The sequence below is a fragment of the Mesoplodon bidens genome, assembly GCF_964165515.1.
Source record: "Mesoplodon bidens genome assembly, chromosome: 15".
Lineage (NCBI taxonomy): Eukaryota > Metazoa > Chordata > Mammalia > Artiodactyla > Ziphiidae > Mesoplodon > Mesoplodon bidens.
In genome coordinates this window covers 63409701-63479347 of record NC_138171.1, presented here as the reverse complement: position 1 = coordinate 63479347, position 69647 = coordinate 63409701, and the positions used below count along the sequence as shown (strand labels likewise).

Below are 69647 nucleotides of genomic sequence, written 5' to 3'. Positions count from 1 at the left end.
AACTTATTTATTTATTTATTTATTTATTTATGGCTGCGTTGGGTCGTTGCTGCGAGCAGGCTTTCTCTAGTTGCAGCGAGCAGGGGCTATTCTTTGTTGCGGTGTGCGGGCTTCTCTTTGTGGTGGCTTCTTGTTGCAGAGCATGGGCTCTAGGTGCGTGGGCTTCAGTAGTTGTGGCACGCGGGCTCAGTAGTTGTGGCTCACGGGCTCTAGAGCGCAGGCTCAGTAGTTGTGGCACACGGGCTTAGCTGCACCGCGGCATGTGGGATCTTCCGGGACCAGGGCTTGAACCCGTGTCCCCTGCACTGTCAGGTGGATTCTTAACTACTGCACCACCAGGGAAGTCCCTGTTTTAAACTATATGTAATTCTGTCAAGGCCAACAGAAAAGTCACTTAGACCTGGATTCTCTCCGCTTTTACCAGGTAATCGGTCTGGGTTGTCAAAAAAAAGCATCCACCCCTGCTGCCTGTGTTCAAGGAGAGGAAGTCTGACTTTTCGGTCTAGAAAACTCCCGTTCAGGCAGCTGGCACCTGTCTGGAATCGAGGCTAGAAGACACACACACAAAAGCAGTGAAACTAGTTGGTACAGAAAAGCCAGGCAGTCCACCTCCATGTGCGCAGTTTATTGCAAGACAAAGTGTTGGCTCATCGCCTGGGAGCCCCAGACACACCCTCCTAGCCCTGTGAGGGAGACAGTAGGAGGACCCCCCAAAGCTGGGCCTCTGCAAAACTGAAGCACATGAAGTCAGTCTGTACCTTTTCTTTCTGTGTTTCTGTCTCCCTCAGCCTTGACCACACCCAGCCAGTGGGCTCCACCAGACCTGAGATGAAACCCCAGCTCTGAAAGCTGCCGAGTGGGCCCTTGAGCAAGTCATTTTTTTTTTTTTTTTTTTTTCGGTATGCGGGCCTCTCACTGTTGTGGCCTCTCCCGTTGCGGAGCACAGGCTCCGGAAGCGCAGGCTCAGTGGCCATGGCTCACGGGCCCAGCTGCTCCACGGCATGTGGGATCTTCCCGGCCTGGGGCACGAACCCGTGTCCCCTGCATCGGCAGGTGGACTCTCAACCACTGCGCCACCAGGGAAGCCCAGCAAGTCATTATTTACATCTCTGAATCTCAAATTCCTCTTCTGTAAAATGAGGATAACCCCCACCTTGCCCATCTCACAGAGTTTTGTGAGATCCAAAAGGAAAAAATGAATGAGAAAATGCTTTGCATACAATGATGAAAATAGGCTGGGAAAATGCACTATGTTATTCTTGTTAGTCTCAGCTCTGCCCCTGACAGTGTGACCATGGGCAAGTTAAATAAGTTCTTTTTTTTTTAATAAATTTTATTGATTGATTGATTGATTGGCTGTGTTGGGTCTTCGTTGCTGCATGCCAGCTTTCTCTGGTTGCAGCCAGCAGGGGCTACTCTTCATTGCGGTACGCAGGTTTCTCATTGCGGTGGCTTTTCTTGTTGCGGAGCACGTGCTCTACGTGCGTGGGCTTCAGTAGGTGTGGCACGCGGGCTTCAGTAGTTGTGGCACGCAGGCTCTAGAGCGCAGGCTCAGTAGTTGTGGCTCAGGGGCTTGGATGCTCCACAGCATGTGGGATCTTCCTGGACCAGGGCTCAAACCCGTGTCCCCTGCATTGGCAGGCAGATTCTTAACCACTGCACCACCAGAGAAGCCCTGAGTTACACAAGTCCTTTAAGTCTAAGTCTCCTCATCTTTTAGGCAGAGAAAAGATTACCTACCGCAAACGATTAAAATAGGGATTAAATAAGATAGTTATATAAAGTAAACACTGTTGGTTGGCTTTCCCAAGCGCTGGGGAGGGCTTCTCCTCTTAAATAAGAATGTAAGAATTTGCTAAGGGAAAGCTCTTTAGCCTTTCACTCTTCCTCCCTTCTTCTTCCTGCCTGGAATGTATGTGTGAGGCCCAGACTTGCAGCAGCCATCTTGCAACCATGAGACAAGAGGCTTGAAAATGAAGGTCTATGCCGGGGATAGAGGAACAGAAAAATGGAAAGAACCTGGCTTCCTGATGATCATTGATACCAGCCCTGGAGTGTCTCCCTACGAACTTTTTGCTTCATAGGAAAAAACAGTTCTTTTTTGGCATCAGAATCTGAAGTAGCATTTTCTGCTGCTTGCATCCATATGAATTCCAAAGTAATACACTGTCTTAACTGTCTCCTAGAGAACACAGCTCTGAGGTATGGTGGGCAAGCGGTTTTACTGTGTTGGACAAGATCGCTGAAGTGAAATTAAAGTTTGAGAATTGGATGAAAATGTTAATCATGGGAACTATGATTAATTTGAGAATCCTCATACTTTCATAAGTGAGGAAAATTATAGTGTTATTGTTATAAAACAACGGAGGTTATCAAATCGTTTGTCACTGGAAAAGATCCTTTGGCAAATGCTTCCCTTGAAAGTAAATGAATGTAACAAAAGAAGTACAAAGCTTGTAACATGAAAATTATTAAATATTATAAACCAGAAAGTAGATTAGTGGAAAAGAATCTGAAAAGGAATATATGTATATATACACAACACATATATATTATATATAAAACAGAATCATTGCTGTATACCTGAAACTAACACAATACTGTAAATCAACTATACATCAATTTAAAAATTAAAAAAAAAAAAAAGAAAGTAGATTAGTGGTTGCCAGGCCGGGGATTGGGATGGGGTGGGGAGTTAATGCTAAGGTGTATTTGGAGTGATGAAAATGTTCTGGAATTAGATAGTGGAGATGGTTTTACAATTTTGTGAATGTACCAATGAATTATACACTTTACAAGGGTGAATTTCACAGAATGTGAATTATATCTCAATCACCAAAGAGTGAATGAAGAGAAAAAAAGTAAAATAAACCAGAAAGTAAGTGGACTGACTAGTTAATCAAAGCCTTTTTCGAACTTCCGTATAAGTCCAATAAATTGACCTCTTAGCCCAAAGACACACCCATGGAAATTTCCACCGAAGATAACTTGAGAATTGTCATAGCGCCTCCTCTTTGGCAGCATTCTATAATAATACTATAGCCTGCTGTCTATACTCATAATTGAAGGAAATATTACATATGCATTAGGAGTTAATAAAAATAGAGAGGTAATTTTTTCCCATCGGAAACAAAGCCCATAAAGATGGACATAAAATACTTTGTGCAGTTCTTGGCATACAGTAGGTGCTCAATAAAGTTAGCTATTATAATTATTAGCGGACTGCCAGTGAATGTGGATAGAATTCAAAAGCTCTCCATTACTCCTTCTATGTGGACTTCCTCTCCCTCCTTCCAAGGTCCCCACATTTGGCTACCCCTACTCAGCCTTCCCACAGTCCTGACAGACGACTCTGCAAGATCTGAGAGGTGGACTCAAGCTGAGTTGTAAATGACTGATGGAGCCCCCTCATGCCCCTTCCTTTCCCTTCTCTTCCCTCCACTGTCTGTTCTCAGGCTCTATCACATCTAAGTCATCCATACTTGCCACCCATGTGGGTGTGCAATACATCTTTCATTGACAAAAATGACCCTATTGCCTCCCAAACTATTTCTCCAGGAAGTAGGAGGGATGGGTCTAGGTTAACACAGTGTGGTCTCCATGGCAACAAAGCTCACCCCAAGGAACTGGACTTCTGACACAGGAAGCAACGAAAGAGTCAGCCTTAGGCTCTCACAGCCTCAGCACCCACTCTCGCCGCAGGCTCCACCCAGATCCTCTACCCTGGGTCCCACACTCCCAGCCATACTCTGACAAAGAGGCTGGGCTGGGGAGACCTAGGGCGCCAGACACACACCCAGGATGTGCTCACCACTCCCCAGAGCCAAAACGCCCTGGCTGAAAAACAGAGGAGTGAAACCTATAAAGAATCAGGGCTTGTTTCCAGGCCTCCAAGTTCTCCCACTCTGACCCATCCATTGCGTATGTGTGTAGACAGAGATGACAGAGACCTGTAGATGATAGAGACACAGATGACACAGGGAGAGCTCAGTTACACATTCGACACACACCCTCTCATTTGATCCTGTCGACCTGGGCAGAAGTATTTTATTGATGAGAAAACTGAGCTTAACAGAGGCCTTTTCAACTTAGCTGAGGTCACCAGCTGACAGGAGACTGAGGAGAGGCTGGCATCAAAGTTGAGGACTTACTGGGCACTGACAGCCCCACCTGAGCTTCCCGGCATCTCCCAGATTCACCAGACAACGTGAGGACCCTGCGTCTGTGTCCAGGGCTGGCCTCCACCAGCACAGCACCCCTGCCCTCCTGAGAGCCTCCTTACACAACAGGCTCCAGCCAGACCACTGCCTCTAACGCTGGGGGGAACAGGTCAGTTCTTCCTCAGTCTCCTCCACCAGAGCACAAGCTTCACTCATGGAATCAGGGGTTCATGGGCTGGATCTTCACGCTCAGAATCTGGGTCTGGAAGAGTACACCTGGGACTGAACTTTTGACTCCTCAAGCTTAGGTTGGGGGCCTCAGGTAGAGCCGACAGCTGAGGGAGTATTGGTTGAATAAGCGAGCAAATTCCAGGAATATTTTCATCTCCCAAATGTTAATTCACAGTATTAATGATTACACCACAATTTTAAAATTTTAGAACACTAAGTAGATTACGCACACAGATAAAATTTTTATTGTGCTAAAATAAACATAACATGATGTACCATTTTAATTATTTTTAAGTGTACAGCTCAGTGGCATTAAGAACATTCACACTGTTGTGCAACCGTAACCACCATCCATCTCCTCAACATTTTCATCTTCCCCAACTGAAACTGTATTCATTAAACAACTCCCTATATCCCCTCTCCCCAGACCCTGGCAACCACCATTCTACCTTCTGACTCTATAAATTTGACTATTATAGGTACCTCATATCAGTAGAATCATACAATATTTGTCTTTTTGTGCCTGGCTTATTTTACTTAGCATCACCTCAAGGTTCATCCATGTTGTAGCACATGTCAGAATCATATAATGTTTAAAAGACACTCACTGGATCATCAAAACATGTTGATGACCTCTTGTTGCAGTCAGGGCCCATTCTCAATGCTCCAGATCAAAAAAGGTAAATGACAGAGTCTCTCCTCCAAGATGTCAGACAATGAAACTCATGTTTAAAGGGTCCAATGTGCTACTGGAGGAGGGACAGCCAACATACCTGGCCTTCCTCTCCACCTTTGAAAATGGCTTTCTGGGACTTCCCTGGTGGCACAGTGGATAAGAATATGCCTGCCAATGCAGGGGACACGAATTCCAGCCCTGGTCCGGGAAGATCTCACATGTCGTGGAGCAACTAAACCCGTGAGCCAAAACTACTAAGCCTACGCTCTAGAGCCCGCGAGCCACAACTACTGAAGCCTGCGTGCCTAGAGCCTGTGCTCTGCAACAAGAGAAGCCACTGCAGTGAGAAGCCCTTGCACCGCAAGGAAGAGTAGCCCCTGCTAGCCACAACCAGAGAAAGCTCACACACAGCAACGGAAGACCCAACGCAGCCAATAAATAACTATAAATAAATAAATAAAATATATTTAAAGGAAAAAAAAAGTGGGCCAGAATAACTGTCTACCCAAAAGGGAAAAAAGAAACGAACCACAACTTATTACATTACACAAAAAAATTACGTTGAAACAAATCCTAGACCTAAATGAAAAACTAAAGCCATACAGCATCTAAGAGAAAACATAAGGAGAATATCTTCATGACCTTGAAGTAGGCAAATATTTCTTAGGCAAAACACAAAAAGCACTAGCCACAAAAAAATTAGTAAACTGGAATTCATAAAAATGTTAAATTTCCAACACACCAACCCAAATTGCTACAATTAAACAGACTGACAGCACCAAATATTAGTGAGGATATGGAGCAACCAAAACTCTAAAATGTTGTTGATGGGAGTGTAAAACGGTAAAAACACTTTGGAAAAAAGTCTTCCAGTTTCTTATAAAATGAAAAATAAAACCATAGACTCAGCAACTCCATTTCTAGGTATTTACCTAAGAAAGAGGTAAACATGTGTCCATGAGAAGACTTTTACAAGAATATCCATAGCAGTTTTATCCATAATGTCCAAACTTGGAAATGTCCCAGATGTCCATCTATAAGAAACTATGGGGACTTCCCTGGTGGTGCAGTGGTTAAGAATCTGCCTGCCAATGCACGGGACACAGGTTCAAGCCCTGATCCAGGAAGATCCCACATGCCACGGAGCAACTAAGCCCATATGCCACAACTACTGAGCCTGTGCTCTAGAGCCCGTGCGCCACAACTACTGAGCCTGCGTGCCACAACTACTAAAGGCCGCGTGCCTAGAGCCTGTGCTCCACAAGAGAAGCCACTGCAATGAGAAGCCTGCACACCACAATGAAGAGTAACCCCCGCTCGCCGCAACTAGAGAAAGCCCACACGCAGCAACGAAGACCCAACACAGCCAAAAATAAATACATAAATATATTTTAAAACAGAAAAGAAAAAAGAAACTATGGTAAAGTTGCACTACTCAGGAAAAAAAAAAGGCATAATGCATAGTCACAACAATATGGGCAAATCTCAGAAACATTATGCTGAGTGAAAGAAATGAGTACCTAATATATGATTCCAATTATATGAAGTTCTAGAACAGACACAATTAATCTATGTTAGAGAAAAACACAACTGTGGTTGCTTCTGGGGGCTAATGTAGGAATTGACCAGGAAGTGGTATGAAGGTACTTTCTGAGGTGATGGGAATGTTCCATATCTTTTTTTTAAATAACAGCTTTATTGAGATATATTTCATATGCTATATAGCTTACCTTTTTAAAGTGTACAATGCTTCAGTATATTCACAGAGTTATGCAACTGTCACTACTAACTCCAGAAGAAATCTGATATCCATTAGCACCCCTCCACCCCTAGCCCACCCGTGAACAATGCATCTACTTTCTGTCTCCATGATTTGCCTATTCTAGACATTTCGTATAAATGGAATCATACAATACGTGGCCTTTTGATCTTCCTTCCTTCACTCAGCACTACATTTTTAAAGTTCATCCACGTTGCAGCATGAATCAGAATGTCCTTCCTTTTCATGGCTGAGTAATATTCTGTTGTGTGGATGGGCAACATTGTGTTTATCCACTCCTTTATCGTTTCAGGTGATGGACATTTGGGGAAGAGCTTGACTGGAAAAGGCACAAGGGAACTTTCCCGGGTGACATAGTACTTACCTGAGTATATATATTTGTCAAAGTTTATTGAACTGCGCACTTAAAATATGTGCATTTTATTGTAAATAAACTATAATTCAAAGAAGAAGGCCCCAGAGAGAAAAGAATAAATAAAGACAGAAAGAAAGAAAACTGGGAAGGAAGGAGGCAGGAAGAGAGGGAGGAAGAAAGGAAAAAGAAAATATATTCTGGGAGGTAATTCCTCCTTGTTTTAGCCACGACCCTCATGGGTTATTTGAAGGGTGGGAAATCACTGATGTCAACCCCCACCCCCTGCCAGCTTCCCTGGTGGGCTGTAGCAAACTGCGTTCAGTGGAGATCAAGCTGTGCTTGGGATCCCCCCAACGACCCTGTGATTATCTGAGCATGCTCACCAATCAACTCTTGTTGCCTTCACGGGGCACATTCTACTGCAGAGAAAACCCGCCTTTTCTGCACCCAATTTGCAGAGTCTGCTTTAGGCTGGCCCACCCCCGCACAGGCCCCCACGCCCCCTCAATCCCTTTTGAGATCATCTGAGTTCTCTGCTCACTGGGCAACTTTGTGAAGCCAAGTCGTCCTCCCAGGGAGATTTTCCTGCTGCAACGGGGAGATGTAACTGGTTAGCCCAGCAGTTCTAGCTCTAATGTAAGTCAATAAATTGACATGAATTTGACATTTTTTTAATATTTTTTTTACACCTGAAAGAAGGCCTGGCAGGCAGGGAAGGTGCCTGAGGACTTAGTCACAAATTGCATCAGGACACCCCGGGCAATGAATACTTTGTCTCCTCGTCAAAGGACACTTAGGATTCCGCAGGTTAAAAACGGTCAAGCAGTGGCATTTTCTTTAGCTCAACCTGTAGAGCATCTAGTGATTGCAATGAGACAGGCTGGGACCTGGGACCCTTTGCTGCAGTGCTTGCACCTGGACAAACGTCTCCTGGAGCAAAAAAATACAAAGAAACCATAAGACTAAAAATAACTGCGTGCTTGGCAGTTAGGGCAAATTATGGACAAAAAGATACACAGAGAAAAAGCCCAACTGCCACTTCTGAAGAGCCAGGAGCAAAAGCAGGGGGTTGGGAGAAAAAGCAGGGTCCTGCGCATGCCCCCTGCGCACATCACCAAAGGGGTGGGCAAATCACCTAGGCCTCCTCTCCAGCGGGACCCCTGGACACACCCCACCTTCACTCCATATAAGGAACCAGCTCACGCCACCTCAGGGAGGGAGGGAGCAAGGAAACCTGTTGTTTGTTCTTGCTCCCCCACACGCCCCTCCCCAGCCCCCTGCAGCAGGGATCCCAATAAAGCTTTGCCTGAATTTCTTGTCTGGCCTCTGATCAACTTCTGTTGATTAAGGAGCCAAGAACCCTGGTCAGTAATAGCAAGACTCTGCCTGCAGGGCTGGACACCTCTGTCCTAATTGTGTTTGGGGGTGCAGGGGTGGGCAGCAGTGTATATGCAGGAAAAAACAACTAGTAAGATGATGCCAAGTGCTGTACCAGTGCAGCGCCGTGAAGTTCAAGTAGCGGAGAGGCCACTTCACACTGTTCTGTCCACACGTGCCATGCACCCAGGCTTGGGATGCGATGGCTAATCAGTGTAGCCCCACCTCCAAGATACTCCCTCCCGTGTTGTCTAGGGGCGTAGACCGCCTGGCAAACAAAGAGTTGGGATGCTCTGTGGGAGTTGTTACAACAGAGTTATACAACGGAGTTCATCTAGGGCTTCTGCCTGAGGGGGGGTGTACATTAATGGAAGACAGGCTGGGTCCACAGAGGACGTTCCAGAGAAGCAAGGCTCTTGGAGTAAAGGTGCAGAGGTGGAAACACACACAGACTGCAGGATGCATTGCTTCCCCTGCATCAAGAGGCCACAAAATCTCCCCAGGGCTTACCTCCAGGAGTGAAACAGAAAGGAAGAGATTCCCGCCCTGGAAACAGCCTGGCTTCTCACACTGGTTTCTGGCCTGAGCCATTCCCCGATGGTTGATATCACAAGCGACAATGAATGAGACAACCACACTATCATATCCATATGCAAAAACAGCCACATCACTGAGACAGCACTACACACCAGTAGTAACTAGATGACGTTTGGTCCCAAGGGTGAGAAAGTCTGGAGATGAAAAGACGACGAAGAAGAGAGAAAGGGAAGGAGAGAGGGATGAAGGAGGAAAGAGAGGGGAAAGGGAGACAGAGCTGGAGCAGAGGAGGAACGGGCATCCCCCGTTTGCCCAAGGAGTGCAGGCCAGACTTTCCACGACACGGAGAGCTTCCTAGGACTCCTGACCCTGGAGAACATGATCTGGGCCATGGCAGTGGAACAGGCTGTGAGGGCTAGGGGATGGAATAGCCCTTCCTGGCCTGGGTATCTAACCCCTTTAAGCCACAGACCTTATCCTGGAAACATATCAGAGCAGGAGAGCATGAGGAACTATAATAAACACCAAGGGGAAGATTTTGCAAAGAATTGTTTTCAATTGTCACTACTTAAGGGCTAAGACTCTGAAGTCTGAGAAGCAACATTTTATTCTCCCTAAGCAATCAGAAACAAATAAGAGGAGAACTCTCTGTACTTGGTAAATCCGCGTTGGTGTGGGCCCACAGGCAGCAGAACATGGCAGAGGGGGTGGGCAAAGGTGCGGGGATCCTCATCAGAGCTGCGATTCCAGATGGTCCAGGTGTGGGGACTGAGGGGGCTGCAGCAGAGAGGCAGAAGGCAAACCAGGAGAGGACCCTGCTCCAAAGAAAGCCACCGGGGCCACACGTGGGAAGGGGCGCACATATGCAGCCCAGGTGGACAGAGGCCCCTGGGAGAGGCTCCTCCTTAGCAATGAACACCCCGGCTGTTGGCTAGGCTACATCAGCCATGTGGCGTGTGAGTGGACTGCACAGGCTGGGGGGCTGGGGGCTCTGGCTCTGCTATGAACTGGCCAGGCAACCCTGGGCCAGGTATTTCCTCTCTCAGGACCCGGTTCCTCATTCTGAACAGAATGGCAGGTGGAGGGGTGACAGGCTTTTCTGCTGATGTCTAAGACCTAGAGAAGCATCACTGTAGGAGGAGAGAGGCTCGACAGCCCTCTACCCCAAACTCTACCAAAATATGTGTCTAGCACTTCCCTCCTTCAACTGTTTGCCATTCTCCTCCAGCTTTCTTAGTCCCTTCTCTTTCTTCCTGGGCAAGAAAGTAAGCTTGCAAGGGGGCACCCTCCACATTTACCAGGGAAGACCTGTGGAGTTGGATACATGCAGAGCCATGCCTGGAAAGCTCCTTGTACACATGCAGGTCTGTGACTCATGCCCAAAGGCACTCAGCCTGAGAAAGCCAGGGTCTTGGTGGGCTTTGCTGGCTGCCTAGGGGCCAGCCTCATGCCACGGTGACATGCTCAGGGCTGCCCACCACTTCGGGTGTCTTCTCCTCCAAGGCACCTAAACCTTGACTCTTACCCTCAAAGCCTTGCTCCAGTTAGACTTGCAGGACAAATAGGACGAACCAATGGTGTGACTTCAGGCCTCTGAAGACATGTGGGAATCAGGAAGGTACTTTTCCAGGCCCTGTGTAACACAGCTGAGGCCTCTGCCTACCCCATTCCTAAAGAGACTCTCCCCCCTCAAACCAGGACATTCTCCCGGTGGTGGGGGGTGAGACCCAGAGATACCCGAGGCTGGTTGACTCTTCCCTAACTTTCTATTTCTGCCAAACGTGCAGGCCTACTTGCCCCTCCAGATGAAATGAAGACGTTTCCCAGGTTGTTGGGTCTTCCCTGGCGGTCCAGTGGTTAAGACTCTGTGCTTGTACTGCAGGGGGCACAAGTTCGATCCCTGGTTAGGGAACTAAGATCCTGTACCGCGTGGTGCAGCCAAAAAGGAAGTTTCCTGGGTTAGAAAAACCTAAGGAAGACTCATAAGACAGAATCAGAAGGAAGGAAGAGGAATTGATTTGGGAAAGTGGAGGGAGGGAGAGGGTGACTGAAATTCTGGGTAGGAATGTAAATTCACCCAAAATTTGTAACATTCACTCTCACTCAGTAGAGTGATGAAGTAGTGACATTTGTTATTATCACTATTACTGCTTTTTTTCCTTTTTTTAATTGAAGTATAGTTGATTTACAACATTGTGTTAATTTCTGCTGTACAGCAAAGTGATTCAGTTATACATACATTTTTTTTATATTCTTTTCTATTACGGTTTATCACAGGATATTGAATATAGTTCCCTGTGCTATAGAGTAGGAGCTTGTTGTTTACCCATCCTATATATAATAGTTTGCATCTGCTAACCCCAAACTCCCACTCCATCCCTCCCCCACACACTCCCCTCACTGTTACTGCCTTAGTTCTACTTTCAAAAGGCAACATTTTAAAAACAGCTTTATTGAGATATACTAGTATGCACAAGATTCACCCATTTAAATTGCACAATTCCATGGTTTTTAGTAGGGTCACAGAGTTGTGAAACCATCACCACTATCTAATTTTAGAATATTTCATCACCCCAAAAAGAAAGCCCATACCCATCAGCAGTCACTCCCCATTCTGCCCCTCCCCGCTTCCTAGGCACAGGCAACCACTAATCTACTTTCTGTCTCTGTAGATTTAAAAGATTGCATTTTGCCCCCTTAGGTACTTTTCCTACAGTCAGGATATGGCATACAACAGATGGCAGTGATGTCTTAATCAAGATCTCATGACTCATAAAAATGGCCAACAAAGAAAAGATTCTTAAAATCACTGATCATTAGGGAAATGCACATCAAAACCAGGATGAGATATTACCTCACACCCATTAGGATGGCTACTACCAAAAAACAGAAAATAACAAATGTTGATGAGAATGTGGAAAAATTGGAACTCTTGTGCATTGCTGGTGGGAGTGTAAAATGGGGAAGCCACTATGAAAAACAGTATGGCAGTTCCTCAAAAACTTAAAAATAGAATTACCATATTATCCAGAAATTTCACTTGTGGATATATACTCAAAAAACTGAAAGTAGGGTCTTGGAGAGATAACTGCACACCCATGTTCCTAGCAGCATTATTCACAACAGCCAAGAGGTGGAGGCCAACCAAGTGTCCATTGACAGATGAATGGATAAGCAAAGTGTGGTATATACATACAATGGAATATTAGTCAGCCTTAAAAAGGAAGGAAATTTTGACATACACTACAACATGGATAAACCTTGAGGACACAATGCTCAGTGAAATAAGCCACTCACAAAAAGACAAATATATTGTATGATTCCACTTATATGACCTACCTAAAGGAGTCAAATTCATAGAGACAGAAAGAAGAAGGGTGGTTGCCAGGGGCTGGGAGAGGGGGAATGGGAGTTAATATTTAATGGGGACAGAGTTTCAGTTTGGGAGGATGAAATCGTTCTGGGGATGGACAGTGGTGGTGGTTGCACAACAGTATGAATGTACTTGTTAACACTGAACTATATACTTAAAAATGGTTAAGATGGTAAATTTTATGTCATATATATTTTACAATTAAAAACAAAAAGATCTTATGACTATATTACTCAGCCATAAAAAAGAATGAAATAATGCCATTTGCAGCAACATGGATTCACCTAGAGATGAACATAGTAAGTAAGTCAGACAGAAAAAGACAAATACCATATATCACTTATACGTGGGATCTAAAATATGACACAAATGAACTTATTTACAAAACAGAAATAGACTCACAGGGCTTCCCTGGTGACGCAGTGGTTAAGAATCCGCCTGCCAATGCAGGGGACACGGGTTCCAGCCCTGGTCTGGGAAGATCCCACATGCCGCGGAGCAACTAAGCCCATGCGCCCCAACTACTGAGCCTGTGCTCTAGAGCCTGTGGGGCACAACTACTGAGCCCACAGGCCACAACTACTGAAGCCCATGCGCCTAGAGCCCATGCTCCACAACAAGAGAGGCCACTGCAATGAGAAGCCCGCACACTGCAACTAGAGAGAGCCCACGGGCAGCAAGAAGACCCAAAACGCAGCCAAAAATAAATAAAACAACAACAACAAAAAATCCCAATACAAAAAAAAAAATAGACTCACAGACATTGAAAACAAACTTATGGTTACCAAAGGGGAAAGGTTGGGGGAGGGATAAATTGGGAATTTGGGATTAACAGACACACTACTATATATAACATAGATAAACAACAGGGACCTACTGGATAGCACAGGGAACTATATTCAATATCCTGTAACAACCTATAATGGAAAAGGATCTGAAAAAGAATATATATGTATGTATATGTATATATATGTATGCATGTATATAACTGGATCACTTTGCTGTACACTTGAAACATTGTAAATCAATTATACTTCAACAAAAGAAATAAAATTAAAAAAAAATCTCATGACTGATACCAAAAGGCTTAGGCCAGGGATGCCTTTCTTGTGACACTCAAAAGCCTACTTTTCTTCCTTTTAAAAATAAAATATAACGTTTTATTACACCGCTAAACATAGGCAACGTTAGCAAATATTTTTAAAATGTTATTCACAGAGTGTGCTTTTTAAACAACAAACACTCAAGCACAATTTGTTCCTTTCTCATTAATCCTTAACTATTAGCACAGGCTTAATCAATAATTTTGCAAGATTGCATTGACTGAATCCTTATAGACAAAGAAGGATGACGAGCACACACCACGCGTTAACTCATGCACACTTCCGATACTAAGAAGCAGATCCGACTACTGATCCCATTTCACAGTAGCAAAACTGAGGCTCAGAGATACTAAAGAACTTGCCCAGAGACCCAATCGAGTCTTCTGTATCCAAGACGAGTACTAAGTGTTATTTCTATTAAAGGACAATCGTTCTCAAGAAGCATGAAAACATCTACTCTCATCAGTTAGGAGCCTGTTTAAACAAATCCACCCCAAAAACCTTTTTCTTAGCAATTCTCTACCAATAGCTTACCAATTACCTTCCAAGAATAATTTTTTAAAAGCCTGCGTCCCTTACAATAAAAACCTTCAAAATATTCAGTCAAGCGTTCTTTTTTTTTTTTTTTTTTTTAATGGAATGAGGTTTGGGATCAAATGCATATGATGATGTCTTAGCTAAGTCCCACATCTTTCAAGTCCTCTACTGGAAAGTTGGCAGCCCATGAAGAGCTGAGGACCGAAAACAAGCCAGATTCAGGTCTTTTATGTAGTTCCTTCCGTCACTCAATCTCCATCACCTCCACGGTCTCTACACAATGTCTCTAGTTCATTGTGAAACATGAAAAGCATTCCGGTAACAACGAGATGTTGACCACCTGTCTGGTTTGGCAGAAGAGACATTCGGAGGAAGCCCCTTTTGATGAAGCTGGCCCCTTCCATAGGCCAGGCTTCCAACATCCGGGGTTTGTGTTCTGTGAACCCAACTGGTCCCTGTTGTTTGGCCTAAGGGCGGTTCTCCAGAACGTATTTGGAATCAGGAGTAACAGATCCTCATTGAGTCTTGGCCGGCCTTGTGAGTGGAGGGAACTGTATTTGAACAGATCGGGATGGCCCTTTTCTGCCTCACGCGTGGGTTGGAGGCAGGGACAGCCAACCTGCCACCTTGCACACCGAGATGCCGCCTCGCTTCTTGGTGGCCAGCCAGCCCCTGGGTCAAGTCCCTTCCTGAGACCCAGTCTGCTCCTGTCCTTCAATCTCATGTTATATCTCTGAATCTTTCAAAGAAATTCTACTCTTTGCTGTAAACTAAGTCCAGCTGATTTCCGTGCATGTGATAACAGAAACCTAATACGATAGTAGACTCATTTCCTCACAATTGTATCATCACTGGGCTTATTTTTTCCTACATTGTCAGATTCAAAGAAGAGAAAGGCATCTCCAGCCCAGAGTTACTTACCTGCCTGAAGAGGAAAGCTCTGCACACCATGAGAACCAAAAACAGGCCCCCATCTTTTTGTTCAACAACAGGTTTATTTTGGATGCTCACCATGTCTGGGTAAAACAGTGCACCTCGGATTGGGACTTGAATCCACGTGCCAGCACTCGAACCCAGCCAAAACCCTGATTGGGACTTAAACCCACGGTCTTTTAATTAGAATCACTCACTTGGTATCTGGACTTACTGAGGCTCAGGTTCTTTGTGTCTCAGCACAGAGGGAATTCAGCAGAGGCAAAGTGATAGGCAAGAAGTAGATCTATTGATATAGAACGCTTGTAAGAGATGCAAGTGGGGAGGTGAGGGAGCTCTGCCCTGAGGATTAAGTGGGCTACAATTTTATAGTCAAGGGAAAGAGGGTGGGGAAAAGACCGCCTTCCTTCAGGTAGACATGAGGCTTACATCACTAGTTCCTCCTCTGTATCAGGCAGGAGGGTGTCTGACCCTATAAGGTCAAACTAGGATTATCATAGCACTTATTCAAATCAGTAGAAGGGTGGTGACATTTTTCTTCCACTTAATGGCCTAGGACATATCTCATGCTTTTATTTATGGCTTTATAGTTAAGCAAGCCTGCCTGTTCCACGATGTTCCAATAGCTTTCTTGAGTGATCATTAACTTATAGTGGTCTTCCAAAGTTTCCTAGGTTTCCCTCTCTATCTATAGTCCCCTACTGGGACTTCTACCTGTAAACTATCCTATTCTATCCTTATCATGGGCACCAAGCTAAGAAACACCCTGGAGACAGAGAACCAAATCAGAGTGGCCCCAACTTGAACTTGAATCCAAGTCTCCCCTGAACACAGTGGTCACAGCAGAGTCTTTGACAGTTTGGAAACCAGGAAACTGAATTTCTTCACCTCATTAAAACGAGTGGCAGCAGACAGGTCTTCTCCAGGCAGGCAGTGGGTGGGGTCCCTGCTGCGTTCTACCCCCACCTGTGACTCTGGGCCCGCCTTCTCTGCCCCACCCTGGACTCCAATCACAGGCCAGTATGATGTCACTGTCTAAACTTACAACTGTCTTGGCAAATTTTATCTAGGGCCCTCAAGCACAGATTAAAAAGTAAATCCATAGCACCTGAACAGACCCTTACAGTTTACAAGGCACTGTCATGTTCACTGTCTCATTTGACCCTCCCAGGAGCCCTAGAAAGTGGGTGGGGTAAAGATTATTATCTCCAGTTTACAGGTGAGGAAACTGAGGCTCAGAGAGTTGAAGTGATTTACCCAAGGTCACCTGGTTTAGAAGACAAAAAAACATGTTCTTCCCTCTCTACCACCTTGAATCTAGTCCTTGGGCCTAAATAGGAACTCAAAGGGAGACTACCTAAGCTCTTCCCAGCTGGCCTTAGCGGCTGCTGATTTGAGAATTTTGTTACCGAAAGAATGAAAGAGAAGTAAGGGTCAGGAGTAAGAGGAGAATACAAGGATGCCTGATATTCCAGTAACACTTTATATTTTTCAAAGAACTCACATATTTCTTACCTCATTTGGGTCAAAGAAAAATCCCATAAAGGTTAATAAAGCAAGTATATTGTCACCAGAGATTGGCTCAGAACTAATCCCTAACACTTCTGATTCCAAGGCTCTTTCCATAACCTAAGGGAGGGCATTCTTGACACTCATACCCTGCTTTTGTCCCTTTGGTCCTGAGGGTCAAGACTGAGAGACAATTGGACACCCTTCTCTTGTGTATCCACACAAGTCCAACCTATAATGACCTTTCTTTCTTTCTTTCTCTCTCTTTTTTTTTTTTTTTGGCCATGCCCGCGTATTTTGCGGGATCTTAGTTCTCTGACCAGGGATCAAAGCCAGGCCCCCTGCAGTGGAAGCATGGAGTCCTAACCACTGGGAATTCCCTATAATGACCTTTCATCTCGCTGTCCCTCTGCCAGAAGTTGTCCCCGTAAAGCAGGCGCCTCCCCATTCTGGTTTAGGATTACTTTTACACAACTGATTTTATATAACTGGTACACCAGGGAGAACGTCACCTGTCCAACTGCTGTCCATTCCTTGAACAGATGCTTTTGAGCAGGGCACCACTCTGGGCTAGTCCCTGGGAGTTAGAGAAATGAACCAGACATGTTCCCTGCTAATGAGAAGCTCACAATCTAGTGGAAGTGAAGAAAACACAAATATGTGACCAGATACGTGACATTCACGAACATATAAAAAGACGAAGTAAATGTCACAACAGAATTATCAGCAAAGGGCTGTGGAGGATCAGTGACAATTCCAACTGTTAAGAAGGAAAGTGTCTTGGGACTTCCCTGGTGGCACAGTGGATAAGACTCCACGCTCCCAACGCAGGGGGCCCGGGTTCGATCCCTGGGCAGAGAACTAGATCCTACATGCATGCCACAACTAAGAGTTCACATGCCGCCACTAAGGAGCCCAGCTGCTGCAACTAAGAAGCCCGCCTGCTGCAATTAAGACCCGGTGCAACCAAATAAATATATTTTTTTTTTTAAAAAGGAGAGTGTCGGGCTTCCCTGGTGGCACAGTGGTTGAGAATCTGCCTGCTAATGCAGGGGACATGGGTTCGAGTCCTGGTCTGGGAGGATCCCACATGCCACAGAGCAACTAGGCCCGTGAGCCACAACTACTGAGCCTGTGCGTCTGGAGCCTGCGCTCCACAACAAGAGAGGCCGCGATAGTGAGATGCCCGTGCACCGCGATGAAGAGTGGCCCCCGCTCGCTGCAACTAGAGAAAGCCCTTGCACAGAAGCAAAGACCCAACACAGCAAAAATAAATTAATTAATAAACTCCTACCCCCAACATCTTCTTTAAAAAAAAAAAAAATCAATACATTCTTTTTTTTTTTTTTTTTTTTTTTTTTGGCGGTACACGGGCCTCTCACTGCTGTGGCCTCTCCCGTTGCGGAGCACAGGCTCCGGACGCGCAGGCCCAGCGGCCATGGCTCACGGGCCCAGCCGCTCCGTGGCATGTGGGATCTTCCTGGACCGGGGCACGAACCCGTGTCCCCTGCATCGGCAGGCGGACTCTCAACCACTGCGCCACCAGGGAAGCCCAATACATTCTTATTAAAAAAAAAAAAAAAGGAAAGTGTCTTCCTGAAAAAGAAAAAACAAACAGCATTTGGGCTGGGCCTTGAAGGGTCAATGGAGAATGTGGAGAAGCAGACAGGTGCAGACTACAGAAACATTGTAAACATTTGGGAAACAGGGACGAAGCCCGTGTAAGAGCACCTTGAAGTCTGCTCGGCCCCCAATCTTACCCTGAGGCTGGTTAGGCCTTCAGCTAGATCTAGGCTGGATCTTGCCCCCAACTTGAGGGAACCCAAGAGACCCAGACCATCCGCTTCTTACTTTCTCAGGTTCTATGGTACCTGCAGCACGTCCCACCCAATCTTAACCGCCCTCTTAACCACTCACCTTTTCTGTTCTCTATGTCTGTTTTGCTTTCCCAACTAGACTAAGACACCAGATTCCTTGGGAACACAGTCAGGGGGCGTCTGTATCCTATCCCAGCCAGCGTGAGGCTGGGCACACAGTAAGTACCAAAAACCTCTTTGTTGACTGGTTGCTGAAGTCTATAGGCCCAGGAATCATGAGATGACAGTTTCACAGACAAGGCGAACAAGAAAGGGTAGCAATGTGTAACCCTCACCTGGGATAACGGTGAAGCGATTAGGAGAAGACATGTACCTCTGGCTTTAGGGTTACCTTTTATAGAACTGAGCTGAATTTAAATCAAGGGGTTCAGACTTGCTGGGTCCTTCTGTGGGACTGCCCTGCATTTCCTGTATTTCACTTCTGCTCTCTGACCAAGTCCCAAGGTTCCTTTAATCTGTTTTTCTAGTTCCTGCTTGTCAACATCTTCCAATGAGACATGATGTCTCATCCTTCCTCTTGGAAAGAATAATGGGAAGGACAGCAGAGCTGTCACTGCCAGTCTGGAGACCCACGGTCCAAGGCCGGAGGAGAGAGCACAGTCAGGGCCGGATGGAGGTGGGAGTGGAAAGGACCCCAAGACAGAGTACAGCTTTCTACTGGGTGGACAAAACTGACAGACAGGCACACTGGATAGGGTCAAAATCCAAACAGGTCCCCATGGGGGAATGGGGCAGCTCATGCTCCATCTCCCTGGGAGATGGTCCATCAGGGTAACCAAGTAGGAACAGGGTGGGAGGGGCAGGTGCAAAAAGGACCAAAGGCCCAGGTGGTGAGTTTAGGGATTATCTAGTCCAACCCTCTTCTCTAATCCCACAGTTGAGGTCCTCAAACACTCCCTCCTGTGACAGTCTAACCCATTTCCACCCAGTGTCTCTCTTCATCATTGATGCTTCCAATCCATCCTCCAGGCTGCTGCCAGAGTGGTCTTTCTGCAACACAGTCAGTTCAAGTTGTCCCTCTACCTTCAGGATAAGGTCCAAAGTCCGTACGGCCTAAGAAAGCCCTTCTCTGCTAAACACAGATAGACCTTCACGTATAATCTCCTGTCTTTACCCTACTCCTCTCCACCTTCCACTGAGCTCATTCAACTGACAAAATACTGCATGACATTCCCCAAAGATGCAGTAGACTTACTCCCATCTGCCAGGAGAATTCCAATTTCAAGGTCCAGCTCAAGTGTCACCTCTTCAGTTAAATCTCCCTTCATGTCCCCTAGGAAGGATGAGTGAGTTTCTCTTCTGTGCTCCCAAAACACCTCTGTATAGCATTTATTACCGTGATTTGTACTGATTTACAGAGACTGAGAGACCATCCAGGTAGGGATGGGTTTTTTTTTTGTTTGTTTTTTTGTTTGTTTTTTTGTTTGTTTGTTTTTGTGGTAGGCGGGCCTCTCACTGCTGCGGCCCCCCCCCGCTGCGGAGCACAGGCTCCGGACGCGCAGGCCCAGCGGCCATGGCCCACGGGCCCAGCCGCTCCGGCATGTGGGATCCCCCCGGACCGGGCCACGAACCCGCGTCGCCTGCATCGGCAGGCAGACCCCCAACCACCGCGCCACCAGGGAAGCCCAGGGATGGGTTTTGACTTCTCACAGCCCTCCTTGCCCTTAGTTAGCATGATGGGAGCAGGTGGTCAAAAAAATGTTGACTTATAAAGAATGAACCCCTTTCCTTTATAAACACACAGTGAGCTCCTGGCAGAGCCCAATTAAAATCTAGGTTGTTGATGCCCAGATCAGGCCTCTCCTTCCTAGGTGGCCTCTTCTACCTGTTTTCCATGCCTATCCCATTGGATGCTCCTCACTGACCTGGACTTTGAAGCACTGGGGCAGTGACAGACATTGGCAGAAGCAGGAACCCAAGCTGTCATCTGTAAGGAGAGCCTTCTGTGCTCCTCCTAGGGAACAGTTTTGATGCCGAGGGGCTTTGAACCAAGCTGTAGGCGGTGACAGAGAAGGTTAGTCATCCCAGCCCACGCACGTTCTCTGCTCAAAAGGGCCCCAGCACCTGTCACCTGTCTGTCTTGGGTGATACGGGAAATGGTGCTCTGAGCCAACTCTGGTCCCAGGGAGGGAGGGCTGTCACTGTGGCCAAGGTCCCCCCCACCCCTGGTGGTGAAAGCCGGAGTGATGGCCTCTACCTATTGGAGCAAACATAAAGGGACTCAGGGAGTATAGGGAATGGCCTCAGAAAAGCTGCAACCCGTGATAAAGGTCAAGGGACTCAGCTCACCACTCTTTGGGCCCCATCTGGAGAGACAGATGTGTAGGGCTTTCCACCTAAGCAGCTTGTTCTCCACTGCCTGCCCTCATTGGTGTGTCTTCATTTCCCCAAATTCAAGGCTCCCCGAGGAAAACACAAGGCATCCTCCACCACCCATCCCCCAGACTCAACCAGGACATTTATTTTATAGCTGAATCTTGTTTCAAGCAAACTTAGCATGTAAAGTAGTGGGACAAACCTTCACTTAACTCTTTTCACCACAAAAAGCTCCTCAGATGCATTCATTCGCTGGTGGCTTACTGCGTATAAGGATAATCCCTGCCCCCAGCAAAGAAAATAAGTTGCATATCCAAATTAGGGCACATACAGGAGACAATACGATAAATCCTCTAGGGGAGGCTCACCAAGGTGAGTTTGGGAATCTGGAGGTGAATGAGTTTGAAGGAAGTGGCATATGAGCTGGGCTTTAGAGAACAGGTTGGATGTGCCATTCAGAAATAGGTAGAACGGCCCTCCAGACGGAGGAGGCATCATCAGCAAAGGACTGGAGGAGGATCCACGGACTATGGATGGAATCAAATGTGAGGAAGATCCACGCGGAAACCCACAAGGGTGGGCTGAAACAGTGCATTCAACATGCCCAAGCCCCAGGGTTGCAGGCTATGGCACCCAGAGAAGGCTCTGGACAGCCAAAGTGCAAGAGGAACGCAAATACTGCAGCAGCAGGGTTTATCCTGGGTGAGGAGTGGGCCAGGATGAGCCTGGGAATTAGACCACAGCTCAAATGCCAGCTCTACCCTTAAGAGCTGTGTGTTCTTGGACACGTTACCTCACCAAAGTCTTGCTTTTGTGCAAGGTCCCTCCCTAATACTTCCTATCGAGTAGATCACGATGAAACGAAATGAGATCATGGCTAGGAAGCACCTGGCAGCGTCAGGCACACAGCAGGTGCTCAATATAGGTCAGGTTCCGTCTCCACGCTTGAGGTGTTGGGACGATGAACAGCAAATGAAAGACTCTGGGGGACCCTTGAGGAAGGAAGAGGCCAATAAAAGAGGATTCTGAAGGAAGGGGGTGCTGAAGGAAGAGGAAGCAGGGAGGAAAGAGCCCAGTGCCTCTGAGCTGAGGTTTCTGCTCCATAGCAGGCCACTTTAGGGGTGCTGGTAAAATGCTCCCGGCCACACTGGTCTTTGGTTCATCCCCGAAGAACCCTGTGTTCCAGGAACAGCACAGCGATGCAGTGAGCAGAACGGGACTTGTGGGTGGAGCACAGGAGTTGAGCAGGGAAGAGAGGCAGCACCTGGGCCCCTGCCCAGATGGTGGGGGGACCAGAAATCAGGAGGTGGGGAAGGCTGGCTGAAGAAAGAGAAATGTTTTTAACTCCAAAGATATCCTCTACTAGGAAAGGCAAAATGTCCAAGGTTTGGGGGTTTTTTTTGTTTGTTTTTTTTTTTCCAGATCTGTATACCTACTCTTTTAACCTGAATAACCTGGCTTATCACAAAGCGGCAGGAGAGACACCAACAGGCTCGGGACTCACCTCTGCAGACAGCCTCCAGTCCCTCCAGCTGTGCCCCAGCCCCAAAGAGAAGAGGCACAGGATCTTCAGGGCGATTCTCCATCGAATCCAGCCTCTATGTGCTCCTCTTTCATTTATTCATCCCACCAACATCCACAGAGGAACTACTATACACAAGATAAGATCCTGGAGAGGCAGATGTCAGCTTAGTTGTCCACACCTCCATCCCTCAAGTTGTTTCTCTAGTCAGTTTCTTTATCTGTCAAATGGAGAAAATGGGTTTATGGCAAGATGCAATGAGATAATGAACATACCTGGCATAGAGTAAGTGCTCAAGAAATGTAAACTATTGTTATACTGGTAGAAGCAAGATTGCATGTTATACTGGTTATCTTTCATTTGTTTCCCCCACCCCACCCCCGTACATTCTACATCTTTTTCCACCCTGTGCAGTTTCCCTAGAATTGCTCTGTATGGACTAATCAAGACTCCCTTGCCCCTGACTTCCCATTGCGTTTGGTGCATGGGGAGCCAGATTAGGGGGAGGGAGAAATTGAAGACAAGGCTTTTATTCCCCCAACTCCCTTCCTGAGCCCCTTGACCCAAAGTCCCAGCTCTAGGAAAATGACCTTCCACACAGCCTCCCTGCCTCCAGGCATACAGGTGGTAAGATCCCACTGTGACTAGCCCCAGAATATTTCACTCTCCATAGTTGTTTCCCTACACTCTGCCTCAAATTACACAATTGAAATATGTCGTCTGTTTTCTACTGGCCCCTGACATACAGGGTGAAGGAGTGTGGGAAAAGGCCTGGGGATCAGGAGACCTGGATTTGAGTCCCATCTCTCCTCCTCACTGGCTCTGTGACCCTAAGCCAGTTTCTCCTTCCCTAGGCCTCAGCTTCCTCATTTGTAAAAAGAATAGCTCTTTTGTCCTACAGTTCCCCGCCACCACTGGGCATTTTGTGAAGTTAAACCCAGGAAAGGGATGCATATAAGGAAGTAGAGCTGCCTTGAGCAGAGGGCAGGTGAGGCAGCTAAGCCACACACCAACGCATTCTTCCCCAGGAATCACCTAACCCCTTTCCAAGGACTCTCCTTTTCCTCTCAGGCCACCAGGGTACCAGATACCCAGATGATCTCCACTCCAAAGCAACAGCCAAGAAAACTCAGGGAATTAAAAGAAATTCCCTTTACTTTCAGTAAGCAGCTGGCCAACCCTGGTTTAGCCACAGAGGTCCCTTCCCAATTTCTAGTGTGTACAGGGGTCCAAGCACAGAAGCCAGTAAACACTTGATGCCTACAGGGCTGCAAAAGAAGGGGTATCTGAGGCAGAGGGACCTAAACCAGCATCCTGTCTGAAGACCCTGGATAGAGATCCCTGTCGCTGGGTATGCATCAAGTAAAGGCTAACGACCACTTTATGAGATATTACAGAATCTCTGAAGTCCTTTTTATCTCCTGAAATTAGTGACTCAGGAAAACCCAGGAGCCACAAGAAAGACATTCTAATAATATCACCCTCCATGGCCCCCTTATCTGAAGTTTCATTTGCCCTAAGTGCTTTCCCACCTGCGGTCACCCAGAAATAGAAGAAAGTGAGCAAGGTAAGGCTGGGTTTCTGTCCTGAAGGACAGGAAGAGAGGGCAATGTGGATTCTAGCTTTACCAGCTTCTCTGAATTTCTGGCGGGGGGAGGGAAGTGGAATAACCTCCTAAAATTATCAGTTCCTGTTTTACCTGAGGTTTGACCGCAGGTGAAAACCACAACATAGTAACTGCCAGCACCAATTTGCCTTTGACGTTCTTCACGTCCCCCAAATGCCTCCGGAAATCTGTGGCTTCACCCCACAACTCTGAGCAAGTTCAAGGCCTTTCCCGACCCCAAATGAAAACTTCCGAGCCCCTCCGGGCTTCCACCGGTCGAACCGCGCACAGAGCCGGCTGGGTGGACGAGCCTGCACCGCAGACAGGCCCAAGGTCAGCCTCCGTTCAAAAGGCAGTAAAGGCCGACAGAGCGAAGCTCCTGCGCCCAGCGGGGAGGGGACCCCGCTGCCCACCCCGCCCTGCCCCCGCCGCTGAGTCACCGCCCGCCCCAACTCAGCCGAGCCCGCGTTCCCAGGAAGCGCCGCCAAGCGCCTGCGCATGCGTGATCCCGGGAGCGTTGTCGGGAGCTCGCAGCCCTGGAGGAGGCGGGGCCCGGCCGCGGGCACGAGCGGAGGCGCGTACGCGGAGCGCGCTCCCGCGAGCGAGGGTCAGCCGGAGCGAGGCTCAGCCGGAACCTGGCCCCGTGGCCGGGGGCGGTACCTCCGCAGGTCGCGGTGAGGAGCCTCTCGGGGATATCAATTTGCGAGTCAAGAGCCGGGCTTGAGGGGGCGAGACCAAGTTCCGGCGCCGGGAACCGGATTCCCCCACCCTCACGACCCTGGTCCAGAAATGCCCTGCTCCGGGCCTCGGTTTCCCCTGGAAGGCGGGGGTGGGGGGTAGGGGTCGTGCACCGACGAAGGTTGAGGCCCTACGGCCGCGGCGTTGACCTCGGACTGGATCTGGCCGCGGTGAGGATTCGGACCACAGCGCCCGAGGCCCCCAAACGCGGAGGTCGCTGGTCGGGGAGACCCGTCCCCGCGCAGGAAGCCGCCCCCGACCCCCTCAGGAGCTCGTCTCGCTGGGTGATCTGAGACCCGAGGCCGCGGGCCAGGAGCACCCGTGTCCTCGTCTGGCCCGGGTCACACAGACCTGCGTGTCCTCTTGTCTGCTGGCCCTGGTCACCTGGGCTGGAGTGACCGAAACGTCACAGGGGTCCAGAGAAGGAACACAGATTTGCTTCTGCCCTGGGGCTGGTAGGGGCCCAGGGCCCAACAGGGGCTCCTAAGTAGGGCCAGGATGAAGGGGTGGGCTCCTTCCCGCCGCCTCCTTACCAAGGCTCCAGCTCCTAGTTCCCAGATCCTAGGAGTGGGTCAGCGTCGAGGGAGGACAGAAACCTGGTGCCCCCCCATCCGTCAGGCCATGGATCGCTGTCAGAGGAGCATTGCCCGTAGACACTATTTGGGTAGCTGAAACAGGCTCCTTGGTGCTAAGCTCTCACCTCTCCAGTCAGCCCCAGTGCTGCTGCCTGCAGAGACTTCCCTGCTTCTTTTGGCCCTCTCTGTGCAGAAATGGAGTGGCCTCGAACCCAGGTTCCTTGGGCTTCCATTTAAGTGCTAGTTTTCCCTAATTCACTTCGTCTCACCTTGATTCCTCACTGGCCACACAGATGTCTTCCTTTTTGTGGGTTTGGGCCCTTGATGTTCCCCCAGAATTCACCCCCCTGGCCTCTGACCTTCCAAACACACCCATCCCTCAAAGTGTAGCTAGAATTCCCATCAGTCAAAGTGTAACTAGCGTTCCACTCCCTTCCCAAGCTCCATAACTCCCTGGCTGTCTCAGTATTCTCAGGAGACGAATTCTCAACAAAGGAAATCTATTAAATGCTTAAGTAAATTACACAGTCTATATGCATTGGTCAGACTTTTCAAATAATTAATTACATTTGCAAATGAGAAAAAAATCCTCTGCCAGACCATGTATGATTTAGAAAGTGTGGTCGCTTCATCCCAGAGGGCTTCCCTGGTCACTCGGGTTCCATGACTGTATCCCTAACTGGATTGTTAGCTCCCCAGGGCAGAGACTATGCCTGAATAAATATGTAAGAATTCCTAGGCTTTTGAAGTTGCGGTGGAAAAAAATCCAGAAGCCTGGAGAAAATGGAAGTAGAACAAACAAATACTTTTTGCACTCCTCACAAAGACAAAATCACTCTTTTTAGCGTGTCAAAAAAATGTACTATCATAACTTGGCCTATGCTCCAGATTAGCACAAGTCAATGTGATAGAATATAGTAGAAAGAATAATGGGATGGACAGAAAACTGGCCTTTTAGTTTGGTTTGTCATGTTTTAACAGGGTGAACTTGGACTTAACTTCTCTGGATATGCAGTTTCCCCATGCTGGATTTGGATTTAAGGATAAAAAATATACCTGCCCCATCTACTTTACAAGATGATGATGGTAGAGATCAAATTGAAATGGAATTAAGGGTTTGGTTTTTTTCTTTTAATATTTTTTTGTTGTTGCTCAGGAAATAATCCTCAATAATCTTTTTAATGCAAATTACTTTTAAATGATAATTTTTTGTTATTAACAAGTATCAAGGTACTGACCAAACATTAAAAAAAAAAAGCAGACAATGCTCAGTTTTTGCCAGTTTGTAAAGAGGAGGGAAAGGGATCAGAAAGAACAGTGTCACCAAATGTGACCCTGGGCAAGTAACCTAACATGACCTGTAGGGTAAGTCAGACTTCAGATAGAATTCTGGCCCTCCCAAATACACAGGCCATCATCCCAACCGCTCTGACCATCAGTCTCCTCATTAGTAAAGTATGATTAATAATAGTAATAACATTTATGAATGCTTTCTGTGGGCTCTGTACTATTTCAAGCATGTTGCATTAAGTCATTTAATCCCCTCAACAACCCCATGAGAGAGGGACTTTTTTTTTTTTTTTTTTTGCTGTGTTGGGTCTTCGTCTCTATGCGAGGGCTTTCCCCAGTTGCGGGGAGCGGGGGCCACTCTTCATCGCGGTGCGCGGTCCAGAGAGGGACTATTAATATCTCCATTTTGTGGGTGAGGAAACTGAAGCACAGAGAAGTTAAGTCATTTGCCTAGGGCTGCCCAGCTAGTAAGTGGTGGAGCCCAAGACGAATCCCAAGCACTCTGACTCCAGAGCCTGTGCTCATGTCTGTGCTGGATGGCTCCTTCCCTGTGGGGTTATTTTGAGGATTAAATGAAATAAGGCAGGGAGTTCCCTGGCAGTCCAGTGGTTAGGACTCGGCACTGTCACTGCTGTGGCCTAGGTTGGGGAACTAAGATCCCGCAAGCCGAGCAGCTGGCCAAAAAAAAAAAAAGAAATAAAGTACATAAAGCACTCAGTGTGGCCTGGCACACAGCTGTTAGAATTACTGCATTATCTTGAGGTATAAGAGTGGTAATGTCTATAGGTCTATAGACCAGTTCCTGGTGCAAAGGAGTGCTCTAGAAGTTGTTTCCCTTCCCCACTGACTTAATGGGAAAACAGAGAACGGGTTCCAAAGTGCAAGCACACACAGAATATGCTCATTTATGCATGTCATTTTTGTATGCTTTGGATAAGAGGTTGGCACAGGGGGTACCTCAGAACCTGTTGAATCCACCTTTGCTGCATTGCTCTACTCTCATTTTTTTGTCTTTCTTATGCTTCTTTTTTATTGCCTTTATGGTCTTCTAAGGAAAAATTCAAGCTTCCCTGGATTGGGAAAAGCTTGAGCCGAATGTCACAGAAAGTGGAATTGGCTTGTAATGTTGTCTGAAGGCTCAGACTCTGGGGGACACATGAAAAGCCCAGGGACCATTGGGATGTCCTCCTCGGGTGGAATCTTCCTGGGTCTCCACCCTGGGTTGGGCACCCCCTACACACATCTGCCTGTACACATGCTCCCATGATCTGAAATCCACACACTGTTCATACAGTTACTTCACAGCCACGCCCACCTCCCCACCTCAGACATCCCCATTGCCCATGGACCTTCTGCACACAACACACAATGCACACCCTCTCGACATCTGCATCTGCTGCCCGACACACACCCACACACAGACTTTACACGCATGCATTTGCATGCTCCTTATAGATGCCCCTGTAACCCCCAGATCTTCAAGGGACACATACACATCGCTGTAGACTCTCCATCCACAACATCCCTCATATCATCAGGCTGTTTAGAATGGTCTTTGATTTTGCTTTCTGCATTTTGCCCTTCTGTTTCCCTATCATCCTAACGGCAGTCTTAACGTAAATGTAGTAGGATGAGGCTTGTGAAACAGCACAATTTTGAACATGCCAGCAGGGTCTGATGTGTTTTATTTATCTTCAGAACAGACCTCACCTACCTTGCCTATTCCTGGGAAAAGCTCCATGTTCTTCCATTCGTGGGAAAACGATAGTTGCAGTTACGGGCAGGGCCAGTGACTTGGTGGGGTGGGGGGCAGCAGCAGCCTTAGTTAGAGCAGTTTGCTCAGCTGATCAGTCTGTGGGGTGTGGGCCCCCTAATCGGGAGGAGGCCAAGGGGAGGAGGGCATTGCCTTAAGATCAGCCCCCATCTCAGGAGAAGCCAGAGCAGACGGCCTCGCGCTGAATTCGCTGAGTCCAGCATCCTCTCCGGTGTGAGCCCATCAGTGCTGGTGTGGGTTAGCTCTCACACTCCCCTTTTGCTTATCCCCAACCTCCCACCAACACCCCAGGGCCCGGTTCTTTTCCTTTTGGGAACGTGCTCACGCCAGGGCAGTAAGGTGTGGCGGGAAGGGCACAGGCTTGGGGAGGCAGGTACCGGCTTGGGTTTCCGTGAAGTCGGGTACCAGCAGGAGTGTGACACGCCGTGGGGCACCACTCTCTGCAGAAGCCAAGGGGAGGCACCATCCTTACGTTCAGGCCTGACCTCTAGCATCTCTACCTTAGCCTCAGGTGCCAGGTGGGCAGCCGCGTGGTTGAGGGCATGGACCAAATGCTGTGACCGCCCGGGCCAGCTCTGTGGGACAGAAGCTTCAATAACTCCTATTAATGGGCTACTGCCACAGAGGCCAGGGAAAATGACAAATTCAAGGTGATGAGGAGAGAGTATTACTTCAAGTTTCCAATTGTACAACAGCCTTAGTTTCAGAGCCAGCTGAAGGAACAAGTCACCTTTGACACCGGGAGGCCAGAAGCAGGAGGGAGTTCTAGGGCAGTGAAACTACTCCGTATGATGCTACAGAGATGGACACATATTGTACATTTGTCCAAACCCATAGAAGGTACAACACCAAGAGGGACCCTAATGTCAACTCTGGACTCGGGGTCACTATGATGTGTCAATGTAGGTTCGTCAGTTGTAACAAATGTACCGTCTGGTGGGGCGTTGATATTGGGGGAGGCTGTGTGGGGAGCGGGTATGTAAGAAATCTCTGCCTTCCTCTCAATTTTGCCATGAATCTAAAACTGCTCTTCAAAAAACTTAAAGTCAATAAAAATCAGTACACTCCACTAGATAAAAGGAAGAAAAAGAGATTACACTGGTTGGAGGCAACGAGAAAGCACGAGGCGTTAAAGAGAGATTGGAACTTTATTATTGAGACTTTCTCCCTGATGAACTCAGAATGGAAAGAGCACTGGAAAGGTTCTGCTTCGGAGAGAAACAGCAACTGTTCAGGCACAAACGTTCACAGATACTCCTCCTGGGGGAATCTCTGCTTCCGATCCCCCCCAGTTCCCCACTACCCCCCACCCTCACCCAAAGAGTCAGAATTCTGCTCGAAATCCACCTCCACAGAGTGGGGCACAAAACAGCACTTAAAGCCCCAGCTGGTTGACAAGCCTGCGGGAAGTTAGAAAGAAGGGAAGTCAAGGGGTGAACAGAGGAACAGAAGGAGTAAGAAAAGTTAGCTGGATGGAGAAAAAAAAGGGGGGAAAGATCGCTGATGATGTCGTCCCCCCAGAAAATATAAATATTGTATGAATGTGTTCTTCTCATTTCAGCTGCTTCCCCCAAAGCAGTGGTGACCTCTTCTTCACTGGGAAAAACATATGCCAAGAGTAGCCGAGGGCAAGAAGGGGCATTAAGGAGCAAAGTGGGAGGGCAGCCCCTTGAGAGTGCAAAGGATGGGAGATGAAGCCAGGGCTGTCTTTTAATGAGAAGGAAGCAGCTCCCCAGGTGCTGGTCACAAGGCTCCTTGGATGCCCCTGGCAGACTTTGCTTCTCTGGTTGGCTCTATCCTTAGAAACAACGTCCTGGTGGCGGTGGGGCCTCTGGTCTTCTTGTGGGAGATCCCGGGTCCTCCAAAAAGCCAAAAGAGGCAGCCTCTGATGCAGCACTCGCTGGAGTGCTAATCATTCTGAGAAACAGGAATTCCGGGATTGCAGTTCTCCATGTGGGCCTAATCTGATCACCAATTTGCCAATTTGCCTCCACTGCCTAATCCTCAGGGCACCTCTCCCTCTGCTTCATCTTCACTGTCCTTCTGGTCCTGGTGACCCCCTGGTGCTGGTGGGTCCTCCTGGTGAAGTCCCCTAAGACAGGTCACTCCCAGGAGGGGCCAGCTCAGTTGTCACTCGGCAGGAGGAGGCCCTCGGGGCAGCCGGGCCAGGCCCGGGTCTCCTGGACTTAGACTCTTCACCCACCCACTTGCCATTAAGAGGCTTGTCCCCTCCAGGCTCTTCCTTCCGTCCCCCATCCCCATTGCCCTCCGCCAGGCAGGCATGACTCTCATAGCTAGCTCCTCCTCTGTGCCCTCAGGCATCTGTTATCTCCCTAATCTCTCTTGGACAATGTAATACACACACATTCACACTCATTGGTATTTGAAGGCCAGGCTCCCCTACCATGTGCGCTCGGTGGGTATAGGCATCAAGTTCAGGTGGGAAACTGAAGGTCAGGCCTAGGTTGCTACCAGCACCAAGTGGCTGGTGCTGGTTCTGACTCCTGGGAAATTGCTCCGAGTTTCGAGTGTCAGCGCATCAGGGAATGGAGAAGAAGGGAAAGGAAAAGCCGCGTGATGAAAACCAGGAAGGAACGAATCTTCTGCCAACTGTCTCCAGGGAGAAGCTGTGGCAACAGCAAGAAGCTCTCCACTGTCCCCTCTGAAACCCAAAGCCTTTGGGGTCTGAGTTTTCCAAGACATGCAATAGACAAAGACACACTGCAAACCAATTAACCCTCTGAGCCCTGCCGGGACCTTCACTGAAGTCACTTCCAACAAGTAAATTACCTGAATGCATGGAACAGTCACCCTCCTCTTGGGGCCAAGGAAGGGACTGAGCTTCCTGGCTGGCTTAGAAAACAATGCCAGAGAAATGGCCTGGGGGAGGCAGATCCTTCTAGCCGGGGACTCTTGTTCTCTCTTAGCATTCTGGTATCCTGAATCGTTCCGCACCCCTTGGGGGAACAGGGGAGAGGCCTGGGGGTAGGCTCAACACCCAGGTTGATTCAGACCCTGAGAGACTGGCTCCTGTTGAAGCCAACCCAAGCTCAAGAGGCAGCCGAGGGCTGGGGACAAACAGAAGACTGTGTGTGGAAGGCAGCCACGTGGACAGAGCAGACAGCCCTACGGAACTCAAATCTCCTCTAGTTTCCCAGCTTACCGGGGAAAAAGGAATTTCAGCTGCTTTTAGCTCATGTGATGCTCGTTAATCCAGTTTACACTAGAATTGAGCTGCTCTCTGTCCCTCCAAGAGGGGATCCAGGAAAAGCAGGTGTGGCCTGACGTGCCTCAGTCAGGTCCCTAATTGAAGCAACAAGACAAGCATGCCACAATTCACAGTTTCCACTCTCCCCCCTCGACCCACCCCTCACCCCACCAACTGGCCTCAATTAACTCCCAAATCTCCAATGCGTAACGGTTCCTGCCAGTGTGGCTCAAAGGGTTAATAAACCAGGACTTCTCAGACAGTTAGGACACAAGCTCATTCACCAACAGGAGCCCGAGAATGGCAACACAGCAACCTAGGGTTTCCTATAGCGATTCTTTGGGGTTTCGCCACACCCTGTTTTGTCACAGTTGAGAGCACCTGGATTCTTCCCCAGCCCAAGGCTTCCCAGGAGGCTGGGGAGCTCCTGGGTGATGGCCCGCTCAATCTTATCCAGAAAGCAACCTCCCATGTAGGAACACTGCTGGGACAGGAGCTTGAAACTGGAGATAGGGTTGATGCCAAAGAAGTCCTTATAGGCCTCGCGGTTGGGAAGGTCAAATTTGCTGACGTTGGTCTTTGCCAGGATGGTCTTGAAGATGTAGAATTTATCAGGGTCTTCCACGATGTCCTTAAAGACCAGTTCCCCATCACTGAAGAAGGTCATTTTGTCCTTGTACGTCTGCAGGTAGCGGTCGACCAGGAGGGCGTGAATGCGGACCCGGACGGCATGCTGGCGGATGAAGGCAATCTTGTTCTCCAGCCTGTTCTCGATCACCTGATTCAGGTCTTCCAGGAGGGAGATCTCTTCCCTGAGAAACAGGTCCCAGTGGGTGTCAGGCTTGTAGACATGTGGCCAGAAGGAGCTGACGTACACCCTTGGGGGCTCCGTGACGTTGATGAGCGGGGCCAAGCTCCAGAAGAGGGCCCCATAGACCCTCATGAGCATCTGCATGGCCAGGTTATCGGCTTTGTTCAGGATGATCCTTATTTGGGACTCACGCCCCTTCAGCTGGCGGAAGAGCATCTCCAGCTCCAGACCCACGTCCAGCTTGGTTGGGTCAAAGACAACAAAGATGAGGTCCGCTCTGTCGATGAACCACTGGCACACATCGTTGAACGGGTAACCTTGGGGAAAGGGAGCGAGAAGTCAGGCTGGGCAGGCGCCACCTCAAGCCCCTCACCCCTCTTTCCAGAACCAGACCACTCCGTGGCTCGAAGGGAGTAACGGCATCAGGGAGTTTCTGGGTTTCTAAAGACTTTTAAAGAATTAATTACATATCTCCTGTCCCTTGTCAACCCTCAATCAAGAATGGCCTGGTGGGGGGACTTCCCTGGTGGCGCAGTGGTTAAGAATCTGCCTGCCAATGCAGAGAACACGGGTTTGAGCCCTGGTCTAGGAAGATCCCACATGCCACGGAGCAACAAAGCCTGTGCGCCACAACTACTGAGCCTGTGCTCTAGAGCCCACGTGCCACAACTACTGAGCCCACGTGCCACAACTACTGAAGCCCGTGCGCCTAGAGCCTGTGCTCCGCAACAAAAAGAAGCCAACGCAATGAGAAGCCAGTGCACCACAAGGAAGAGTAGCCCCCGCTCACTGCAATTGGAGAAAGCCTGCTGGCAGCAACGAAGACCCAATGCAGCCAAAAATACATAAATAGATACATAAATTTATTTTTATAAAAAAAAAAAGGATGGCCTGGGGAATTCACTGGCAGTCCAGTGGTTAGTACTCCGTGCTTTCACTGCTGAGGCTGAAGGTTCAATCCCTGGATGGGGAAATAAGATCCCACAAGCCGCATGGCAAGGCCAGGGGAAAAAAAAAGAACAGCCTGATCCTTGTTTTAATCCACAATGGAATCCAAGGCTCCAGGAAAGCAAAACACTTTTTCCAAATGGAGATTTTCCCACTGTCTGCAAAGATCTGGGCAGTGGCAAAGATGTTGAAGGAAAAATGTCAGGGAATTAGAAGGAATAAAAGAGAAGGTGCCTTACTTAGGGGAAAGAAACATGGACCTGCCATCAAGACCTGGACTAGAACTTGGGCTCTGCCACTGGCCAGCTGAATATTAAATGCTTCTAAGCCTTAGCATTTTAGCTGCAAAATGACAAGAAGAACAATAACACCTAAGATGATATAAAGATTACGACGTTGCTATAAATTTAGGAAAGCACCAAACTAAAACTGCCAGCCTGTCACACAGCCAGCTTGATACATTCTAATTCCTTTAATTTATTTCCAAAATGAGAGGACTAGGAATACCTGTCTTGAAATGTTTCTACAGTGATCAATCAGTAATGCATAAAATTATCCTATGCATTATAGGAGTGCAATAAAGATTAATTTATTATTATAATTTTTAGTGATAATATTATTACTAGCTATAAAACAGGGTTCTGGTTATAACCATAAACTGAGATCCACCATCTGGTCATATATTCCTACAAATGCCCCATTATGACTCATCTCTGCAGACGGCCCTGCATCATAGTGACACCAAGTGGCACTCCCCTGCCACCTGAAGGCAAGCAGAGCTTTGGAAAGTCTGAGACAGGCTTCTCTTGAAGCAGGCCTGGTAAAGCAGATACTGGGACTAGGAAAAGTTGAAGGTCAGGTTTAACCCAGATCCAAGTTAGCCAGAGGTCAAGTGCATGTGGACTGGGATCCAAGGAGCCCAGGCTCTTGATCACCTGGACACCATGGGCCTCCCAAAGACAGCTAAGCCCCAGCACAGACCTCAGGGAGCTCCTGACAGAGAAGACCAGGCTCCCCCTTGGGAAAATGCTGATGGCCTCCAAACCTGATCAGTCCTTGAGAAGGGAAAAGGATGAGGTACCCCACACCCAAGAGACACCACAGTGACAACAAGAAGGGGCTGGAAGCAAAGAATGCATCCCCTGGTCTTGGACAACACTAGCCTCTCCCACGTCCGCCTACCATCCACTGTCTAAAATATTAACAGTTTTCTAAGACAGCGCTCATGCTGCTCAGAAACGATTGTTAAATTACCTCTTTCTTGTTGCTTGCGGTTCTCGATGATGCCTGGCGTATCCACAAATGTGACCCGCTCCAAAAGTTTGTGGGGAACCTCAATGCCGATCAGCTTCTCCAGGAAATTCTGGCCAAACTTCTCAAGGGGCGAGAATGACCGGGCACTGTCAGCAGCCATGACGATACCCTCGATGGTCTTCAGCTTGGGCCCGTGCATGAGGACCGTGAACTCGGAGGTGGTGGGCTCGGCGCCTGCACACACAGGCATGGGGTTAAAGGGAACACAGTCATCTCTGGGGAAGCAATCCACCACCAAGGACATGGACAAGCAAGATGTTTCATGGAGGGCTTGCCACAGGCATTGGATACTATGTTTGCTAACCTAGTGGCTTGTTTTATTTCAATTGTGATAAAATATACATAACAAAGTGTACCACTTTAACCATTTTTAAGTATACAGTTCCGTGGGATTAAGAACATTCACATTGTTGTGTAACCATCACCACCATCCATCTCCAGAATATTTTCATCTTGCCAAACTGAAACTCTGTCCCCATCAAACACTAACTCCCATTCCCCCACTCCCCGCCCCTAGAATCTCTTCTGCACTTTCTGTCTCTATGAATTTGACTACTCTGGGACCTCATATAAGTGAACTCATACAATATTTGTCCTTTTGTGTCTAGCTTATTTCACTTAGCATAATGTCTTCAAGGTTTATCCATGCTGTGGCATGTATTAGAAATTCATTCCTTTTCAAGGCTGAATAATATTCCACTGCATGGATGGAACACATGTTTTTTATCCATCATCCATTGATGGACGTTTGGGTTGTTTATAGCTCTTGGCCATTGTGAATAATGCTCTGTGAACATGGGCGTACTGCTGGTTTCTTGCATGTAATCTTCATTATTATATTGAAGATACGTATGAGTATTTTAATTTTTCTTTTTTCTTTTTTTAATCTGTCATATTTTATTTTTTTAATTGAAGCATAATTGACTTACAATATTATGTTAGATTCAGGTGTATGACAGAATGATTCAATAGTTTCATACATTACGAAATTATCTACACAATAAGTATCATTACCATCAGTCACCACACAAAGTTATTACACTGTTGTTGCCTATATTCCCTGTACTGTACATTACATCCCCTGAATGTTTTCATTCTTCAAAATGCTTTTTACATATAACACTAAAATACCAACAACCACACAAGAAAGTCTCACTGTTACCTGTATAGAGCTGGTAGCGAGTGTTTTCCAGCCCAAGGAGATAGTTTATCATGGTGGATTTGCCAACACTCCACGGTCCCAGGAACAGCACCATTGGCTTGGATGCGATTTCCCCATCTGTGGGCAGCAGGGATGAGACATGGAGGTGAACTCACAAAGCTCCTTACTGTGGAGGGACAGGGTTCTTCACTCTGCGTCCCAGACAGTCCATCTTGAGTTGTGGGATTCTACCCTGGACCAGAGAGCGTGTCACCATCAGGGGCACATCTCATGCTATGTTAGTGCAATGACCCAGTTAGAGAACATGGGAAGACAGCATTTGGGCCATGCACAGATCTGCAGCCCACCGGCCCCAGAGTGGGAGGGATCAATTGAAGTCAACTCCTCCTGGTTCAGATCTGGAGGCGAAGGGTTCATAAAAGGGGCAGGAGAGAGCAGCCATGCGGGGAGAGGCTGAAATGCCGCTATCTGAATTGGTAACCAAACAAAGGATACAGAAGAGGCTTAATACACCCTTGGATGGTCTGGACTCGGGCGCTGCCTGTCCCCTGCTTGCCTCCCCTTAACTGCAACTCCTGACACCCCTCAGGCTCAGCCCAAGCCAGGCTCCAGGGCCAGTCTCAAATATTAGTCTCCAAAGTCCACGGCACATTTGCCAGTGTCTGAGACCAAGCGTTGACTCGGCAATTCTCTGGTTCTTGTCCGTGTTGGGGAGGACACCCTGCCTGGGCTTCCCCAGTTGGGGTCCCTGAGCAGGAAAAGCAGAATTCTCCAGGGCTCAGGGAAGGGGCAGTGAGAGGCTCCTTCCCGCTGACTTACAGCCCCTCCTTGAGCCCTGAGACCAAGATGGTGTCTTGTGAGGGGAGAGCATATATTTATTACCTGAAATTGGTACCAGGCCATGCCCCTTCCTCCCTGCTGGTAAAGACACTCAGTGAGTCCTTCGCACTGCTGGGTTCTCAACCCCTGGCTCGGGGACAGGAAGGGACTGGTGGGCTGGGGGTTGGGGGTGGCAGGAGTCCCCAGTTACAGCCACAGAGATCCTACAAGAAGCCTTTTTCCCCAGGCCCAGGCCATGCCAAGGGGAACTGGGCCTTCCAGCTCTCCCGCGAGACCACCCCAGCGGGCTTTGCCAGCTGCTGTTCCCGCTCTCTGCAGCAGGGGGCGGCACTGGCACACGCAGGAGGCTGCAAGTGAGGGACCCAGCAGGGAGGTCACACAGGAGGCTGCCCAGGGGCACAGAGGAGCCCTGGCACTGGTGAGAGATGAGGGGCGAGGAGGGAGACTGGGAAGTGAGATCACGACACTGGGATGCTCTCCCCACAGAGAAACCATCCCCCTGGGCCGCCTGCCGAAGAAGATTGCAAGGGAAGAAGGAAGAAAAAAGGAAGAAGGAGAAAGTTACCGCTCCTAATTCCAGCTGTGTGGGCTGAGTAGCCCAGCATCTCTCAGGGCCTCCGGTCCACCTTCTGTAAAGCAGGAATAACGTAGGCCCTACAACACCCCATCCGCTGTAGAGCCATTGGGAACATCGCGGAGATGATACAGAAACAGCCAACTAACATAGGAAGAGACGTGCAAACCACTAGCCATTAAATGGCAATTAGATGCCATTGTTAACAGGTTTCCAAGACAAGCGACACTTAAAAATGGCCTTGCTGTGGGGCAACAAGAACACTATCCTGTTGCTGTGGGTACACAGAGGACAACCTAAGGCAACTGAGCAACAACTATCAAAATATTGAATTCCAGCATTTCTTTAAAAAAATGTATCCTACAAATATACTTCCATGAAATACATAACACTTATAGCAGTGTTTGTAACGCTTTAAAAACAGAACATGGCAAACACCCCGTGGTCCATCAGCAGGGTATGTTATTTAGGGTGGTGGGTGCACAGGGACCAGAAAGAGCATCTGTGTGGTGTGATCCCATCTTTGTAAAACAAACGAAAAGACACCCTTGGATATGCTCATGTAAGCAGAGCAATATCTGGAAGTATTCATGAGAAACCATAGCAGCAGCTGTCTCTGGGAGTGGAATTAAAGAGGCTGGAAATCAAGAAAGAGATTTTTATTTTTCAATCTATACTATTTTGCACAGAACTTTTTTGGCAACAAGTGTATCTTATTTTTATGATTTTGAAAATCAATTTTTGAAAGAATCCAGACCCAAGGGAAGTTGAGTTGAGAAGCCATTAGGAGGAGGGAAGGATTCTAGGCCAATCAGGGGACTGAAGACACGACCTGTATGTGAATGGGGAGCCCTTCGTGGCTCTTGAGCACAGGAGGGATGGAAGTTGGCATCTCCATCCTTGGAAACCAAAACTGCCTGCATGAACGTTCACAGATGAAACACTTGTTCTCCCATAAAGCCCTGTGCAAATTAAGGGGCACACCTGCTGGGAAAGGATGGTTCGTGTCACTGAGGTCTCTGCCCCTCCCTGATAACTCAGGAGAACTCCCCTTGAGGGCTCAGGGAAGTGTGGACAGTCAGAGGTATAGGCCCGACCTCCGACCTCCGACCTCCGACCTCCGGACACTAGAGGTACCTGTGATCTCATGCTGCCGAAGCTCATTGTATTTGTAAGACTGCTCCAGGGGCTTGATGGATGAGTGGTAGATCTTTCGAAGCCGCTGCAGCACCACTGGGGGCAGAGAAGGGCAAGGGTCAGGCAGGGGCTTCACCGGGTGGTTTCACCGCTGTGGATCCATCTCACTCCCCAGGGCGGCTCTGGCCCCGCCTGGTGGGGAGCAGGGGCCGTGCAGTACATCAGTGTTCCTGGGGGGAGCTGGTGCACATCTCAACCCTCAGAAATCTTTAAACCGAAAGGCATCCTCCCAACCCCTGAAAGCCTCCAGAGCTTTTTTTTTAACCTAACCCTGTTCTCCTTCCCCTCAACAGTGTGTCCAGAAGCACCGCCTCAGCCTGCAGCTACCTGAAGGCCTTTCTATGGCAGATGGCAACCCCATCTCCTTCTCTCTTTCCCCCCAAACTGTACTCATGCTTGCCTTAGGTTTAGAGGGCAAGGAGGCATGGCCGCCCCAGCCCTGCACCCGTCACCGCATCCTTGGTGCCCCTGGGAGGAATCAAACATCCCAAGTATCTTCCTGAGAAGAGCGTGGCTCCAGGGAGAAGGGGCTCATGGGGTGAGGCACAGGGAGGGAAGAACATGGGGCCACCGAGGGTCAGTCTTTCCAAACCCTGCCCGTGAGCTGCCCGTCTCCAGCTGTGTGCCAGAGCAAAGCCCTGCCCTGCTCTGAGCTTTCACCAGCTCATCGATTAAGAGGAGACAGTAAGCCCAGCTGAAAGCCTTGAGTTATTACAAGAATGAAATGAAATACTGGACATCAGAGGGCTTTATCAACTGAAAAAATCAAAGCCAAAGTGATGAACAACCCTCCCTAGCCATGACTTGGAGGCTACACCGTCCCCAGGCAGCAGCACTGGGATTTGCCTTTCACCCTTTCGCTGGCCCCTCTGCTTGGATCGCCTTTCCTCCTCCCCGCCAACCCAGAGGCCCCCAGCCTTGGATGCTGCTCACGGAGCCTTCTCCATGAAGCCCCCCATCTCCAGGGTGCTCCTCCTGCCTGGGGTGCCTGCTGGCCTCAGAGCTGCAGCCATGCCCCACCAGGTGCTGCGTGGCCTCTGGCCACAGGGCTCTCCCAGCCCAGCCCAGGTCCTCACGAACACACCACACAGCCCACCCCCCACCCCACCCCTACCACCCCAGCCCCTCCACCTCCCAGCTCCTGCCCCTGATTACCAGAGAAATCATCAGTTGGCTTGTCCTCATTCAGCATCAGAGTTTTCTCAATGTGGGAGCGGTCCCTCAGTGGGGCTTCCTCAGTCACATCTTCCGCCTCTTCTGGGGAGAGAAGCAGAGAGCAGGGTTAGGGCAGAACTAGGAGCCAGTGGCTCTAGGTTCCCTCCAGTCGGGCAAGGGCGGGGTTGTGAGCAAGTGCTGACCAAGGCTTGCCAGGTTCAACTGCAAGGAGCCCTGTTTCTAGGAGGGAGTTTTAAAATTCAAACTCAACTTGTTAAGCTCCTCGATCCATTTTAGGTATTCAACAACTGTTGATTGAGCACCTACTATATACACCAAGCACGGAGCACGGCGTTGTGAATGCCGTGGTGCCCAAAACCGACCCAGCTCTGCCCTTGTGGAATTTTCTACAGTCTGGTGGAGAGAGGGGGTGAAATAACCTGGAAAGTAATATAATTACAGACAGCGATGTGGGTACGGAAGGAAAGATTCCAGAAGCTAGGAGGGCCTAAGAAGTGTGCCTACGAAGTCTTAGCAGGGGGAGTTAGAAAACTTCCTGAGAGGAGCGGTTTATAGGAGTCTGCATTTTGGGTTCTAAGAGAACCACTGGCCTGGTCAAGTGAGCATTTTATCAGGAAGAGCTGCTACAGGGAGTCTTGGGGAGCGGGGTGGGGAGGGAGAGGCGGGAGCACTGCTGCTTCTGACCCAGCAGATGTCCCTGACTACCTGAGGCTCCAGGGAGGGGTGCTCACATTCCTGGGCCTCTAACATCACAGCTGTCTCTACGGGGGCTGATGGCACAAAGGATTTTAGGTGATAGAAGGAGGATAGACTTGGCCTGTGGGGCAGAGGGAGACCAGTTCCAGGAGGGAAGGGAGAAGAGAAGAAGCAATGTGCCTCATGCAGCACCTCAAGAGAGTGATTCTTTCTGAGATCAGATCCAGAGCTGGGAGGCCAGGGAAAGGGGAGGGGCTTGCTCCCCCAGTGCGTGTACCTGCCAGGTGTGGAAGCTAAGCTCTGCCAGGAAACCTGTGTTGGAAAGTGAAGATTGACCCCAGTGCCTCCATCCTACAAGCCAGTTCTTGGTCCAGGTCAGTGTACTCGGTGGATGAGGCCACACCTCCCTAGGATGCTACAGCCTCCAATGTTGCCCAGCAGCTTTGGCCCTGCCCACCCCCACCCCCACCCCCCCACTCCCCCGTTCCCCGGCCCTGAGAGCAAGCAAGGCTGCTGCTGCTCCAGGTGGACGGACATCTGTGGGACATTAGTGTCACAGACAGCCTGAGGTTTCTTATCACCATCCTGACATGGCCTAGTCTTCAAGGGGAGACCCCAGGAGCTAGCCCACCAACATGGTCCCGCAGTGCCCCCTCACACCCACCAGCCTGCCTCTGGGCCTCAAATCCTGCCACTATGCCCCCCACCCCCACCCCGTCTTTTGGGTTAAGGCACTAGTCTGTGTTAAAGTGCACTGAGAGACCTTAACCGGTAAGTTTCTGATGGCCTATAACGAGATCAGGTTCCTCTGGGCTCTCCAGGGTCCCTCCGAAGTGGGTATAAGTGGCTAATGAACAGCCCGAAGGCACCCCGAGGGCCGGGCAACCCCCATGGGGCCTCCACCCCACAAACCCGGGGCTGGCTGGGGGCTCTCCCGCCCTGTGGGTCCTTGCCTGCCCCTACACACAAGACCTCCGGGAAGACCGCAGCCGCCCCAATTCCCCGAGCAGCCGCCACGCCCCCGCCACGCCGCCTCCCCGCGGAGGTGCCCGGAGCAGCCCTGGGATCCCCTACCCTGAGGCCCCTCCTCCTTGGGCTCCTGCGCCTCGGTCCCCTCGGGCCCCGCGTGCGACTCCTCAGCGCTTGGTCGGGCCCCCTCCTCCCCGCTGCTCTTGCTTCCCGCCGCTTCCTGGGCTCCTTCCCTGACTTCCTCCCCGGCTTCTTCCTCTTCCGAGGAGCCCCCTGCTTCTTCCGAACTAGCCCCGTCGCCGCTGTCCTCTTCAGATTCTTCGCCCCCCTCTTCTTCGTAGGAGGCCGCGTCCTCGTGGTCCTCGGGCATCCCCTCTGCGGGGCGGTCCTCCTGCGAGCCCCCCACCTCTGCGCGCGCGTCCGACGCTGGGCTGGGGCTGGGCTCCCCCTGGTCCTCCGCCCCCTCCGCGGCTTCTGCGTCCAAGTCCGCGACTCCATCTGGCAATTCTGGCTCCTGACCGGGTCCTGGGCTGCCCTTCCCTCCTGTCTCGACCTCCTTACTGGGAGAGTCCCCTGAGTCTTCAGGCTCTGGGGGCCCTGCTGCTGCTCCCTGCGCGGGGTCGTCCCCTAGCGCCTCCGCGGCTTCCTCGGGGACCTCGGCACTCCCAGCTTGTCCTTCTGTCTCCAGTCCTGGGCCCTCTCCTGAGCTGAGCTCTGGCGCCCCCTCCTCCCCGGGCGCCCCCTCCCCTCCTGGGGGAAGGGCGTTTGCTCCAGGTTGGCCCGTATCTTCCTCCCCAGACCCCGCAGGTTCCCCGGGGGGAGCTGACTCGGAGGCTGAGGCTTTGGAGAAGCTGGCTTCGGGATCAGAGCCCAGGCCGTTGGTGGCGGGGGCCCCGGCGGCTGTCTTCTCCGAGCCCCCAGCCTCCCTGCCATCTGTGGGGTGAAGGAGCAGGTTCGTCTCTCCGGGGGCCGCTTCTGCCTGAAGCGCCCTTTCCTTCTCCTCTAGACTTGCGTCTCCAGCACAGAAATGATTCTCCAACAAACTGCCAACATCTTCTGTGCCACCCGAGGCGGAAACTTGCAGTTCTAGATGATTAGAACACGATTGGTAAATGTCAAGGGGTTGGCACTCGCTTTGCTTCTCAAAAGTCTAACTCAGCCTAGCTCCTGTCTCCAGGAGAGCGGTGTGGACCAGCGGGACTGTGGGGCTCCTCCCTCCCTGGTCTTCATAACCGCCCTGCGTGGCCGGCAGAGCCTCCCTCTTGATGGGAGCCGTGGCTCAGAGCGAGCAGCTGACCCACCCCGAGCCCCGCCCCTGACCCTGCCTCTCCAGCCTCCCCGTGGGGATGGAAGTTGGGCGAGCCCTTCCAGCCCTTCCTCAGCCTTGCGGGCAGGCACGTGCAGCCTGGCTTACCCGGAGATCTTTCCAGGATAGGACAGATGCATGTCCACCCCACCCCTCATCAGTTCCTAGAGTCACTAACCAGCGTGCTTTTTATATTGCTACCAACAAAGTAGTGAAAACAGGTGTGTGCTGGCCAGATCCTCTTAGCTTAAGGGGCGGAGCACTTAGGGGATTACTTGTGGCTCTCAACCTTAAGTCACACATCCAATTCTGTCCCCTTAAGGGCAGGCATTTGCTGGCCTCTCTACCTAAGATTAGTGAGGACATGGCCTGAGGAGGAAGAGATACACAAAACGGGCAGGCCTGGGCTTCCTGGTGGCCTTAGCGAACCCCTCCTGAGGGGATCCCCTTCTAAGGGCCCAGAGCTTTACTGGGAGAGCCAAGGGCACTGGGAGAGCAAAGCAGAGGGCAGGAAGGGGCCCAGTCTGTGTCAGATGCCTCTGTCAAGGGACAAGTGTGATTTATTTGAACAATGGGGTCAAAAGGGAGGGTGGGGCCTAACCCTTCTGCCCCCTCCCACCCAGGTTGGGACCTATTTAAGGAGGAGACCCAAAGAGGGGGAACATCGCTGACACATGGGGATGAGGGGACGGGACCGTGGGTGCCCTGCCTCAGGGTAGCTGAGCCATCCCCAGGTCTCCCTTGATTCACAGGACTCTTTCTGAGGAAGCAGCATCCCTCCTCCCTGCTGGGTACAGCGCCTCCTCTCTCAGGCCCAGCTCGGCCTCCCATAAAGAAAAGCCACTTCTTGGGGGTACCTACCCCTTCTACCTCGGGGTACCCACTCCCTTGTTCCCTGAAAGCTGGGGAAGCCTCCAGGGGCCAGGAACAAATATTTTCTCATTAACCCTCACAGATACAACCTGCTATCAAATTCAGAAGGATGGGAAGTTTGGGTGCCTTTTATTATAAAGGAGCCCACATGTTGATATAACACTTCCCCCAACAACCTTCACATTTGTGACCAGAGTCACCTCCCTTATTACTGTCAGCCAGGTTTCAGAGGTGAAGGTCTAGAGAAAGTCTTTGATTTGCCCAAGACACCAGGCGGCTAGAGGGCAAGTGGAACCCAGAACTGCCTGCTTCTTGTCCAGGCCTTCCATGCTACGCTGTGTTGAGGGGAGCATAGAGGAACCCCTTCCCGCTGGTACCTCGCCCCTCCCTGCATGCGCCCTCTCTGACTCCTGGATTGCAGGAACCAAGGCTTAATCCTCCCTCTGTTCCCAGAGCTGGGACCCTGCCTGACCCCCAGAAAGTGCTATGAAGAGGTCCATGGGGAGATTTGGGTACCATAGGAATTCCTGGTCCCTTAGTGGGGGACCTGGAGGTTACTCATTAAAATTTTCTTTCATTACCACTGAATACCTGTAAGTCCTGATTCCTTTGCTTGCATCTCTATCTCCCCCCCTACCCCCGACAACCTCTGGAAAAAAATCTTATGGCAGGAATTTGGTATAACCCAAGGGATTGACAGGCCTCTGAGCAGCAAGATATATGTGAGATACATTTGTACAATTATTCAGTGTGCCAGGCAATGCTTGAGCACTTTATGTATAAAACATGAACTTGGGCTTCCCTGGTGGCGCAGTGGTTGAGGGTCCGCCTGCCGATGCAGGGGACACGGGTTCGTGCCCCGGTCTGGGAAGATCCCACATGCCACGGAGCGGCTGGGCCCGTGAGCCATGGCCGCTGAGCCTGCGCGTCCGGAGCCTGTGCTCCGCAACGGGAGAGGCCACGACAGTGAAAGGCCCGCATACCAAAAAAAAAAAAAAAAAAAACATGAACTTACTTGATCTTACTCAACTTGCTTACTTCTGTAAAACAAGTCTTACTCATCCCCATTTTACAGAAGAGAGGACTGGAATTAGAGGCACTGAATGCCTTGCCCAACATCAGACAGCTAGCAACTGGCTGAGGCCATTTAACTCCAGAGCTGCCGAGGAGATTGCCTGACCCTACAGAAGTGTTCTACCCTGCCCCCTACCCCATCCTACTCCCCCCACTCCCCCGTGCTACTCAGCGTGTGGTCCAGGGGCCTGGGAGCCTGGTAGAGATGCAGACTCTCAGGCCCCAGCCTAGAACCACTGAATCAGAATCTGCATTTGAACAATTCATTTGTTGCATATTACAGTTTGAGAAGCACAGTCTACATGAGCTCAGAAAACTGCCTCTGAACCAGTGGTTCTTGACACTGACTGTGTATTGGGATCACCTGGTTCTTGATCCCACTCCTCTCCCCCTCCTCAGAGGTTCTGATTGAATTAGTCTAGGGTGTAGCCCCAGCATCAGAACTTTACCCCCCCCACAAAAAATTGGGGAGCAATTCTAACATGCAGCCAAAGCTGCAAACCTCTGCTCAGCCAAATTATCCTGACCCCAAGGTTTCTGCTCTTGGCCCCTCCCCACTCACGTGCCCACTGGAGGCTCCCAAATTGGATGGGTCAACAGGCCTTTGCATTTGACCTTGAAATAGCAGTGGTCAAGGATTCTCCTCTAGGGAATCCAGCCCTTTCCAACAGGCCCTGTCACCCTCTACTATTAATGTTGTTGATGATAATGGTGATGATGATGGTGATGATAGTGATTTTGATGGTGTTGATTATGGTGATGATGGTGGTGATGATGATAATGGTGATAGTGATTTTGATGATGTTGTTGCTGGTGGTGATACCGGGCTGAACAGACTGTGGGTGTGACTGCCTGTGGTATTTCTAATATTGTCAAATACCATCTGTCCTGGTGGGGGTGAGAGAGCTGCATCCATCTCTGAAGGGAGATAAGGACCCCAGACTTTGGATGTATACGTGACCTTCTCACTGTTGTGTATTTCCACGCCTGGGCCCTGGACAGCAAGTCAAGTGGGTACATGTGTGTATACACATTTACATCCATTACTCTTCCCTGGTTTTTATGACTTAGTGCCAAGCTGCCCTTGCCCTTCGTCTAAGCAATTTGGAGTGAAAAAAAAACCCAGGGTGATGGTTTCATGCCCTGTGACCTTCCTTCCCAGGCTAAAAATAACTTCTCTGACAGAAAGTCTCTCAATGGAACAAGCCATGCCATTGGGTCCCCAGAGTTCAATCCCCAGGAAGCAGCTGTGCCATTGGGCCCAATCTCTCCTCCAGGAGGCAGTCAGAGGCTTCAGGAGCCTCCAGTTAAACTCAGTTCAATTCTGTGAAATCAAACCCAGTGTCTTACCACCCACTCTGACCTCCCTAGGGTCTTGTTGAAGCCCCCTAGCGGCCCTGGAGGAGGGGTGGGGGACACAGAGGACCTAGGACATGCTGGCCAGTGTGAGAGCCTGGTAAGATGAACCTCAGTCTACCCCAGGACACGTAGTACTGCACTGTATGTGCTAATGTCAAGGCAGCCGCCCAGGCCCTGGACAGGGTACGTGAATAGCAAGTCCCCAGCTCAGCCTCGGCGATCATGGGAAGGCCCCTGAGCCTGACAGGCTGGTGCCCCAGGCAAAGCACGGCATACACTGGCTCTGCTTTCTCTCCTGATGCCCCCTCTGCCATCAGCCTTTCTCTGGGGGGTGGGGGGTCAACCATTCAGCTGCTCCCCCACCCTCCCACAGCCTTAGCGGAAACCTCAAGCTCAGTTCCTCTCTCCTCTCTCCACCACCAAACACTGGACTTTTTTCCAGCTCCTAACTCTTCCCAAACACTTTTGTACAGACTCAGGTTACTGCGGAGTTGCCAGGGGACTTGGTGAGTCCACTGCAGAGGAGGAAGCTCTGGCTGGGGAGCTTTAAAGACTTGCCCAAGATCAGGGGTAGAGGTGGGACAGAGCCCAAGTTCATGGCCCTCAGTCTAGAGTTCCTTCTGCTCCCACATGGTTTGCAAACCATGTCCCATGAGATGCTAGGGTTCCATGGAAGGGCCTAGTGGGTGAGGGGAGATGAAGGAGCTGGGTGGGGTTCAGCCACCGCCTTGGTACTTCCTGCCCAGCAGCTCTCCTTGGGTCTGTCTGTCCCACTGCCTAAGTCGGGTGGGGGTGGGGTGGTTGACAACCACTCTCCTGCCTCCCCTGCCTTTTCCCTAAAAATTCCTCCTCTTGATCATTTTCTCCAGAAGCCCAAGAAGCCCCCCATCACAGCATCTTTTCACTTTGCTGATAAACATGCACCTGGCACAGAGCTAGATGACATCTGACCTTCACACAGAACTTCATACTTCCCCAAGTAACTTCATGTTCTTCATCCCCCCAAGCAGTCCTCTGAAGCAGGGAAAGCAAGGATTATTAACTTCTCTTGAAATGAGGAAGCAGACTCAGCAAAGTCAAGTGTTGGCTCAACAGGCCATCCAGGGCTGGGCTAGCACTCAGGCCAAGAAACAAAGCTGAGCTCTCTGGACCACAGCGAGTGGCATCCGAGCCCTGCAGGGCTTTCCCGGCACAGATGCACCATCTCCAGGGTTGGGTCAGTGTGAATCTGGGTGTTTCACAAGGTGATTCTAATGAACACCAAAGTTTGAGAATCCCTGCTCTGGGTCACCCTCAGTACCAAGTGTCAGGGAGTCTGTCTCGAGTTTGGAACTGGACCTCAGGAGAAGAGAGGTCAACACCCAAGATCTTTTGTTTGGTTGACCTGCTTTGGCCGACCTCTTCACGGACCAGAATGTAGACTCAGTTCCAACCTTCCAAGTCTCCTTAGCGCATGTTTCCAAGCATCTGTCGACGTGACTTCTCATCCGTTTGAACTGAAACCATTGAGTCCAAAGTCACACACAGGTAGAATACACCATTACTCATACATGATGATGCAGATGCGTCATCAGTAAAAAAAAAAAAAAAGAATCCTGGTGGTACAATCACTTTCCACTTCTACCTCTGGACACATCTGTCCCTGGGAGTCAGGAATAGTGGTCTGGTCGTCCAGGGAGTCCCCCGTCTTTCACCAGGCTGTCCTCTGCCCAGACACTTGGACGTCTCACCTGCGGTGCCTGAGGTGCAGCGGAGGGCACTTCAGAATCAAAGTTCATGAGGCCAGAGCGGCAGCCCAACCCCTCCGTGTTCTAGATCCTGTCCCTGAGCACTCCTGGACTGAGCCAATGGCAGCGACCCCTCTGGCATCATATTCTTTCTTGGCCTTATTTATAGAGTAAATGTTCACTGCTCAGAGCCCCTTGTTTCTTCACCTCTTGGATGAGTCTTCAGATGGCTTTACAGACACTGATGCTGAAAAGGAACTTAGGAGGGAAGTGCCTACCCCCTTCTGGGACCCTGAGACCCTCTCCCTCACCGTTCTGTGGGCCCCTCTCTCCTCCCCCCAGACAAGGAGACCAGGCAGCCATTCGCAGAAGGTTCTTTGGCTTCCTGGCCAAGCTCCTAAAGTCAAGGCTAATCCCACCAAGACAGCTTGTCCCGGGCTGGACTCTAGCCCCAGAATAATTCACCCAGGGGATAGGACACAATGATGTGGCAGAAGTCAGTGGGAACCATGGGATGGGGGTCAAAAAGGACCTCCTCACAGACGAACTGGTTTAATTTCACTGATCAGGATCCTAAAACTCTGATAAGTGATTATCCCAAGACCACAGGGCTAGTTAGGCTAGTCAGCAGTGGGCTGGTTCTGGAACCCAGCTCTCCACCAGTTCCGGGTCTCTTGAGCTGTCCCAGCATCTGGCCACTCCCCCGCCCACCCCAAAATGAGAGGGGGTGAGTCAGCCTCAGACGGACAGCGGCTTCTCTGCCTACCCTCTTCTTCCTCCCTTTGAAAAGGATGTTCAAGACTTCAAGACAACTGTTTTTAACCCATAAAGTCCAGAGATTGACAGAATAACTCCATCCCCCTTCCCCACCCCTAATTCCTGGGAATTCTTGGTTTGGGAGGTACACAGAGAAGTCGCCCGGGATCCCACAGCCATGGTGTACACACATGCTCAGCACTGACGCCCGGAGGATCCATGAATATGGGTGAGTACTCACTTTCAAAAGGCAAGTACCTTTGGAAGAAGCAAAACATTAAGCCCTAAGCCCTGGGTGTGACTCGATCATTAAAGGGATGCTCAGCTTTCCCTGCCTGAAGTGAGCACAGATCCTTGCAGGAGTCGTTGGCAATACTTCCTCCATTCAGAGGGGCCGAGGTGGGTGGGAAGGAAAAGGAAGGAGGGAGGGATGCAAGTTGGATTCTGAGACAGGCTGAGGCAGGCAGGTGGTTTCCCCCACCTCCACCTCCTCACCCGAAGAAACAACTTCCCTGGGAGCTCGAGGACCACCTCTGGGAGGGCTGATGGTCTAACTTTGGGGTACCAGGCAGGGAGCAACCCACTGGGGGCTAAAGGAGTGTGGCTCCCCAAGGTCGCGGTCAGACAAACGCCTTGGGTTCAGGTCAGAGCCATCATGGGCTTGCCAGGTGTGGGGGAGCAATGACACAGACCCACCTCCTCCCCGAGCCAGGGAAGTGGCAGGAAGCTGGCTTGGTTCTCGAGCTCGGGAACCAGATCTGACACCTTCCTGGGCCAGGCCCACATCTCAGGGCTTCCCTTTGCCGCGAGACCCAGAGCCAGACTGGTCTCTCTGGACACCGTCAGAAGCCAGGAGAGCTGGGCTCTGCTCCTTGGAGCCTTCCTCACTGCCATGCAGGTTAGTATATGGGCTGCCCCTCACTCCCCACACCCAGCTCCATTCACCCATAAAACGCAGAGAATGATACCTGCTTTGCCAACGCCTTCGGAGTATTTTAAACATCAGACAATGTTTAAAACATTCTACGGGGAATTTCCCAGTGGTCCAGTGCCGGGACCTGGGTTCAATCCCTGGTCGGGGAACTAAGATTCTGCAAGTCACATGGCCAAAAAAAAAAAAAGCGTTCTACGAATGTCAGGTATGATAATAATAATTTCCTAGAAGAGCAAAGATGCCAGGCCAAAAACAGAATGAGCTTTGGACAGGAACCAAGCTGGCTCACCTGCACCCTACTCCCCTCAACCCCGTTTCTGGGAGTCAGTCAGTGGGCCAGGCGAGGTCTTTCTGCCCAGGGTCCTTCTCCCTTTCTTCCAGCTGGAAGCAGCTCAGACAAGGAGCTGTGGGCGCCTGGGGATGGCCCAGCTCTCCATGGTTCCCGCTGGCCTGAGTCAGGACACAGACCTGAGCTACCAACACTCCCGGGCCCAGACCTCGGCCTCCTCAGCCCCAGGCTAACTCCTGCGGCCACTGACTCCCACTTCCAGGCAGCCCTGACTCACCCAGAAACTTCCGCGGCCACACTCGCCTCCCCCTCTGTCTTCTGCCTCCCGGGCCCCTCCCATCCAGCTATTAAAGTGAGGTGACCCTGCACTTCACCCCAATAAAAAGTCATATCAGGGGCCACATCTGTGTGAGAACAGGTGAGGGCCCTTCCCCGCTCTGGGAACAGGCAGCACGATGGGAGACAGGCCACTCGAGTTGCCCATGTGGCCTCACCACCGTCCTTAAGACCAGTGAGCGCAAGGAGCAAAACAGTCCGCCCTTCAGGAGCGACTCAGGCCTTGAGGACGCTGCTGTGGCCGTCCCAGAGACAAGGGAGAGCAGCTCCAGCTACCCCTCAGCCGCACTTTGCTTGTCCAGCAATCAGAGCTAATGTTTCCACGGCTCGGAAGGGCCTCGCACACCGGCCTGCATGCCCCGACTACCGCAGCCCCTTCACCTTGGCACCGCCAGCAGCTCTGCCCACCTCCACAGCTCTCCCCCCACGATGCCAGCTCAGGGGTGAGGCGTCATCCTTAGCAGATCTCACCCCCCAGGAGCCCCGGCCACCAGGTCTTCTCAGAGGAGTTTAGGGAGGAAGGTCAAGCCAAGGGGAGAGGGTAGGGCAGCAGTAACACATGAATATTCCGCCCTGTGTGCCTGGCCCATGGACCCTTCCAGAAAAACTGCCACCCAGACGCCAAGATGCCGGATCTTTCCACCTTCTCTCACAAAGGGCTTCCCCAAATTTGAGACAGATGGGCTCCCCAAACCTCATCTTTTTTTTTTTTTAAATTGTATTTATTTATTTATTTATTTATTTGGCTGCGTTGGGTCTTCATTGCTGTGCGCAGGCTTTCTCTAGTTGTGGCGAGCGGGGGCTACTCTTCATCGTGGTGCACGGGTTTCTCATTGCAGTGGCTTCTCTTGTTGTGCAGCACGGGCTCTAGGCGCGCAGGCTCAGTAGTTGTGGCTCATGGGCTCTAGAGAGCAGGCTCAGTAGTTGTGGCGCACGGGCTTAGTTGCTCCGCGGCATGTGGGATCTTCCCAGACCAGGGCTCGAACCCGTGTCCCCTGCATTGGCAGGCAGATTCTTAACCACTGCGCCACCAGGGAAGTCCTCATCTTTTTTTTATGCTTTTTTAAAATATAAATTTATTTATTTTATTTATTTTTGGCAGCATTGGGTCTTTGTTGCTGCGCGCGGGTTTTCTCTAGTTGCAGCGAGCAGGGGCTACTCTTCGTTGTGGTGCGCGAGCTTCTCATTGCAGTGGCTTCTCTTGTTGTGAAGCTGTGTGAGACCAGCTCTTAGTTCTCTGAGTTCAGGACAGCAGAGGTCATAAGACAGGACCAGAGGAGTCTTCCAGCGTCTAGGTCACAGAGAAAGGGCAGAAGACCACCTCCCACATGCTGCTCCTTGAACAGTACAAACTTCCAAAGCCTCTGGAGCAAATCCATCCGTTACCCTCAGTTATGGCTCCAGAGCTTGGACACCACAGACAAAGACGCTAGAACACCCAGGCTGCTCTCTGGTGGAATGTCCTAGAGATCTCACATCTCCTCTGGAAGCAGACTGGTTTCCGGTTTGTATCCCCAAGACACCTGAACCCCAGACATGTGGGCCCCACTTTCCTGGGGAGCCCGGGCTCCATCCCTCCCGCAGGCCAGGCCTCTCAGCCCTCCAGGGGGGCTCCCTCTCGGGACATCCCATCCTGGGGAGGAATCATTAAAGCAGTTAAACTCGAGAGCAGCTTCCTTCTCGGGTGGGCTCAGCGTCACCGAGGCCCTGGGTTCTCCATCTGGTCTCTTCAAATACTGAAACCAGACAAGGCTCTCACCATGCATGAGCCTTCTCTTCCTCCAGCACCTGGTGGCCATGCAGATGGGCCATCTACTACTTAGTTCTTGTGGCTCCTCTGGAGAGAGGAAGGTTAAAGCCAAGGGCAGGATGGAGAGCGGGGCAAGAGTGAGTGGACATTCCGCACACGCTGTCCCCAGGGTGACCCTTCCTGGTCATTACCATGGGCCCCACACAGGCTGTGCCAGGCCGCACCTGAGGATGCAGCAGGCTGCCTGCCCAAAGGGCCTCCCACCCTTGCCAGATAGGTGTCCCAAATCCCTGCACTGAAGCCTGAGCCTGGTCTTGTATTCCTTTCCCAAAGCTGCTATAACAAAGCGCCACAACCTGGTGGCTTAAAGCAATAGAAATGTATCTTCTCCTGGTTCTGGGGCCAGAAGTCCAATATCAAGGTGTCACAGGGTGCTGTTTCCCCCAAAGGCTCTAGGGGAGGTGCCTTCCTGTCTCCTCCAGCTCCGGTGGCTCCCAGCAACCCTTGGCTTGTTAACGGGTGTCTCCAGTCTCTGCCTCCGTCACATGTGGCCTTCTCCCTGTGCCTCTATTCTGTGTCTCTTCTCCTTTTCCTCTAAGGACACCAGTCAGACTAACTACATCTGCAACAACCCTATTTCCAAAACAGGTCGCAGCATATCTTCTCGGGAGACACAATCCAACCTGTAACAGGTCTGCTGACGGCCACATCACCACATGCCTGGGTCGCCCTCTGCTTCCTGCGGATCCAGCCGCACCCGGTCCCTCAAACCAGCTATGTCCCACCTCCCCACGACACCTCCTGGGCCTCACTACCCCAGGCTACACGGGTCCCCCTGACCTCAGCTGACTCAGTGTCCATGACTATCCACACTGAGCCAGGCGATGCAGCCCCTGACCTGTGTGGCTGTGACCTGTGTGTGCTGGCGGGGCAGAGGAGGGTGTCCTTCCTTCCCTTCTAGGTTGTCACCCCCTCCAGGGCAGGAGGTAGGCCCATTATCTCTTTACACCCCACAGAAGAGCCTGAGAAAGCTCTGAGCACCAAGACTCACACAATAGACGCCTGCGGCATTCTTTAAGAAATCATGCCCAGGACTTCCCTGGTGGCGTAGTGGAGCCTCCCTGCAGGAGGCTGTAGCAGGCTTGCCCCTGGCTCCCCATCCCAGGCAACAGCCCATCTCCAAGGCCACAGGCAGCCAGCAGGGCTGATGCCCATGAGCTCCAAGAACATCGTGGGTCTGGGGTCTAACTGGCCTTGCTACCCTTCCAGGGGATATTTCTGGAAGGAGAGCACAAAAGGGTGGGAAGTCCTTACCCCTGGGATGGAACCCCAGTGGCCAGGCAGAGCTGCAGGTTCGGGGGGAAGCCCTGGAAACTCTGTGACTCTGGGGAGGAAGAAGAAAAGAGAAGGACAGAGTCAGGACCCGAATTTGCTCCCCTAATCAGCAGGTGGGCCTCGAACAAGTATTTTAGCTTTCTGTCCCTGTTTCATCAGTAATAAGACAGAAGAGAAAAATATGCAGCCTCCCCACCTCCAGATTCGTTCTGCCTTCATTCCACTGCTACTGATGGAGCACCTATTGCGTGTCAGAGGGTGGGAGGCTTAAATGACATGTGATGGAATTCTGAAAGCTGGATACTACTAGAAAAGTATACAGAACTTTTATGGTAGGATAAACTCTCACCAAAACACATCTCCACACAAGAACATATACGCCGATGTTCACAGCAGCATTATTCACAATAACCAAAAAGTGGAAACAACCCAAATGTTCATCAATGGATGAATGGATAAACAAAATGTGGTCCATCCATACAGTGGAATATTATCAGCCATAAAAAGAAATGAAGGGGCTTCCCTGGTGGCGCAGTGGTTGAGAGTCCGCCTGCCGATGCAGGGGACATGGGTTCGTGCCCCAGTCCGGGAGGATCCCACATGCTGCGGAGCGGCTGGGCCCGTGAGCCATGGCTACTGAGACTGCGCGTCCGGAGCCTGTGCTCAGCAACGGGAGAGGCCACAACAGTGAGAGGCTCACGTACCGCAAAAAAAAAAAAAAAGAAAAAAGAAAGAAATGAAGCACTGACACAGGCTACATGGTGGATGAAGCTTGAAGACATGATGCTCAGTGGATGAAGCCAGACACAAAACACCATATATTATATGATTCCATTTACATGAAATGTCCAGAACAGGGAAACCCACAGAGGCAGAAAGCAGATCAGTGGCAGCCAGGGGATGGGAGGCTGGGCAGGGGAGAACAGGGCAGGGGGTGGGGTGACTGCTGATGGACACGGGGGTTTCTCTTTGAGGTGAAGAAAAATATTCTAAAATTGACTGCTTATAGTTACACATTTCTGTGAATATACTAAAAACTATTGAATTGTACACTTTAAATGGGCAAATTGTAGAGTATATTAATTATATCTCAATAAAGTTGTTCCAAAAATAGGGCTTCCCTGGTGGCACAGTGGTTAAGAATCCACCTGCAAATGCAGGGGACACGGGTTCGAGCCCTGGTCCAGGAAGACCCCACATGCCGCGGAGCAACTAAACCTGTGTGCCACAACTACTGTGCCTCGCTTTAAAGCCCGCAAGCCACAACTACTGAGCCCATGTGCTGCATATACTGAAGCCCTCACTCTCTAGAGTCCGTGCTCCGCAACAAGAGAGGCCACCGCAATAAGTCCATGGACCGAAACGAAGAGTAGCCCCCGCTCACTGCAACTAGAGAAAGCCCACACGCAGCAATGAAGACCCAACACAGCCAAAAATAATAAATTAATAAAAATAAATAAATAAAAGATAAAACATTAGGACATCCCTGGAGGTCCAGTGGTTAAGATGTGGCACTTTCACTGTGGGAAACTAAGATCCCAGGGCTCAGCCAAAAAAAAAAAAGCACATAAAGTATCTACAATTCTTTTCTTTCTCCAAAACCTTAGTTGAACCTGTTGTCTACCTTCAAAATCTATCCTCAATTTAACTGTTTCTCCCCACCCCACCCCCCGCCCCCACCAGTCCTGGTCCCAGGTGCTGTTGTCTCTCACCTGGACTGTGGAACAGCCCCTTCCTGAGCCCCTTGCCCACCTCTGCACACACCCTCCAACGCTGCCCACCCCCACCAGTCTCTGTCTCTTTGCTTTGCTCTTCCGGGGAGCGTCAGGCCCCCCTTCCTCCCTGTGCTGTGCTTTCTGCTGGGAATGCTCCCCACATAACTGCCTAGCTCTCTCCCCTCCTCCCCTGAGTCTTGGCTTCTGGTCACCTTCTCTGCCAGGCCTCCCAGCCACCCTGGTGAGGCTACCTCCCAACGCACCTTCCCCTCTTTCCATCCGAGTCTCTTTGTCAGCTGCACCTATAAATGTCTAATGAACTAGATAACTTACTTATCTGGTTTCCTGTCTATCAGAGATTTTTGTATCCCAGCATCTGAACAGCCATTGGATGGATGGATGGATGGTGGCAAAACATGAGGCCTTCCCTTAACTCAGAAAGTTCAAAGTTCCAGAAGACAGGAGATTCAGGACCAGGATTCAGAACCAGAAAAGTACCCATGGGCGGGGTCACTTTACCTGCCCAGTCCTATTATTTTGTGATCAAAGGGTCCTAGGAGTATCTGCCTTACCAGCTCAGAAGGTTGCTGTGATAACCACGATCTGGATTCCTAAATATAAAGATCCTCCCCTTAAAGAAATAGCAGCTAATTGGAGGGGCGGCGGGCAGGCAGGAAGAGAGAACTCACTTCCTGGTGGCAGAGTTTCAGTGCCAGGCAGAGATGTGGACCCCGGGGGCTCATCGTAGGAGCTCCTGGGGTGGGGGGGGTAGGGCATTTTGGGTGCAAACTGGATTCACTGGTGAGCATTTCTGGAAAGACAAGGGGCCCCTGGAGACCTGCCCCCACCCCTGCGCTCCTCCAGAGCCAGGACAAACCACAGAGAGTGCCACAGAGCCACAGTCACCAGCTCCCAGAGCTTGATGACACCCCAGTCTCTGGGTTGGGGACCCCTAACTCCGCTGTGAGGAGACCCAGACACCTTCCAGCTAGGGGCTCCTGCTGGCAAGGAGAGCGTAGGAAGGCAGAAGCCGATAGGTGGACCCTTTGTGGATGGCGGCAGAGGGTCAACAGGAAGTTCTTTCTCCAAGTGGCGTCTGCAGAGTAGTAGGAGGGGCCTGCATCCTGCTCCTCCCCTGCCGAGCACGTAGGAGACAGTGTGGGGCTGGGTGCTGGCGCTCACTCCCCAGGAGAGTTTCTGGGTTCTCAGCTCACCACTCTCCCCATCACACGACCAGCCAGAAACCAGACCCCCTGCCCTCAGCACATGCTTATTCCTGGAAAATTCTCCCCAGTGTCCTCCCCAGCACCACCGCTAGGCTAGGTGCTGCTCCTGGAATCCCCTGCCCCTGGCCAGCTGTCCATCCATTCATTCAACACACTTGTCCAGGGAGTGTCAGCAGAGCTCCAGATTAGCCCCTGGTGCAATCGCATAGGCAGTGGGGCCCGAGAGAGGACCAAGGAAACAGGTGCAACCACCTGGGAGAGAGACGAGAACAATCTGTTCATAGCCAGCAACTGCTCAGCAGCCTGGGTCCAGGGCTAAGGAACCGTAGTGGTTGAAGAGCGTCCCATCTGGAACCTCAGGATGTGATATGATTTGGAAATAGGGTCTGTGCGGAGGTAATTAGTCAGGATGAGGTCATACTGGATTAGGGTGGGCGCTGAATCCAATGACTGGTGCTCTTATAAGAGGAGGAGACGGCTTCCCTGGTGGCACAGTGGTTAACAATCCACCTGCCAATGCAGGGGACACGGGTTTGAGCCCTGGTCTGGGAAGATCCCACATGCTGCGAAGCAACTGAGCCCATGTGCCACAACTACTGAAGCCTGCGCTCCTAGAGCCCGTGCTTCGCAACAAAAGAAGCCACCGCAACGAGAAGCCCGCGTACCTCAACGAAGAGTAGCCCCCGCTCGCTGCAACTAGAGAAAGCCAGTGTGCAACAACAAAGACCCAACGCAGCCAAAAATAAATAAATAAATAAATATATATATATATATATATATATTAAAAAAAAAAAAAAGAGGAGGAGACACACAGAGAAGAGGCCATGTGAGGACAGAGGCACAGATTGGAGAGATGTACCCACCAGCCAAGGAAGGCCTAGGCCTGAGGACCCACCAGAAGCTGGCAGGAAGGATCCTCCCCAGGAGCCTCCAGAGGGAGCGCGGCCCTGCCCACACCTTGATTTCAGTCTTCTGGCCTCCAGACTGGGAGAGAATACATTTCTGTTGTTTGAAGCCACCCAGTTTGGAGTCATTTGTTATGGCAGCCCCAGGAAAATAATATAGGAACCAACACCTAACTCAGCCCTACAAGAGCTTCCCGGCCCCTCTCTTGCTAACTTGGTCATGCTCACCAGCCCCAGGGCCCCAGCCCCGTCCCCTGCTCCCCTTCCCCCGGCAAGGTCTGACTACTTATTTTTAGCCCCTGATTACATCTGCCTTATATGGTTCCCTACTCCTATCATGAGCGGGGACAGCCTCCCCTCCTGGTTTGTAAGCTTTCTGAGGACAGAGAATCCCGAGGATATTAACAGTGCTGAGAAGGGGCAGATGTGTTGATGGATTCCCCGAGTTGTCCAAGTTTCATGATATTTGAGGAAACCAGAGGCAGATGTCAATCTACAGGAATACTGTCCGCAGCGAGACCCTGTACTCATTGTCACAGTCCTTTTAACCTTAAAAAGCGTCTGAGATCGAAAAACATCCTAAGCATCCAATAACCATCTTATTTTAGTCATATAACAACCCCATGCTGTAAATAGGGCAAGTATTATTATCCTGTTTTACGGGCAAGGAAACAGGTGCAGAGATGGTAAGGGGCTCGGTGGCGAATTCTGACAATGCCAGGGCTTGCTCTGTCCTCAAGTCCCAGAGTGCATGCCACCCCCACCCCAGGCACACGTGTGGGCAGCCTCGGGGAAGGGGGGTCTGGATGGAGAGGCCACTGGCCTTAACTATCCACTCAAAAACAAAACTGAGGCAGGAAAAGACAGGAGAAGGAGGTGGATTTGCCACAGGACTTCTGTTCCTGTCACAGCTGGGACCCAGGCTCTTTCTGCTGGGAGCCTGAGGCCAGGATGGGCTCCCCCAGGCCACGGCGAGGGCTGTGACCCCTCACCAGTTTGTCCAGACCCCTTCCCAGGTTCCAGGGAGATTCCTGGTGTCTTCACCTCCTGGGATGAGCTAGAAATAAGCGATCTTCTATTACCTGATCCTTGGAACAAAGGGCAGAAGGAAATTCAGGAAAAGCCAAGTAACCAGCAGTGGCTGAAAGCCTCTCTGGTGAGTGCACGTGTACAGGGCAGGCAGCTATGGAATCAGATGCACTTCAGAGACCTAGTGGTCAAGGCGATGGCTTTGTCCTCACCTATTGCCATCTAGGGAAAATTCTATGGGAGGCAGATGAATGGCCACTTGGAGGAGAACCAGGAGCCGCAGTTTTGGCAGCGACCCGGTTGGGGAGGGAGGGTTTGCTCCCAAACCCCAGGGCTCTCCCCTGGCCTGGTTGTGGGCTGATCTCCCAGTACAACCCAATTCCTGCGGGCCCAGAACTCCAGGCCAGACTTTGCCTGCACCTGTTTGAGCTCAAAATACAGTCCCCACTCTAGAAGTATCCAAAAATATCTGAGAGGGAGGGGAAGGGGAGGGGCTCACTGGAAGGGGAGCAGGCTAGAGTATGCTGAGGGCTAGGGAGACAGCCACTTGGCTTGGCATTCAAGGCCCTTCCAAATGGGCTCCAACCCATCAGGGTGGTCTGATCTCCCCAAACAGGAGCCCCACAATCTAGCCAGAGCCAGTGTCAGCCTGTTCCTGCCAGCGCAATGCTCCGAGCTCCCCCACTCCTGGCTTTGATCACATCTTCAGATACTCCACTGTCTCTGCCTCCTCATTCATCAGACATTGTCAAGTGCCTCCAGTGAGCCCAGTGCTGTGCTAAGTGTTGGTAATGGAGTGGTGAGCAAATTAAACAAATGCACAGCCCTGTCCTCTTGCAGCTCACAGTCCAGCAATGGTCCCCTTCCTCCCAGTGTAGCCGAAACCCTGCCCCTCCATGAGGCCAACCTTCCAGCCCTCCTCTGAACTCCAACCAGAGCTGCCGGGGGTGTTAGTTACATTTTTTTTCAGTGCAGTGTCATCTCCCTAAATAGAATGTGGCTCCTGGGGGCAGGGCCATAGCCCATTCCTGCCTGCACAGCATGGCCAGCTGGGACCTCACAATGGGCACAGCCTGGCCTTGGGGCTGGAGAGCTGGGCCTTTCAGAGAAGGGCCCCCATCCGCCTCATCTTTCCGGCCTCTCCCATCAAGTGCCCACCTTTTGTGATTAACTAGCCCCACCCTTCCTCCCCTCTGTTCCTGCTGCGTCCAAATCCACATTGCACCCTCATGCCTCTTGCTGATCACGTACTGCCTGTCACCCCAAATCACAAGTCCATCCTGGTTCCCGACCCAGGGTGGGCTCCCCAGGGATGGCCACATCACCCATTTCTTCAGGACCCTCTGCTTCTGAGGAGCCCTCCTCTCCCCAGGACTGGCCACACAGCCTGTGCTCATTCTGTGCCCTTGAGCACTCTCTCTGAGTTGACAGAGGGCTAGCGGTCAAGTGCTCTCCAGGTTGCAAAAGACAAGGACCCCTGGGGGAGGGCCCACCCAAGGGCCAGAGGAGAAAAGCCTCTTCTGATCACTTAACAGCCTTGCAATGAACCTGGGGAGCCTGCCCCAGCTGGGCCAACCTCCCACCCGAAATCCTTCTGGGTCCCAGACTGAGAGCTGGACAGAGCAACAGCGGCTGTGCCTTCCTCTGGTCCTGATGACACAGTCCCAGGAAAGACAGGCTCCTGGGATGGGGCCAGGCAGCGGCTGCCAGCCAGCCAGCCCCATGGTCTCCTGGTCTTCAGAAGCAGACCTCTGGGCACACCCACAACCAGGCTCCCCTCCACACCAGCCCAGCCGGGGAAGAGCTGGAGGGTAGAGAGGTAGCTACTGTAGGCCCTGCCTGGGGCTGTGAACAGCTGACCTAACAGCTCAGGCATTTTAAAAGCAGATTCCCCGCCCAAGCCCCTCACGCTGAGGATGGGCAGCTCAGGACAGGCTGATCTGGAGCTCTCTGAGAGGGAGGACAAGGAAGCGAAAAATGCAGGCTTGTCCCCGGGGCAGAGGGGTACCTGGGACCTTGACTCTGAACAAATCCTCCTTTGGGGCTAGAGAGGGATGAGGCTGAAACCAAATGGAACAGGATGTCCCTGAACCCAGAGAAAGACACAGCACAGATGACACAGACCAGGAAATGGATGTCTCCAGAAACTCACCTAAAACTGACCCATCCCATTTGCCGAATTACGCTACCCGCTTCGCCTCCAGCTGAGGTCACAAAGGCTGAGGGTGAGCAGAGAGGATGGGGCCTCCTGAGGACTGAGCAAGTTCTGCAGCTGTGGCCACCGTGGCTCCAGTCCACTCCCTGCCTCCCTCCTTCAGGGTCCAGTAGAGAAAGCCCCGCTCTACAGCTCACCCCTTGGCACTCAGAATCGATGGACTATCTATTGCCTCAATGCTGTGATTAGGGACTTTGGGTAAGACCTTGCCCACCAGAGCAATGAGAAATTCCATGTTAGAGATGCATTCCTTAAGGTAAAATCTTCTGACTCTTTTGAAACAAGTGGTTTGGGAAAGTGACAGTCTAAGTGTTGAGCCATTGGCCCTTGTTGGAACAAGTTTCAGGGCATGTCTTATGGGGGGACAGAGCAGGGCCAGTGTTGGGGAAGAGAAGGGAACCACCAAGAGGGAGATAAGGAACCCGACAGGGCAGAGGTAGGAGTCTGAAGCCAGACTTCTAGCTCCCAAGTCCAGATGGCCCCTGAGAAGGCAGGTGAGGCAGGTGAGTGGTCTTAGAGGGGCCTGGCCTCCCAGAGTAGATCGTGGGTCCCCTCAGCCCAAAATGAGTCCCGCCGATGGGCGAGGGAGCCACAGAGGGAGGCCTTGCAGCCACCAGGAAAACACCCTGGAGGAAACCTGAGCCCAGCTGCCTCTGGGCTGCGTGCCCCCCAGCGGCTTCCACTGAGGTAATCTAACCAGAGTCTGAACACAGCGCTTTCGGGTGCAGGCCCAGTGCACATCTGCGGAATGAACACCTCGGGTGTGGAGCCTGGGGTCGGATTTTGGGGCTGGTAAACCAACAGCAAGAGACCAACATCCACTGTGACTAAAATGCTGATTCACTGGCCGTCTCCTGGCCTCATCTCGGACGGGACTGGAGACCAGGCTCTGGTCTGGGCCCTGCTGTGCGAGTCCACACATCTTGGGACAACCAGCCTCCCTTTCCACCCCACAGGGCTCTTGGGCAGATCAGCTGGTTCCTTCCCCTCCATGGCCCTCCCCGCTCCATAGCAATCCCCAGTATAGACCAGGATCCCCACTTCCTAGTGCAGCTCCCTGACGTGTACTAGGGCTGCTGAGTGGACCTCGAGTGTATGGTGTCCCTCTGAGGTCTCCACGACATGTCCCCTCAGACCCACCTAGGACCTGCGCATCCCACTCAAGCTCTGACGTCCAGGCCACTCCGTCCACTGTGTTCATCAGCCTTTCCTGCTCTTCTGCACCCTCCCATCAGCCCCTAAACACACAGCTTCCTCTGGCAAACCCACCCACCGCCACCTCCTCTTAGGGTCATTTATCCTTCACAGACTTAATGTTAAAAGTCTCACTGGGTGAATGTGTTGCCTCCCTGTCCTCACTGAATAACATGAGCCGTTCGTTGACAGTTCTCGGTTTCCTGGTGTCCAAGCTAACGCCTCTCCTTCCACGGCTTCTCTGTAAGACTCACTGCCTCTCCAGGAAGCATCCTTCCGCTGCTCCGCTGTCAGGTCACACCTCTGCCTGGATCTCATCCCATCTTCCTGAAATCCATTTATCTTCTTCCCCTCTTCCCACTCCCCAGGGACTGGTCCTTGAATCTCTTTCTCTGCAAGAGCTTCCTTGGCAATCTCACAGCCTCGCCCTCATCTTTTTTTTTTTTTTGCGGTGCGGGCCTCTCACTGCTGTGGCCTCTCCCGTTGCGGAGCACAGGCTCCGGACGCGCAGGCTCAGCGGCCATGGCTCACGGGCCCAGCCGCTCCGCGGCATGTGGGATCTTCCCAGACCGGGGCACGAACCCGTGTCCCCTGCATCGGCAGGCGGACTCTCAACCACTGCGCCACCAGGGAAGCCCCTAGCCCTCATCTTTACTCAAACAAATCTCATCTCTGGATCCCCAGACCTGACTTTCCTCCTAAGCTAACTATCTCCATCCAGATGTCCCCCAGAACCCAAAATTCATAAGGATCCCAGATGAACTTTTAAAATTGGTTCTTTTATGATCCTGGTCTTTTTTTTTTTTCTGGCAAGGTCATGCCAGCCGTGACCTACACTATCCTCGAGCAATATTTAAATGTAAGGGGTTGTGAGTCCAGCTTTAGATTGGATTTGGAGTAGGGGAGGGGCATCCCACAGCGGCAGACCCCACCCGTTCCTCCTCCCCCAGCCACCACCCTTGCTCCAGGCCAGAAGGCATCATATCTATGCCCTGTACTGGCCCCTCAGACCAGGTCGAAGGAGGACCAGCCATCTTTCTCCTGTGTCCATAGGGATTAGGCTCCTTCCCAGCCCACCACACCTAAGCGAGCACCAAAGGGCCAGGTGGATGCAACCGGCCTCGTCGGGACCTCCTTCTGGTCCAGCATTCCAGCTCTGGCCCTTGAACTAGCTGTCTGAGCTTCACTGTCACACCCAGATGGGAGGCAAAGCCAGCATTTCCCAAACTGTGGTTCCACAGGCCACCAGGCAAGGTGCCCACATCTGAGGGCTGCATCCATTGAGCAAATCCAGACTAGTTGCCTCACACAGTGGACCACGTGCTCCCTATGGCTCGTCCAGCTGCACTGAGCCAGGAGTCGGGGACCTTGCTGGGGACACAACTTGCAGGAGGGCTGGAGAGGCTTCTGGGGTCTGCTATCTCCCCAGGACCCCTGAGCACATGACCTTCTCTCAGAGCCCTCCCCATGGTGGATCGTAGTATCTGGGCTGCCGTGCTGAGGGTATATGAAAACCGCCTCCTACCGGGTGGGTGAGGAAGGGTCATGAAGGAGTTCCTGAGAGACCCCCATCGCTCATGGAGGGCCCGGGGAGCCCCAGTGTGAACCAACCTCTCGCCATTGGATGTCAGGGTGGGACCAGGGCAGGTGGGCAAGTCTGCAAACCAGGGCTGGGCTGGAGGAAACAGGTGAGCAGACTCAGAACACCTGCCATCCCCCCATCTCTGCCTCAAGCAGGTAATGGGAAGCAAAGATGTCCCAAATTCGGCCTAACAAACGCCAGCAGCTTAAGCCCAAAGCAATGTTTTCTCAGCCCTTCTCCCATCCCACCCCACATGCTCTCTGAGGAGTCCAAGTTCAAAGGCATCAGTCTTGCCCTGTATCCCGAGGGAAGCTAGCCTCCAGTGGCCTCACGCCCACAGGGAGAGGGACTGGGGCGTCCAAGGAGGCGTGTCAGAGAGACAGCAGCTGAGGGAGGACAGAAACTCCCAGGTGGGCTAAGCCTAGCCCTGGCTGGGTGCGCCTGCCACTCAATTGCTGTCTGACCTTGAACATGGCTCTCTTTCCTCTGGCTTTCGCTCCCTTACCTGGACAAGGAGCAGACTGAGTAAACCCTCTTGGGGCTGTTCTCCTCTGTCCTTGAGCAGGCTTGTCCCCAAGCCAGGTCCCTGAGACAAAGAGGAGGACCCCGAGACAAAGGACTGGGGTGGATCAGGGTTCACGGGGGAGGCTGTGGAGCCCATCACCCCAGATCAGAGGGCCACGGGAGCAACATGGCCACAAAAGAAGGAAGGGCAGCTCTGTATGGTCCCCCCAGGAAGCAGGAAGGGGAGTTAGAGAGAAGTCTGCCTGCCACCAGTGAGAGGCGAGTGACACGGGAATGGAAATGAGGATTCAGCAGTGGGGTGGGAAGTTCAGGACCAAAGCTGCTGCCTGTGGGCACGGTGGCATTTACCGGGTGGCATACTTTAGGGGAAAGTCAACCAGTAGGAAGGACTGTCATTATGGGGGTGGGGGGAAACCACTCTTATGGCTGAAATCTCCCCCAGGTATCGCAGGAGGAAGCAGTCTTTGGGGTGTGCAATATGCAACTGGAGGGGTGAGAAAGCCCACCGCCGGGAAGAACGCACAGCCCGAGTCCTGAGCTGGGGTGAGGAGGGCGGGAACCTCGCACACTGGTGGACAACCCTTTCCCGGAAGCCAGGTCAGGGTCACACCGCAAAGTTTGGGAAGGAAAGGGCCTGCAAAGAGAGGATTTTTGCACAAAGCACCCACCCGCCTCCTTTCCCAACAACAAGATCCCCCAATGAGGCCTGTGGAACATTCCAGATGTCCAGTTCCCTTCGTGGAAGGAAAGATAAAGGATGTCCCTAAAAGGCTAAAAGTTCCTGGGGCAGCGGCGTGGAAGCAGAGCGAGGTGGCAGCTGGGGCCGGGCGGAGCTGGGGAGAGGGTGGCAGTGGATCCCGGGCTCGGGATCAAATGACACGGCTGTTTCCATACTTAGCCGCCTGACAGCCGCTTGGAATCCTTGCCACCCCAGCCACTGCAGCCCCACGGAGCCCAAATTAACTCAAGGGCAGACAAGGGCAGGGCCCAGCGGCACATGCGAGGCCAGAGCCCCCCACCTTGGTCTCTAAACCCCAAGGAATGGCTGCTTCTCCTGCCTGCCGCGGGCTCTCCTGCCTGGGTCTGGGACCTCAAGAAACAGAAACTCCCAGGCCCCACGATCCCCAGTGCAGATGAAGCCAGCCGTCGTGAAAAGGCAAAGCAGGAGTTCCGGGGTCCGGGGGGGTCCCCAGAGCACCCCTGGAGCATTCCTGAGAGGAACTCAGCCCCAGGAGTCTTGGGAACAGAGGTGGCAAAATGCTCGGGTACCCCTTCCACGCCTATAAATAACCCCCATGCCGTAACCAGAGCCACCGCCTCTGCCACACAAAGTGCTGAGATGTCAAAGGAAAACCACGGCACACAGGCCCCAGCCCCCTTCCGATGAAGCCCCCAGCCTAGCCCAGCTTCACTCGAGTGGGTCCCATTCCTCCTCTGAACTGTGTCCAATTTGGTTTCCAGCCTGATCCCCAACTTTTATCTCCAATCCCGTCCCAAACTGACCCCCACTCTGTCCCATTGTTTCCAAGCCGTGCCCCCACTACCCTGCCCTCACTCATGCAAAGCCAGGCCCCTGCGATCTCCACCAGGTGGGAGGGTCAACTCAACGACCTCCAGGGGCCCCTCCACCTCCAAAATCGGGGTCTTCTGTCCATCTAGGAGGCTCTAGTCTTGACTTTTGGGGTTCTCTTCCGCAACATCTACTGGCCAGCCCTTGTCTCTGGCCCTGGTCCCCTGCTCCAGGCCTTGCACCTGCCTGCACCTCTCGGGTCACGGCTTCCGCTCCCTCTGGCCTCCCCACGAGCCCCAAGTGCTCTCAGGTCTCTGCACCCTGTGCCTTCTCGGTGAGACCGGCTGGGAGAAAAGGTCTGCCATCAGCCCCAGGAATCACGGAGGCCTCATCCTCCATCTCCCGCCCGAGCCTCCCACCCCATGGTAAATATAAAACCTCGGGGGCTCGCGGGGGTCGCAGTGTGGCCTGGCCGACAGGGCAGGGGTCATACCTGCTTGTCCTGGGAGCAGGAGCGAGGCCACGAAGCAGCAGAGCAGGACCAGCGCCTTCATCGTGACTGCCAAGAGAGCCCAGCTGCTCCTCGCCTCTATTTATAGGGTGGGTGGCAGCGCGGGGCGGGGGAGAAGGGTCACACAGTCACTAGGGCAGCTGGACGGACATGATGGGCAAGCAGCTCAGACCCCAGAGGCTGCAAGGAGGCTGCTCAGACCCCAAAGGCTGCCCCTGCGGCGCCAGCTGCCAACCCCGGAAGGCAGGGCCCGGTCTGGATTCTCTCCCCTAGCTGCCTGGGGTCACGTGACAGGGGTCACGGGGCGGGGTAGCAGAGAAAACGTGGGGCGTCCTTTGGGTCAGGTCTGGGACTCAGGAACCGAGTCTTCCCAGCATCTGCAGTAACTTGAGCTGAAGTCTGGGCAATCAGTAACCTTCACACGCTTCAGTTTTGTGAACGAAGGGCCTATTCGACAGCCACTAACACAGGTTTGAGCCCCTCCCCGAAGGTCAGGAGGGGAGAGCCTCGATGGTAAGTTAAGGAAACCCCGCGACCTGACCTTTGAGGTCGATGGTGAGGAGCTTCACCTTCCCAGGCCTCTGGAAGAGACAGAACTGTGACAGGAGGGGAAAAAAGGGGTGCGAGGAGGCGCGTTGGATGCTCTGAGTGTGGTGGGTCAGACAGTGGAGGGACGGATCCCTTTCCAGCGGTGCCTCTGCTATGTGCTACTTAATGCTCTTTTCCTGAGGGCACGTGATGGCCCCTGAAAGCCAGTTCTAGGAGGGGTAGCACTGGCTGGTCCTGCTGGGGAGGAGGGCTCCCTGTGGGGGTGACAGTCGGCCGTGGAGGAAAGGGCGAAAGTCAGTTTGGCATCTTTCATGTGCTTCACATTTAAAATGGCTTTATTGAGGTACAACGGCCACACAGCAAACAGCGTATTAAAAGTGTAGAATTCAGGGGCTTCCCTGGTGGTGCAGTGGTTGAGAATCTGCCTGCCAATGCAGGGGACATGGGTTCGAGCCCTGGTCTGGGAAGATCCCACATGCCGTGGAGCAGCTAGCCCCGTGAGCCACAATTACTGAGCCTGCGCGTCTGGAGCCTGTGCTCCGCAACAAGAGAGGCTGCGATAATGAGAGGCCCGCGCACCGTGATGAAGAGTGGCCCCCGCTTGCCGCAACTAGAGGAAGCCCTCGCACGGAAACGAAGACCCAACACAGCCATAAATAAATAAATAAAATTTAAAAAAAAAAAAAAAAAAAAAAAGTGTAGAATTCGATACACTTTGACACACGTACATAACCACCATCAAAATAACAAAGATTCCTCACTCGCGAATTTTCCTCATGTCCCTCCCTCCTACCCCTTCCCAGGCAACCACTGATCTGCTTCCTGTCACGACACATTTGTTTGCATTTCCTAGATTTTGATATAAATGTAATCTCCCCATATGTGCTCTTTTTATCTGGCTTCTTTCACGTAGCATAATTACGCTGAGATTTCTTCAAATTGCAGCGCGTATGGATAGTTCACTCCTTTTGATCCTGATTCCATGGCCTGGATGGACTACAGTTTGTTAGCCATCATCTATTGAGAGACTTTTGGGTGGTTTCCAAGTTTTGGCTATTACCAATAAAGCTGCTATGAACGTTCGTGTACAATTCATTATGACATACGCTTTCATTTCTCCTGGGTAAATACCTAGGAGTGGAATGGCTGGTAGGTGTCTGTTTAAATTTTTTCTTTTATTAATTAATTTTTTAAAATTTTTATTGAAGTATAGTTGATTTACAATATTGTGTTTCAGGTGTACAGCAAAGTGATTCAGTTACATATATATATATATTCTTTTTAATATTCTTTTCCATTCTAGGTTATTACAAGGTATTGAGTATAGTTCCTTGTGCTATACAGCAGGTCCTTGTTGTTTATCTATTTTATATATAGTAATGTGTATATGTTGATCCCAAACTCCTAATTTATCCCTTGCCCCCTTATTTTTCTAAGATGACTGTACCGTTTTACGTTCCCACCACCACTTCCTCCACATCCTTGCCAGCACTTGGTCAGTCTTTCAAATTTTAGTCATCCTTACAGGTGTGTAGTGATATTGCATTGTAGGTTTAATTTGCATTTTCCTAACGACTAATGATATTAAGCATCTTCCCATGTGTATATCTGTCATCCACTTCTCTTTTGGTTTTGGTTTTTTTTTTTGGCCGCACCATGTGGCTTGCGGGTTCCCCAACCAGGGACTGAACCCGGGCTCCCGGCAGTGGAAGCATGGAGTCCTAATCACTGGACCAGCAGGGAATTCCCTGTCATCCACTTCTTCAGTGCATCTTCAATGAAGTGCCTGTTCAAATCTTTTGCCCATTTTTTACCGGTTGTTTTCTTTTATTGAGTTTTAAGAGTTCTTTACATACGCTGGAGACAAGCTGTTTATCAGAAACATCATTCATAAATAGTTTCTCCAAGTCTGTGGCTTAACTTTTCATTCACATGTGTCTTTCAAATGGCAGAAGTTCTTAATTTTTATCAAGTACAACTGATCAATTTGTTATTTTATGAATTATGGCTTTCGTGTCATACTGAAGAACTCTTTGCCTAACCCAAGGTCACAAAGATTTTTTTCCTGTTTTCTTCTAGAAATGTAATAGTTTCAGGTTTTACATTTAGACCTATAATCAACTTTCTGCTATTTTTTAATATGTTGCAAGATGTAGAGCAAAATTTAGATTTTTACAGATCGATGTCCAATCCAGTTGTTCCAGCACAACTGGCCATTTGTTAAAATGGCCACTGAATTGCCTTTGCATCTTTTTTTGAAAATCAATTGACCATATATGTGTGAATCTATTTCTGGACTACATTCTGTTCCAATGATCTATGTGTCTATCCCCTCACTAATACCTATCTTGATCACCATGGCTTCCTAATAAATCTTGAAAACAGGTAGTGTGAAGCCTCCAACTTTGATCTTCTTTTTTAAAGTTGTTTTGACTGTTCTCGTCCCTTTCATGCACTTCCACTTGAATTTTGGAATCAGCCTGTCAATTGTTTTTTTAAAAGACTTCTTGGAGTTTAATTGGATTAGGATGAATCTATAGATCAGTTTGAAGAGAACTGATGAGTTATCGATTGCAATGGTTAACGTTATGTGTCAACCTGACAAGGCCATGTCGCCCAGCTGTGTGGTCAAACATCAGTCTTGGTGCTGCTGTGAGGGTGTTTTTCAGACGTGCTTAACATTTAAATCCACAGCCTCTGCCTCAAGCAGACCACCTTCCCTAATGTGGGTGGGCCACACCCAATCAGTTGAAGGCCTTAAGAGAAAAGACTGAGGTCCGCCAAGGGGGAAGGAGTTCTGCGTTCAGACTAGACAGCAACTTGGACTCGTGGACTCGCCTGACTCTCCAGCTGCCGCTTCCCCCGTGCATTTCCGACTTTCCGGTCCCCCCAACCTCCCTCTGTAAACACATATCCCCTTGGCTGTTTCTCGGGAGACCCTGACCGACACACCAACACTGAGTCTTCCAACCCCTGTTCACGGCTGGGGGGCTGGGGGGGGCTCCCCGTGAGGGAGGAGGCAGCGCTCAGTCACAGGAGAGAAAAGGACGTCCAAGCCAAGGAGGCGCCCGCCCCACCAGGGGATTCAAAGGACGAGAGGCAGACGTCACCACCTCACAGTGGAGCCCGAGGCTCAGGGCTGAAGGGACTTGTTCAACGTCACCAACTCAGAACGGAGCTGCTGGGCCTGAACCCGGATCTGCCCGACTCACAAACCCGGGGCTTCTCCCGTCAATCAAGTGAATGTCATCCATGGGGCAGGGGGAGGAGAGGAATTAGCAGGGCAGGGAAGAGGGTGGAGGGCTATGACAGGGGGCGGGGGGTGCAGGACAGAGAGAGGGTCGGAGAAACCACAGGAACCCAAGCTAGGCAGACGGGGAGGGTGAGCCCAGCACTGCTTAAAGGGTTGACTGCATTTGATTTAAACATGCCCTGTTTGGGCTCAAACATATCCTTGTACAGCCAGCAATGATTCACAACAGCCAAAAGGTGAAAAAAAGCCCAGGTGTCCATCAGCAGATGAATGGATAAACAGAATGTGGTCCATCCATACAATGGGATATTATTCAGCTATTAAAAAAAAATACTAATACATGCTACAACATAGATAAACCTTGAAAATGCTATGCTAAGTGAAACAAAAGTCACAAGAGGACAGTATATTAGTTTGCTAGGGTTGCCATAACAAAATACCACAGACTGGGGACTTAACAGAAATTTATTTTCTCATAGTTCTGGAGGCTGTTTAAGTCCAAAATCAAGGTGTCAGCAGATTTCATTTCT

The 69647-nt window shown here is 50.9% G+C and overlaps 1 protein-coding gene across 1 annotated transcript; it reads right to left on the bottom strand.

The window, feature by feature from the left end:
* Positions 1-31793: 31793 nt before the first annotated feature.
* SRL (sarcalumenin) lies at positions 31794-65358 on the bottom strand (the record flags this gene model as incomplete). Its single annotated transcript, XM_081255943.1, has 7 exons — positions 31794-32605; positions 34491-34724; positions 35713-35829; positions 38264-38359; positions 39479-39580; positions 41270-42250; positions 65298-65358. The coding sequence occupies 7 exons, from the start codon at positions 65356-65358 to the stop codon at positions 31794-31796; spliced, it is 2403 nt and encodes an 800-aa protein (XP_081112069.1).
* Positions 65359-69647: the final 4289 nt, after the last annotated feature.